This window comes from Phoenix dactylifera, chromosome 8, assembly GCF_009389715.1.
Source record: "Phoenix dactylifera cultivar Barhee BC4 chromosome 8, palm_55x_up_171113_PBpolish2nd_filt_p, whole genome shotgun sequence".
In the NCBI taxonomy this organism is placed as follows: Eukaryota; Viridiplantae; Streptophyta; class Magnoliopsida; order Arecales; family Arecaceae; genus Phoenix; species Phoenix dactylifera.
In genome coordinates, this window is record NC_052399.1 from 24,362,365 (window position 1) to 24,434,252 (window position 71,888).

The window sequence follows — 71,888 nt, forward strand, 5'->3', positions numbered from 1 at the left end:
TCCTGAGCAATAGGGGGGGTGTATATAGAACCACCCCTCAATAGCTCATAGATCTCGGCCCTCTTCACCAATTAATTTACTTCTTACCCCCTCCTTTTGAATCAAAACCCTAATTAAGCATTGGAATAAGGAAGGTATTAGGAGGTAGCGGGGTTATGATCCAGGAGGATCAACAGCATCAATGTGGACTACTTTTTCTTTTATAGCTAGGGCTAGATAGGGATCAAGAGAGGGATCTACCACATTAAGAAGATGAAATACATACCAAATTTTCAGAGGCCATTATTTGGCCATACAATGCCCGATTAAGATGATTTTTTTAGATCAGGTAACTTTTTGACATCTGCAATGCCTCCTAAAAAATTTGGTATAGTTAGTGATCAAGCTCAAATTACATCATTTGGACCCCAAAATAGGCCACTCAACCTGTTTTTTTTTTTTTTAAGAAAGATTTTGACCGGGCATATATCTCAATTTAGAAAGATTTACACAAAAACGATAGAAAATAAAGTCAATATAGAAATCGAGATCTCTCTCGTAAAAATTTAGCTTTTGAATATTTATTTCTACTAGTCTTGTCTATTTTGGTAAAGCTAGTCTTATTTGAACTAGGAGAGAATCTAACCTGAATTATACAAGAGCGGACCTTATAATTGTTATGTATCTCAATTTATCAATCATCAATAAAAGAAAAGTGAACATATTTGCCCTTTCTCGAGTCAACCCTTGTCACCGGTCTAATGGAACATAATAGTCAACAAAATTCCATGCCTACATGAAGGAAAAAATTTCCCCCTTATTTCGATTAATTACAGCTGAACACCGTATAAAGCAATTCTTAAAATAAGAAAGACTAAAATTTCTCAATAGTTGAGCTAACTCACGCCTACATGTCACTTACATGATTCGAGCCCTTTCTACATATTGAAATCTTATAAAACAATATAATATATACATATAATATAATATATTTGTATAAATTAAATTGAAACAAATTAATACAAGACCAGAAGCTATGGTGAACAAGCCTATAATGTTCACCAATCTTTCCTAGGTCTGGTGAATCTTGTTGAGTTCTATATATTTTCGACCTGATTCTCCTAAGCAAAAGTTTGAACTCGTTCAAATTTAAATTAGAACATAAAATTTAATGCATCGCTCACGAACAAACTCTTTAAAAACTCCATTAAATTTAAATGAAATGGAGTAATGGCTTCCAACAAAAATGAATTTGTTAGTAAAATGAGCCTTAACCTCATTGGCAGGTCTTCGCCACTAAGCAATTAGCTCAAGAGACTGGGTTTGGGTCTAAAAAAAGGTCAAATAAGCTACTATGTTGGGTTTGGTTCTTAAAATAAGCCTTAGAGTCTTATTGGTTTGGGATTACATACATATTGAGCCATGATGACTAACCTAAAACCAGCCTGATCTCATAATTTTATGCCTTTTTTGAAAAGATTGCACGTGAAATTTCCCTTTTTTGTGGATATCTTTTTTTGGCCGCCAAACATACCATTTAGTGTTCAATTTTTGGAGGAAAGAAGATCCGCTTTCTCCTATGAGTCATTATAAATATGGCAGAGAACTACAGAAAAACCATAACTCGCATTGCTGCAGCCACATATTTCTGGACGGATACCATGGTGAGTTCTCATATATCTTTTCCCTCCTTTCGCTTTATAAAGTCTTTATATCAATATCTCAATTTCCTACTCATCTTTTCCACAAATCCACTCATGTGATGTAGCTTTTCAATCTCTTGCTGCTGTACGTTACATGAGACCCTTCTTTTCTACGTGATGAAAAAATAGTTTCTGTTAGAATATAGTTTTATAAATCTTTAGTTACTTTGATATTGTGTTATAAATATTTTTTTTGATTTCTAGCACCGGTGAATATTCTGTTCCATCTTCTCCTTCATGCAGGAAATCACTTTGATCTTTGTGCTTTTGGGTTTGGCTTATGTGGTTGGTGAGGCCAAGCCAATCATTAATGTTATGGACTATGGGGCTGTTGGAGACGGCAGACACGATGATACCCAGGTTTGCAAGTTCCCCTACACCTTGCCGCTAGGGCTCTCTCTCTCAAGGTCTAGGTCTTGGTTATATATATATATATATATATATATATATATATATATATATATATATATATATATATATATATATATATATATATATATATATGAAATTTATATATGCAACAATTATAATTTATATACATGCACATGAAAAGATACGCATAAGTATGTGCTAATGTTTATGAAATTAAAGAAAAAAATCATGTTAGTTTACATAAATATGTGGGAGTGTGTGTATATATATACAAGTACATATATACCTGCATATATATGCTATAAATGCATCCATGCATGCAATTTCCTGGTATAGCGTCTACGAAATTAAAAAAAAAAAAAACAAAATTAAAATATTTGCAGAAAAAGAGAAAAGAAAAAAAATAATTTTATTCCTTTGTTCCATCATATTGGGCATATCTCAGGGATTATATACACTCGTCTACAGACTCCATATAAGAAAATAATATAGGCAGATATAATATCATTCTAATAAAGGAAAATAATAATTGCTGATATAAATTGTTATGTGATTCCTAAAATTACTCTAACAAGATTATGCTAACAAAGAAAAATAATACTGACCAATATAGGATTACGCTAACAAAGAAAAATAACACAGACCGATACAGGATCACACCAATAAAAAAAATAATATGGGTCGATACATGTTGTTATGTAATCCTTAAAATTATGCCAATATTTGCCATTTTATGTTGTGAGTGGTGTCTTGCAGGGGTTCTTAAGGGCTTGGGGTGTCGCTTGCTCGGACTTTAGGGTGCCCACAGTAGTTATCCCTCCACGAAGGACATTCCTGTTGAGCCAAATAGAATTTGAAGGCCCCTGCAAATCCAGCATCCATGTTCAGGTTCAGCTAATACCAAGTTTATATGCACTAATATAAAATGCAAGAGGAGTTCAACTTTCCAGTACAGCAACGGAACTTAGGTTTTTGACTGGACTCATGGGAAGTTTTGGTGCAGGTTAGTGGAAATATTGTGGCACCTAACAAATTGTGGACCTCTGAATTCACCACTTGGATCTCATTCAGAAACATCAACGATCTCACTATTGATGGTTCTGGCCTGATCGACGGCCAAGGTTCCATCTGGTGGAACTGCAAAAATAAGAAGGTAATTATTCCTAATGTATATTAACAAAGTTTTTCTCTTTTGTAAGTCTTTATATACCTAACTAGGTTTTTTCCCCTTCCTTTTTATTGCAGCGATGCGTTAATGTTCCTTATGTAAGTATGCTCTCCTAAGTTCATCTATGTGGAATTTAAATTACTAGTTGCCTTTGATTTAATGTAACTGAACCTGTTATAACCTGAAACTTGGGTCGTCTGGGTTTGGATACCATACATCATTGCTCAAATATTTGGCTTCTAAAAATACAGACAAACCATTACAGTATACTTATTACAAGTTTTGTATCAGGCATTTGGAATCTCAGGCTGCAACAATTTTCACATGAATGGCCTAACAATTATAAACAGCCCAGGAAAACACCTCACTGTATTTATGAGTTCATGGGTTCAGATTAAGGGTCTTAAAATTATAGCTCCAGCGGACAGCCCTAACACCGATGGCATATACATCCAAGAGTCTGAGCATGTTGAAGTTAGTGATACCGTCATCAGATCAGGTAATGCTTATAAGCGTCGGTAGTTTTATTTCTGACATTTTTTAGAGCGTCGCAAAAGTGTCGGCAATGTAAACGTCGAAAATCAACTTGCTTATTAGCAATGCTAATTGCCGAATATACTAAAAACCTATGTTCGGGTATATACATACGTCAAATAACTTTCCTCTGTGCGCACGTAGGAGATGATTGTATAGCCATTGGTACGGGTTCTTTGGATGTGAACATCACGAGGATTTCATGCGGCCTTGGCCATGGCATAAGGTGAGTTATATCTTTCTATTGATGAACTGAGATCGATTTTGATGGCCTTGACTTATATCATCCCTGGTTTTGCAGCATTGGAAGCTTGGGATGGCAAAATTCAAATGCAAAGGTCGAGGGTGTCCACATCTCGTACTCTAATTTCTCTCAAACGACCAATGGCATGAGGATTAAGACATGGCAGGTACAAATTTAATATGCAATTCTCAATCCCAATTAAGACGCATATTTTTGACTAATAACTGTTTGCTTACTTTTATGCTGTGAAGGGAGGGTCAGGTTTTGCAAAAGGAATCTCTTTCGAGCACATCAAACTTGCTTCAGTTCGAAACCCTATCATCATAGACCAATTCTACTGTCCCACAAAGAACTGCAGGAATTCGGTAATCACTTGCATTTCTTCTTATCATTATGAGGCAGAGAAGTTAAAGTCTTAGAAAATTCTCGTAATTCTCGTTTAGTATTTATATAAAAATCTTAGAAAGCTAAATATCTTTTCCCTTTTTTTTTCCTTGGTCCTGTTTCATGGCAAAGACATCGGCTGTGAAATTGAGTGATGTTCGATTTGCTGATGTACGTGGAACCTCGTCAAGTGAGGTGGCCATCAACCTTGCATGCAGTGAGAGCGTTCCCTGTTCTAACGTTGTTTTGGAAAGCATCAGCATTGTTTTGGACAAAGTTGCCCACAGGAATCAAATCACCTCTTATTGCCTCAGTGTCCATGGGAGTAAAATTGGTAAGGTCATACCGGATGTCCCATGTTTGAAATAAACCTATGTTTCCTTCTCAAGTCATCAGAATTAGTGCTATATTTTGTCAATGGTCCCAATTAATGGGGATAGCAAGATGAATTCTCCATCTTGTAATTGTTGCTTCATTCCATGGGACCAACAAAAAGCATCAATAAACTTGAATTTGCTTCCATCTCATCATATAATGTTTTAGTTTTATGTGCCAAAAATATTTAGGGGGAGATGCTTCATGTACCCTACTTTTTCATGAGCATTTCAGGGTAAGACAAAGGAAGCACTTGGTCAATGATGTAGGTTGAATTGGGCTGCAAATTGCTCCTCTTTGACATGATTCGAATTTTCTTTTATATCTGGATCGAGATTCTAGATTCACCTCTTTCACCTACCTAGCTCCCATTAGGTTTCGTTTAGCTCAAGTGGGATTTCACTTTCAAACTAATATCTACAAACTAATATTCATGTATTTTGGTGGTTTCTTACCTAATCATTAAGTAATTATTAAAATGGACAGTTTTAACTACATGATTCTATGTTTTACTATGATTTAGTCATCAAAACCTAGTAAATTTAAATCTACCTATATTTTAAAATGTGTAGATCATGGTCTATAAAGTGGATAATCTATTTGTTTTACCATCTATTTTATCATACTAGTACAACTGATGCAATTCATTTTTTGTACCAATTTGATTTATAGTTATTAACCAACAAAATATATGAATTTTATTTTTAATTAATTTTTAGTGTGGGTCATGTTCAATTATTTAGATCTTTAAATTGGATGGTCTAACATCAAGTACATAGACCAACTCATGCACGTATGTACTTATACACACACATATACACACATATACATACATACATACATACATACATACATACATACATACATACATACATATATATATATATATTATTAATTTTGTCATATTTTATTATTTCTATGTAATATATTATTAAGTTCATTAATAACAACCACCAACTATATTTTGAATGATGGCATGATGCAGCAGGGCCCATGTACAACTGTATGGGCCGGTGTTCTATGTACGGTATAAGCCCCACTCCGTCATAAGTCGTGACACAAAGTATGGACATCAGGCTTGAATCTCATGTTCACTCCTTGAACTTAATATTGAATGAATGACAACTATAGGGCTTGCCAAAATTTTGCACAAAAAATCTCTTCCAATCATTCACGGTGGATTAAGATTCATATATATAATTGTACAAAACTTAATTGACCAAGTAGATTATATAATATTTAGGACAATCTGCTTCAATCCAAGTAGACCTGTTTATGGAGCAAGCGGAACCAGACTTTGCCCAAAGGCCAACATAATTTTCTTAGAGTGAGGCCCGATTTGGCTCAAGTCTTCGAATCTACAGCCTGGCTCTTACTCAAACTTTGAGCTTCGTATCATACATACTTCATGACCATTTTAATTTTTTTAAAAAAATCATAAAACTAAACTATTTAATATTATTTAAAAATACTAAATATGAATAATTAAATATTGTCAATAACATACAATATATCTATTAAGCTATTAGGTTGATATATCAAATCTTTGATCCAAGCCCGTCTAAAAAGGTTCGCGCTCAAGTGGGGCCAAAATAGGTTTACCTCCAAGGCACCAAGCCTATAATGTTCACCAATGTGACTCTTGTTGAGTTTTATATATTTTCGATCCGGTTCTCCTAAGCAAAAGTTTGAATTCGTTCAGATTTAAATTAGAACATGAAATTTAATGCATTCCTCACAAACAAACTCTTGAAAAACTCCATTAAATTTAAATGTAATGAAGTAATGGCTACCAACAAAAATGAATTTGTTAGTAAAATGAGCCTTAACCTCATTGGTAGGTCTTCGCAACTAAGCAATTGGCTCAAGAGACTGGGCTTGGATCTGAAGAAAGGTCAAATAAGCTACTGTGTTGGGTTTGGTTCTTAAAATAAGCCTTAGAGTCTTATTGGATTGGGATTGCATACATGTTGAGCCATGATTAACCTAAAATATGGCCTGATCTTGTAATTTTATGCCTTTTTTGAAGAGAGTGCACGTAAAATTTCCCTTTTTTGTGGGTAGCTTTTTTGGCCGCCAAACATATCATTTAGGGTTCGATTTTTGGAGGAGAGAAGAGCCGCTTTCTCCTATGAGCCATTATAAATATGGTAGAGAACTACAAAAAGACCATAACTCGCATTGCTACCGCCACATATTCCTGGACGGATACCATAGTGAGTTCTCATATATCTTTTCCCTCCTTTTGCTTGATAAAACCTTTATAGCAATATCTCAATTTCCTACGAATCTTATAGAGATTTTCGCATAGGGATGGAAGAGGAGAGGGTATCAGTGAAGTGGGATGGTTGTTACCTCAACTCTAGCAAGGTTTTGGCTATGATTTCAATGACAGTAGGGGCGGAGGCACGACAATAATGCATGGAAAAGAAAAAGAGAAAGGGGGCAATATTCAGTAGTAGCTTTCGTCAGATGTGTGTGTGTGTGTGTGGGGGGGGGGGGGGGGTGAGGGCGGTCATGGTGCTCTTAAATAAAGGTAGAGTCTAGGATTTTTCTAGCCTTTAACAATCTCTGGGACTCTAATTTCCACTAGGATCCTTTGAATCCTCGACTTGGGGGGGGGGGGGGGGGGGGTTGCGAGGGCGGTCATGGTGCTCTTAAATAAAGGTAGAGTCTAGGATACTCCTTCTATCCTGCTTTCTAAAACAAGGAAGGAAATATCTAAGACTCTTTGAATCCAGTCCTAAACAAGAAAAAAAGGAAGGAGATAGATAAAGATAGAAATCACAATCTTGCCCTGTTGATAGGGAAGAAATCAACCATAATGGAATATTTCCTCTCGTCCTTAACCGGAGGCAGTTCATGCGCGCGATAAAGATTCCTCACTTGTTTGAGGATATCCTTCCGCAGTTGGTCAAGTTGATTTGCTCGATTTATCTCAGATGGCGTGAGTGGGTCTTCCTGTACTCCTTCTAAAGGATGATAGTTAATAGCCTTCAACAATCTTTAGGACTCTAAGGCCATGTTTGGGGGAGCTTTTGGAGGGCCAGAAAGCACTTTCTGGCCCTCCAAAAGTACTTTTAGATGAAAAACTGTGTTTGGTAAATTTTTCAAAAAGCTGTTTCAGCTTTTGCGGGAAGCTGAAAACAGCTTTTGGAAGGAAGCTCCAATTTGGAGCTTTTGGGAGGAAGCTGTTTCAGCTTTTTCGGAAAACTGTATTTTTGACAAAAATGCCCATATTAAAATAACATAATTACATAGTTTATCCCTATATAAACCTAAAAATCTGCTGGAGCCAAGAAAATTAATTTATAATATTAATTATAATATTTTATACCTTTATTATTCTATTATACTATAAATATTGTATTATATTACATTACATTATATGTTATTTTAAATAATTTAATATTATGTTATATTATGAAAAATTAATTTATACTAATAATTATAATATTTTATACTTTTATTATTGTATTATACTATAAATATAATATATATTACATTATATCATAATACATTAATATGTTATGTTAAATAATTTAATATTATGTTATATTACCAAATATTAATTTACTCTAATAATTATATTACTATTATGCTATATTAACATAATATTATTATATATTACAATAATATAATACTATATCATATATTTATGTATTAATTTATGTTATGTTTTATTATGTTGTGTTGTATAATACTATGCAATGTCCTTTATGGTAATTTTGTCATATAAAAGTACTTTCTCAGTTTGTTTATCAAACACAAAACAAAGTACCACAGCACTTTACGAATGTGGTTACCAAACAACAAACAGCTTTTTATAACAGCTCTACTTCAGACAGCTCTACTTCCAACAACTCTACTTCCAACAGCTCTACTGTCAACAGCTCCCCCAAACAGGGCCTAATTCCCACTAGGATTCTTTGAGTCCTGGACTTCTATGAAGAGTTTTTGGTGCATGGCATGTTTGGAGTACACGACTCGTTCATAATTAAGTTCGATTAGAGTCCATGCCTCACACTCTTACCACTCAAGAATTTGAGAAGAATCAAGAGAAAAATTTTATTAATGATTTAAAGATTGGAAAAGAGTACATAGCAATATTTATAAGTTTCAGGCCCTTGCATCAAAGAAAACTCGTAGAGCATCCTGGAACATGACCAAAATCAAAAACTATAATCCTACGTTATCTCAAGTAAGAATACTTGAGAAAAGAGAGCTCCTAAAATTTGATTGTGAGAAGGTTGCCGTTAGAAGGCTTTAGATGACAATTAATTTGACTGTCTAATATCTTTTCATGCTAAGAAGCCTACCATCAAATCTTTTGGTCTACTTCTTTGACTTAAGCTTGGATTATGAGAATTCAGATGGTGATAAATGCTCCATCCAATGATTTTAGATGGCTTGGATGTTTGAACCCATGTTGGAGTTCTTTTGGTAGCCCTCAAGAAGAAAACGCTTGAAGGTAATAGAGGCATCATTGAATTCTTTCGACAGTAAAATAGCCAACATCGTCTATTGGGGCTGATTGTGAGCTGACCATCATCAATTCATTTTGGTGGTCTAGAGGCTATTATCAAATCATTCTGGGCAACACCTACGTTTGGTATGACTTTGAGGGTCAGGAGTTGTTATTTCAAGGGCTTGGTGTGCCTTAGTTTTCATCAATGATCTAAGAGTAGTTGTGACTCAATTAGTTGTAGTTCAACGTCGGATACATAATGTTTAACTATCTTTAACTTAGGAGTTTTAAGAATCGAACGAGTTATAGTCTAAGAGCAACCTATATATAAGTTGACGCCATGCTTATTCATTTAGGGAGTCTTTGGATGCTCGAAGATCTTATCGACTCCAAGATCTTCTGTAGTCCAAACAAACCTTTAAGGAATGGCTTAATAGATGATTGATTGATAGGCTTTTCTTTATTAGTTTATTCGTTTACTGCCTTACTAATGCTTGGGACATGATTTTCTCTATCTCCTTACTACGTCTTTCACATATTTATGGATGGGAACTAAGAAGCTGAGTTGTCAACAAATGAAAGTATAATAGTTTGTATTACTAATTTTCCATTTGAGTTGTGGAATTGTATTAGAGACTATTTGAAAGAATACGATAGAAAGCCTTAACTCTCATTTACTTATAAAAAAATATTATTATTATTTTTATGATATTTATTATTTTGCAAAAAAAACTTTTGCGGCAATTCTTGGTAACAAAAAAAATTTTGAACCCATATAATGCTTGAATGACAATTTATAATCTATTAAACCTCGAATAATAATGTTTGCATAAAAAAGATATATTCGAAGGATAGTTGATATGGCAAACAAATTTTCATCAATATAACACCAATTTGCAAATTTACCTAATATTATATGTTGATAAAGTTTAATAACCAATATTTAGAACTTAGAAGAAAAATCTAATATTTAGAATTTTTAATTTATTTATTTTTCAAAATATCTTTCTCTCTCTTCGCACTCTAGTAACTAAGGCCGCAAATGGGTCGGATCAACCCGTGACCCGACCCGACCCGACCTGCGTAGATCCGAACCGATCCGAATTTTAGGACCCACGGATTCGGATCGGATCCAAAAATTGGATCCAAATCATTTTCTGGGTCGAGTCTGGGTTTACCGAACGGACCCGATTCAATCCGAATGGACCCGAAGAGAGAGAGAGAAAGAGAGAGGGAGAGAGAAAAAAAAAGAAAGGAAAACTCGGATTCTCTCTCGATCTATTACACTGTTGAAACCTCTGGTGTCTCGGTAGCTGGGTTTTTTTTCCTTCTGTTTTTTGGTTTTTGTTTCTTTTAACTTTTGAAGGGAGAAAGTGAGGAACGCTGAACTGCATATGGGTCATGTGCCAGTTTCTGCAATGGAATTGGATTTTGGAAGAAGGTCTGGGATTTTCTTTGCCCTCCTGAGAGGGGAGCTGGGAGACACCAAGTTCCGTCCAATGAGTCATATAAATAAAAAATAGTGTGATATGAAATATGGCTTGTAGACAGACTTACTTAGTTCGTCACGGGTCATATGTTCTGACGGGAGGTCAATTGCAAGTCTTTCAAGCCATGGGTCACCCAGGCCCAGCACCTCATAGTTATGGTATGGCCAAATTAGATTTGCCCAAAATTCTTTTCCAAAAGCATAAAAAATGGATTCGATTCAGATCGAACCCGACCCGACTCGGATCCGGACCCGATCCGGATCCGACTCGGATCCGATCTTCAACTGGGTCGGATCTGGATCCAAAATTAGGATCCGAACAAAAAATCGGATCGGATCGGGGTCACTTAGGATCCGACCCATTTGCACCCCTACTAGTAACATAGGAAGTCTGCGGCAAGGCTAGAGGTGGCAATCGGGTCGGGTCAGGCATAAACAGGTCGGGTCAAATACAGGTCGGGTCAGAAAACTATAAATCTGAACCCGACCTGTTTATTAAACGGGTCAGAAATTGCAAACCTGAACCTGACCTGTTTATTAAACAGGTAACCCGACCCGACCCGTTTAACCTGTTTAATAAACAGGTAACCTGTTTACCCAACCCGACCCGACCTGTTTAACCTGTTTGCCCAACCTGACCCGTTTAACCTGTTTAGACCTGTTTAATCTGTCCAACCCAACCTGTTTAACCTGCCCAACCCGACTTGTTTATACCTGTTTAGACCCGTTTAACCTGTTTAGACCTGTTTAACCTGTTTAACCCGTTTAACCCGTTTAACCTGTTTAGACCTGTTTAACCTGCCCAACAGTTAAACGGATTAAACGGTTTAAACGGGTCAGACATCTAAAACCCGTATCCGACCCAATTAATAAACAGGTTAAACGGGTCGACCTGTTTACGACCCGAACCTGTTTAGGCCAAACCCAAACCTGTTTATGGCGGGTCGAACACGGATCGGATTGGCGGGTCGGATCATATTTTGCCACCCCTAGGCAAGGCACCCCGCTACCACTTACCACCGTCCTAACGTTCAACGACAGAGCCGTTGGATGTCAACGGGGTAGCAGCGTCACTGGAAAATTTGTGTCGCGGGCGGTGAATTTACCCGGATCTCCGGCATTTCAAAACGACAATGAGTTAAAAAAATAAAAAGTTGGATTTGGTGTTATATTTTTCGGTCCCATGTCTCCATCTTCCTCCTCTTATTGAGTCCAAAGTTGAACACTTCTCGAACGCGAAGAAAACGGCAAGAGAGAGAGAGAGAGGGGCCGAGACAGGCCCAAAGAAATACGCCAAACGCCATAGGAGAACTTGTCCACGCCGACGCGAGAGAGAAAGAAAGACGCAAGCGGAGCCACCCACCCACCTCCGGCGTCAATCGTTCGATCCACGTCGTCGTCGCCCTACGTCTCCGGCGGATGCTCCGGCGCCGCCGGCGGTGGCGGCGATGAGAGAGGAGAAGAAGACGATGGAGGGCGCATCGGAGGAGCTTGAGCGACGGAGCCGCTACCTCAGCTCCCTCATTCAGCGCACCAGGCTCAAGCCCGATGGCGAGCCGGAGAAGCAACACCATCAGGAGCCGGCGAAGCCTGATAAGGAGAAGCATCACCACCACCACCATCAGCGGCAGGAGAAGAAAAAGAAGAAGGAGGGAGATGAGGTTGTCGATGGCGGGGAGGATGATCCACAGGAGCAGCAGCATAACGTGCGTGTGAGGGCAGCGGACATGCCGCCGGAGCTCCAGAAGCGGGCGTTCCGGTGCGCCCGCGAGACGCTCGCCACCATGCCCAAGCTCGACAGCAAGCGGCTCGCGCTTGCCCTCAAGAAGGTACGCTTTCTTCTCTTGTTCCTACTCTCCCTTTGTTTTAGATTTGTTGTTCCCCAGGAATTTGCTTGCTAGATTTCACCTCCGCTCTCCGAACCCTAATCCTCTGTGGGGACAGCGACTGTTAGATAAATATGTGTTTTTGTTGTAGTTATTAGTTATTTATTAGTGTTTAGTATCTCAATTAATGCTTTAAAATATGGGTCCGATAGAGTGTCTTGATATGGATTTTGGTGGGGACTGGTAGTTCGTTTATGGTAGTGATTAATTTGTGGTGGAGTCTGAACTTTAATTGCTAGCTATAACGGGACATGATGTAAGTTGCTTTGTGGTCACCTATCATGTTTGGATTTGTAGCTGAGGATGGAGATATGATGTTGTAGTTTTGACCCTTATCATAGCTGGTACGTATTTGGATTGCTGATACTTTATACAGTGATATAAGAAATGTACCAATCGCTATATTTCATACAGCCATAAAATTTCTGATCTGCAATTTTGACATGGCTGGTATCCTCTTAATATTCTTCACAAATAATATTTTGTTAATATTTTTTCTTTTTATTAAGGTTTACTGTAACCTGCTGTGAGAATACATAGTTGATTTCCTTTTCTAGACTAATTGACTTTGTCCTAAGCCCACAAAACAATATGGAGTTCATCAGCTTTGTGAATTTTATTACCTCAAAAAAAAAAGAGAGGCAAAAGTAGTAAGGAAGACAATAAATTCAAGACAGGAAATTTCTAGTTGTTTCCTTTTTGTTGAGTTGATTCCTGCCTCTGATCTTTCCCTTTTTTCCCGGAAGAGTCTTTTTGGCTGTATAGATATCTGGTTACCATGTCCTTGTGACATCTACTGACTTTGGTGGAAATTAGCTGAGAAGAGGAGGTGGGATGGAGAAGTATAAGAGATTGGGGAGACTCTTGATAGCTGATCCTTCAATCCCCATTTTTCTGGGCACAAGGAATCACATATTGGGTCGGTTCACCTTGGGATTGTGGGATTGACAACCTTCTCGGTTCTCACTCTCCTCTCTTCTTTAGACTATGCTCCTTTGCCAATACTGATTTAAGCGGGAGGTGCCATGTCAGATATGGTAGCAGGAAAACTTTAGCTTCCATGATGTCCAGGAGATAGAACACTACTAGATCTTGTACTAAAGGGTCACATTTGCAACACTTTGTTGATTTAGAAAATCTTGCTATTGTTTTGCTAGCAATAATACAATTGACACAGTTTCTTTGCACAATGTCATTTTGAAGATGATCCTTTTAGAGGCTTCTAAATTTCAAAATCTTTTCATTTTTGGGTTAAGTGTGCTTGTTTCTGGCTACTTGGTTGATATGGATTATGGAGTTTAATAGGATGCTCGCCTTTGGTTTGCTGGTCTTTACTTGGTGGAAAATTTTCCTTATATTTTTTCTTCTTTTCTGAGCTGCTGCTGTTTCATGCTTTTATTATCTTGATCCCTCATAAATGGATTTTTTTGTTTTGTTGTTAATTGGACTTGTTATTCAATTACTGCTTCTGAAACTATGCTTGTCATAATTTATTTTGAATCAAATGATGGATCTTTACTGGACCTCATGGCCAAGTGATTTTCTTCGACAGAGCCATATTAAACCGGTCTTCAATTACATCACGGATATTATCAGGCATTGTCCATGATACCATTTCTATCGTAGCAATGTCTTGTGGCTTTCATTGGTTATGCTTTTGAGATGTTTACATGATTGTAGAAGTAAGACGATTCTTGGTAACTCCTATTTAAAGTCTAGCATTGTCTTGTCGACTTTTGTTAGTACTGATTTGATATTAGTCTGCTCCCCGTGGAATGTGTCTGTATCTTCCAGTGAGCACATCTATATATTATTCAAGTTTCATTGTTGCATGAAGATATTTGGTCATTTTCAATACATTGTTCAGTAGTTTGTTACATGCTATATGTGACACTTTTAATCTTCTGTCTGCATTCATCTATAAATATATGCAGGCCAGACATTGTTGAGTTATTTTGGATTCAACAATTATCATTCTTGGCTATATGGTACTAATGGTAAATTCAACTTTTGGCCAAAATGTTTTTTGCATAGCTATACATCTATATTATTTTAAATGTAATTGTTAGCATGCAATCCTGATTTTATTTTGGTAGTTCTTCTTGGATATAAATGAAATTACTAGTTTAGGAAGTGTTGTGAATATGAGGTCCTGAGTTGATTTGAACTTTTTAGGGATTTGTCTAGTCCAGCACCATATTTTAGTCAAGTTGCGGCATTCTAGATGATGTAGCAAGCAAGGTTCAGGCATCATATTAATAGTAACATCACGCATTAAGGTTTCGACTGCCAGATTGGAAAGAGCAGAAAGAAGATAAGAATGTGCTAGGGGCATCTAGATTCACGAAGTTTGGGGATCCTTTAAGATTTAAAAAATGGATTGGTGAATGTAGGATATGCAGGCTATCTAGAGGGGGAAAAATACATTGGATCCGATAATGAATTCCTTCTCATTAAACATATGTAAGGATTCCTAAAGAACAAAAATTTTGACGTAGACAGTCCTAAAGGCTTCTCATTAAACATGTGTAAGGACTCCTAAAGAATCTAAATTGTGACTTAGATAACGCTAAAGACCTTATTCAACTTATACTATTAGTCCTTCGTAGGTAAATCAGGACCCTTGAAATGTAAAGAGCTAAGAATATTAACTTGGACTATCTGGAAGAGTGGTTGATAGGATAGTTCCATTTTTTAAAACTAATGAGTAAGAAATTTCATGTGCATTTTACATGATTAACAAGCATTCTTCCTGAAGTTGGTACTATTGTCCTTTTGGATGAATTTATTTCCTTTTTTTTGGTGCTACCTGCCACTACAATAGTTAGGATTTCTTGAGTGTTGTTGACACACTCCAGGATGCTCGGAAATCAGAGTACAGCATGACACTCATTCGCACCCAAAGAATGTCACATCTTCTTATGTCAGCTGCATGTCTAGACACTTACTGCAAGTTAAGGCACTTTAACTCAGTGTAAGGCAGTGGGAACTTCATGTGGAATGTCATGTAATTTTTTTTTATTAATCTATATGGCACAGTTCATGTTTTGTGACTAAGAAAATTAAAGGTAGTCACTGTATTTTGGTTCATTTGTATGTTTCTGTTTTGAATATTTGTTTCATGCAAGATAACTTTGGCATCTGTTATTCATGGAGGTTGAGATCTTAGATGCTGTAAGAGACCTAGACATTTTGACATCATGCCAAGTGACTATTAAACACTAATTTATTGCTTTAAAAGCATGTTAGTCCCATAAAAGGAAGTTGGATATCTAATCCTCTTTCTTTCTTTTACAATTTTTATGTATTCAGTGATTTATCTTCCCTTTCTTTGCACATTCCCAAATCACCAAGGGGAATGATCCCCAGTTGAATTCAATCCGTTGCTGTGTTTGCTGATTTTGGATTTCTAGAAATCCTCAATGATGAACTAGATCTCTAAAGGAGTTTTGGGACCATTTTTGTGATTCGATGTATCTTATCAAAAGATGGTTTTTGTACTTTAGTTAGTAAAGATCTTTGCATGGTTAGCTGAGTAAATCATAACCATAACCATCAATTCTTATCTCGGTTATTTCAGGCATGAATCCTTGTTACCACTTATTCCTACTTAGGGCTATCTATGATGTTATTGCAAATTTCTCCAAGTCCTTTTTCAAAACTCTTGCCCATGTCAACATAGATCTTCTCTCTGTCTTCCAAAATCCTTGACTAAAGATCATAGTACTTCACCTCACCAGTTTGTCCTAGACTTCATAATACATGCCCGTGCTATCTAATTGGTTCTTCATGGTCTAACTCCTATAGTTCCTTTGACATTCTTATTCCACACTCTATCCTTCATACTATTGCCTCACGTGTTTTGAAATTCTCACTTCATTGTTGTGGGATCCATTTCATAATATGTATGCCTTTTGCAAAAGTATGTCAACCACTATCTTTTCTCCCATCTTGACTTGTTACTAGGAAAATGGCTTAGCTAAGAACTCCTCCTTCTTCTCCTCCAAGCCTTTTCCCATCAAATTTTAAAGGCTTAGTTAAATGTTCCTTACAAAGACACAAATGACAAAAAAATCTTTTCAAACATCACAGTCTCCAATTATTCAAGCTAGGAACCTGAAAGAGAGCCCTGCCATGGTATGTCCTCCACCTCCAAGCCTTTTCCCATTAAATTTGGGAAATGGCTTCTTTACAAAGGCACGCAAGATAGAAATATTTTCAAACATCACAATCTCCAGTTATTCAAACAAGGAATCTGAAAGAAAGCCCTGCCATGACATGTCCATCAAGGCTTTCTCATTTCAATAAAATGGTTCAAATTTTGTCTGATTTTCGATCTGAGCTCAGAGAGATGATAAATGAGAAAGGTAACAAGAAAGAAAATAAATGAGAAAAGAACCCAAAACTAGGCCTGTGGAGTCCACCCCAATGAGAGGACTGAATGCTAGTCCACCATGATTAGCTAAAATGTCATTGAAGTGATTTACACATGTAAAGATCACGTCTTTTATATATTTGGAGGACAAGTTACCTACTAGCATATGCCAATTGACACTTCCAAATCTATGATTTCATCTAAATAACTCATATTGTTAGAACCTGCTGAATTGGGATTTTGATCTTAAACGGAGAGAATGCTGGAGGCAAACTATAATGCTGAATGACTCCTTAAAAGTATATATTCCTCCTTACCTTATTCTTTTCCTTTTTCTTGCCATAGCTTTTCTTTTGAACTAGGTGCATGTCGTCATAATTGCTGATGGTAGGGATTAAGTGGCCAGGACACCTTCTGGTGCTGATTGGATCCAAACCCAATTTTCTTCTCCTTCAATGTGTTGCTGCTGTTCTCATCTAAGAATTCTCACTCCCATTATTCATATGCCCATCTCATCCTTCTCTCATGAAGAGACAAAAGAATTCTTTCCAGCATCTTTGGTGAACCCAAGAATGAGTTTTTATGCAGCTGTTTTGTGGAGGAAGAAAGATAGGGCATGATGTTGGAGGCAATAATGAGACAATGAAAGCATATTCTGGCTAATGTGGCCCAGATCAGAGTCAGCCAGGAAATAATTAGATAATGATAGGCATATTCTGGCATATCGACTTCTCTATTAATATCTCTTATTTACTCATTCTGATCATGCCTTTAATTGAATTTACAATTCACATTATCCTCTTCTGGATCATGTTGTCAAACTGCCAAATAGATTGAAGTTCCGTTGAGGCATCAAGTAGTCATTTTCAGTCAAGCTAGTATGTTATGTTAATGATGAGAGGTTAGGTGACCTTAATACTTATTGATCAGTTACTAATGATATCTTGATAGTTCACAATGTTTGTTCTTATCTTTTTGACTTCTCAATAACAGAAGTTGCTTGAATGGTGCTGGGGCATATATTACTCTTGCTGCTGTTATGCAGACTAATGTGGTTATGAAATTTGTAGACACGGGATGATTGAGGATATGAAATTGCAATCTCAAAAATGTACTGGGAGAAGGTAGCATGGAGTACAAGGGTGTGATAGGACTTAAGGCGACAGGTACTAAATTTCTACTTTCTAAAATTTTTGTTTGAATGTAAAATTAAAATTTAATTATAAAAGTTGGATTGAAAAGTGAAATTGAAATGAGATGTGGAGGTTGATTTAAGAAAATGAGGAGAAAGGTTTTATTCTCAGCTTTTGGTTATGGGTTATGTAAAATTATTGGTAGCCTAGATATTTACAACAGGCTTGACACTTCAGTTTGGATATCAATGACTGAACTAGTCTAAAGAAAATGGAAGTAGTGCATACAGATGTTGCAGAGGATATGGACTATGGAGAAGGGGTTCTTGATGTTTAAAATGGGTTGAGTTACTGATGATTTGAAGGTTTTAACCAATGTAAGATAAATGTAACTTTTAAGAGATGAATAGAAGCTTAGATGAAGATTGCAGCAAAGAGGATCATAATTGGTGGTCCATGCCACCAAGATGCTTGCATATCAAACCTAGGGTTATGTAACTTTGCATGCAGAGCCACCTTCAAAAATAGACAAACTCATTTATTGTTCAGAAGATGTTACACATCAGAGCACAAGTATTTTACAAGCTCTTATGGGTTCATGTAGTTGCTGGAGGGACATAAAAGGGGAAAAATCCCTACTCCTTGGGAACAAGTAAAAGCTTATTAGAAAGGAGAAGAATCCTGTTATCTCAAGGGTTAGATTTCCTCCTATTATCTCCTAATTAAGCAAATCATTTGTAGGTTATCGACCTTTCCAGAATGGAGAAAATGTACCCTGGCTCAGAGAAATTTTTTTGGCATTGTCATACCTGTTGGAGATTTTGATTTGTGTGAGTAGGAAAATTATGGAGAGACCAAAATGGAAATTTAAGTTGTCAAGAAGAGGACAAAGAATGAAGCTCTAATGTTTTTTGTAGCTCAGAAATGTTTGGAGCATTTGATCTCCAATCCGGCAGGAACTGGATACTCTTTACTACAAGAAGGGTGCAAGATCCAAACTAGGTGTGGATCTTAAAGTCCTTACTTGCAGAGAGAAGATCAAAATTATATGATGTCAAGGAGAAAATAGCTAATGGCCAGAGCTTGGAGAAATTAACATGAGCACATACATCATCACAATTGTAGAAGAGAAAAATCACATTGGCAATTTGATAGTAGAAAATGCAATTCAAAGAGAAGATGAAATTTAAATTTTCCAGCATGCAGTCCAGTGAGGATACTTAAGACCTGGATTTAAGGATTTGATACTTCACAGGTTAGGAGAATCTGGTTCAGGAGTTTTAAAAGAGGTGCTTCTGCCTATCAAAGAATTAGAGATAATGGTCTACCAATGGTATGTCGAACCCATCCAAACAGGTGTATACCGTACCTTATCAATGCCGAACTAGTACGCAGTACAGGGGGTGTCTTGAGTATTGATACACCAAACTGACCCGCATTCCGAGCATACCCACTGTTCCAAGAAGGTACCTATATAGCATCCATAAGAATTTTGAAAGATGAGTTTCTACAAGTCTCAACTCTAGGCCTTCTTGTTTTCCTTTTTGTTATTTATTCTAGGCTGTCTGGTATTACCTCTTAACATCCTTGGCAATGATATTATAATATGCCCGTTGTCAAAGAGCTTGCCCAGTCTGTTTCATCTCAGAGCATAATGCTGCAATACATGATGTGTGATTTCATCATGCACAGTATAGGTGCTTGAATTACTCTCACTTTATATTCTTCCAAGAAAAAGTTCCCTATAGAAGCTCTCCATATAACAAAAAAAGATATTAAAAGGCTGCACAACATGTGACATTGTTGTGTTTCATAGCATCTTATTCTAATAATATTTGGTTCCCAATCTGGCGAGATGGTTGTAATAGACTCTTCTTGTGAGAAGACATCTATCTCCCAGCTCCAATATCTGTCATCTCTATTCTCTAATATTTTTGTCAACCTTGTGAGACATAAGAACGACTCAAATATGCCATAGATGTCAAGCTTTAGTTCATCATAATTTGCCTTCTACAAATAGGGCTTTGCATGCCCCTTCATCCATCAGACAATGCTCACTATCATCTCATGACTATGAACCAATACAAAAAAATCTTCGAGACTCTTGCTTTCCCTGCATAATCTTAGAAGATCTAACATTTGCCATTCCAACTATGTATTTTATGTTTTATGCCTCCTGAAGGCTTCCACCTCTGCAAAAATATCCTTCAAGAAAGGGCTTTCCACACCCTTTCACACACCATATAGTACTCTCTCACTACTACATCATGAAGAGGAACCAATATAGAAAATTAGAAACCCTGAACACTGATGTGGAAGTCCTTTCCATTCATAATTTTGAAAAGTCTTGACCATTTTCGCCATTCCCAACTTTGTACTTTACATTCTATGTGACCTGCGAGCTTTCATCCTCTACAACAATATCCTCCCAGCACTAGAAACAATTTATTTTCCTTAACCACCTATGCTTATCGATTGTAACAATCTTTTTCTAATCACCCTTGTATATATTAAACCCTTAGAATATGTAGGAATTTACCTCATTAAATTTTAAAGATGCTGCACTACTAAGTTACCCTAATCTTTCAAATGATTGATATCTCCAATTTTACTAAACTAATAATGCCTTTCTCTAGCATATTGCTAACCCTTTGCTTTTGCAAAAGATCCCTTTTATCTTTGATCAACTTAGCCACAATGGAAGCAGGTGGCCTCCTAGAAGATGAAATAAGCTATATTAGCCTTTTGGTATGGAGCTCCTTATTGTGTTAATCAGGTTCCATAGCTGTTTTTTTTTTCTGTAATACTAGTAGATTGAATAGAGTTGTTTTAGAATTTGTGTTTGAGTCTTGCACATCGATGATTATTTGTACATCTAACTTGATTTTAAATGTTAAATACATTTTGATGAGTCAAAAGTGTGCTTTAATGATTTTAAATATGTGATGTCGAACAAGTTTGCACGAGAATCTAAGCAAAAGTTGGATTGGCAAAAGTCATGCAGGATTCAGTAAGAGGTTGACTCGGAGACACATAGTTGGCCTAAATTGCTCAACAAACTTTTGAAAGTTAGCAAATTTGCCATCTAGTACTTGGTTTGTAGTGAGTCTATTATTTTTTAATTTTTTTATATACTTCTTTGTTTCAATAGTTGTGATAGTTGTGTTTAAAGTTGGGTAGAAATTCCAGTTCTCTTAGTTAGGAATCAAAATCTCTAGTCAAGCTTTAGAAGACCAAGACTTTTCTTTTCTAAAGTTGACTAGATGGCAGACAACTTAAAATATACCAAAGAGGCATAAGTACTGCAATAGATTCTTTTGCTTTTTCATTAATAAATATTGCTATTTATTTTTCTTTTTTATTTTTTTGTCTCTTGTGAAGAGGTTGTGGCATTCTCTTGTGAAGCCAAAGGAATAGCTAGCTTGTTAGTCCATGAGCTTCAGAAGATATTCTTCCTATACCCGTGAGCTTGTTTTTAAGAAGATGGTGCTCCCCTCCTTACTCGTGCCGTGTTAATATGTATAAAAAAAATTAATTAAGATAAACCATGAATTTTTTTGGCATAAATCTGCATATCATTTGGTGTATTTATATGTGTTATGGTGTTCATATGAAGGAATGCTGAACCAGCCTGTACCGATCGGCTCAGACCGTACCGAAGAGATCAGACCGGTTCGACATTAAAAAATGGTACTGGCCCGTACCGGCCGGTACCGGCTAGGAATCGGTGCGAACCAACCGGTTGGTTGCACCGGTTCCAGATTTTTTTGGAATTTGGGATGTGTGAACCAGACCGAACCAAGGGTACCGGTTCGATACCGGTTCGGTTTGGTCCGAACTAGTACTGAACCGGTCCGGTGGCCGACCGGTAGCAAGGTATGCTGAACGGACTGGAACTGGTCGGTTCAGCCCGTACCGATGCCGACAGGCACCGGTCCGGTACGACATATAAAATCGGTTCCGACCCAGACTGTACCGAATCGATGCCGACAGGCACCGGTCCGGTACGACATAAAATCATGGGTCAGAACCGATCGGGGAAGAAGAAAGAAGAGGAAGAAGAAGAGAAAGAGAAGAAGAAAGGAAGAAGAAGAGAAAGAGGAGACTTACCCGTACCGGGCCTCGTCGAGGTGATCCTTGGCAGGGCGATCCTCGTCAGGGCTTGCTCGCGGAAGAAGAGCGGAGGAGAGAGGATCCTCATTGGGGCTTGCTCGCGGGAGAAGAGCGGAGGAGAGAGGAGAAGAAACGAGAAGGCTCGGGAAGAAGGTAGGAAATTCCGCACGAAAAACGCTTCCCACAAGAAAAATGGCACAGAAAACGCATTTGCGGGCTGCAGTTTTAAGTAGAAAAACGAGGAAAACGCACGGAAACACGGTCCATGGGTGCAGGGCCACGCGTCTGCGCGCTCTCGCGCGCGCTATCCCCGAACCGGGTCGGTACGACGAGGTTCGGCTCGGTATGATACCAGTACCGGTGCCCACCGGTACGTCGGTACAGTCGGTATGGCGTACCTTGATCGGTACCGATTCGGCGATCCTTGATTCATATTAGTACTAGTGAATGCATACTACCAAACATTACATCCTAACATGAAGTGCCTCAACCAATATTAGCATGGTACATGGTACAACATGTTTGGTTGATAGAAGAAATATCTTTCTATCATAAAAATGCCAAAAAGGATTTGAATAATTAAGGCATGCATCACATTCTTAGAGCATAAAAGTAATAAAAATTTTAAATTTCATCATCCTTTATCAAAACATTTGATGACTAGGTTGGTGGATTCTTGCCATTTTTAAATGATTTTTCATTTTGTCTCTGATTCTATTGTTATGGTTTTATAACTGCAACTTTGCTTGTGCAATGGTACCTGGGGATCGAAGATGGAGTGAAAAATCCAAGGCATAAAGCCAAATATGTACAATCACTGCAAGCTTACATGCAACAATCATGACAATATACTAGCTTGCATCTACCAAGAAAATAAGTTCAATTCATGCAATTATGTGGAGACTAACGACGCAAGAAAATCATACAAAGTATGCATGCTTTTATGAATTATTGGATTACGTATAATAAAATAGGATGAGGGTGGGCCTTGGCACAATGGTAAGGTTGCTCTTGTGACCTAGATGGCATGGGTTTGAAACATGGAAATAGCCTCTTTGCATGCAAAGGTGAAACTGTGTAAATCAAACCCTCCCTAGACCCCGCAGGAGCTTCGTGGACTTGGACAACCTTTTTTTATATAATAAAATAGGAAGTTATTTCTAGCAGAACCCATCAATTCATAGTATATCCCCCAAGCCCCCCTATTAACCCCTCCCCCCCTCCCCCAAAAACAAAAAAAAAAAAAGGAGGATTCCACGTCATCTGATAGTGTGCATGTTGGATTGAGTGCGCCTGAGTTCACTCAAAATGGGACAGTACATTCTAAAGCTTGTAGAAACCATTTTGTTCCTAATTGATAACATATCATATTCTAATCTAAAAGAATTTGAAATGACATGATTCATTTTGATTATAATGTGAAACTACTATTTCTCTTGCAATGTGTAGGCCAAGAAATTATTCACTGAAATGTTGGAAATGTACAACAACCATTTCTAACCTAGCAAACAAGTGAGAGAAGCCATTTTTTTAGCTTCGGTAATTGACCATTCATGGTAGGTGTCAACAAGAACTCAAATGTCACCTGATTTGATAAGTTGATATAATGATTCATTACAAGCTTTTTGCCCTAAAATTAACATTCTTGCATGTGTGCACTTGTATATATACGTAAATATAGATAAGGTGAATATAATGGAATTTAATGGACATCTTTCTGTTCAATTGTTTTAAGCAAATTAACAAGTTCTAAAAAATCTATGCTAGATGCAATTTCAAGCTATAATACATGTATTTGATCATGACGGGTATAATAAAAGCCCAAGCAATACTAATTCCGTTAGGCCTACAAGGTTTCCTTGAACAATATGTTTTTTTTTTTCCTTTTTTCTCTATGACACTAAGAGCGACAAAATGGGGCAAAGAATGATGAGTTCTAGCTGCATGACATCTGACCGGGATTAGTGAAAGCTATTAATCATGCAGGGAAAGCATTTTAATGAAAAATTTATTCTTAATATGTATATGAATGTATCATATAAGTTTTTTTAAAGGATAAAGATTTTAATAAACTTAAATTATTTTATGATTGAAAAGTGGCAAGTAACAGACAATATGCTTCTAGTGATTAATGTCTTTTATACAATGATACAACAGATTTATATTGACATATTGTCCTTGGGGACCAAATCAGATGCATAGAATATGCAAGAAGTTTACTATATATATATATATATAAGTCTGAGGAAGTTTAGTTAATAAAGATATTACAAGTATTCCAAGTTTCCGACTCAGAACCACTATAACTATTGATATCTTGAATTTTTAGGGAAATGAAGTTTTACAATCTTTAATGATAAGTTGATAATACTAGTTGGTGCTTAGCATAAGCAGTTGGTATTCCTCCTCTATTAGAGGTAATATGCAATCTTGCATGAATATTGACATCTCAATTGGATTGGGATGCATGACCAAGTGCTTGACTTGGCATGGGGAAAAAGGGAGTTGGGTTGGGGGGATAAAGTAATTGAAATAAAAAATATATAGTTAAAAATTATATAAAAGAAAACTCAAAGATGTCATTTGTTAAGGTCTTCCGATATGCATATTTCTCATTCAAATTTCCTAATTAGCTAAATGATTTTGAGAACATGACATTTTGCAAAGTTATTTTAATACCTATATTTTTTGGACAATCTTGAGAAGATAAAACCTCACTTTTAACACTATTATATTAGGCCAAACTCACTGGTGGAGCACTCTAGCTCTCTACTAGTTTTCAATAGTTGTAATTAAAAAAAATGATAGATATCCAAGTATTTGACGCTCTCTGGTTTGGCTACATATTTGGCATGGATTCTAAGAGCTGGATGTGAGTGTCCAGGTAACATAGGTCATGTATTTTCAGATTTTTTAAATTATTTCTGACAAAGGGATGTAATAAAGCATAGTGGCTTCTGCCCAATGGGCCAAGGGGCCTTTTTTTCTTTTCCTTGGCTTCAGGGCTCGAAGTTGAAAAGAAATAATGAGGCATAGCTGAATGGGAATTTATGGAATCCCATTAGTTATTCTTCTGTCTGATCCAATTTCATTCCTCATGCTCCATAAGCCTGCAACTAGAAATTGTCTATTTCGATTCCATTAAAGATATCGAAGGAAATATCAAGGTTTGCTGTATCGTTACCAGGTATCATATTGGTGGCTTGCAGGTATGGTGCAGGTTGGTAAGGCACGCCTCTATGCCAACACATGGGATGATGTTGGAGGCGAGACAACAGCTATGCCATGTGTTGGTACAATATAGCCATACTGTATCATTTGTTGAATCGAGCCTCCATACCATACTGGTAACTCACCAACACAGTATGGTATGCTTGGTACCAGGTAGTACGACTCGATACAACAAACTTTTAGGGAATATGCATTCTCCATAGGCTTGTTTGGATGCCCCCATAACTTATTGACTAAATTTTCTTTATTTAGCTAAGGTCAAGAAGATGTTAGTGGTGACGATAGAGGAGTCCTTGCTGGGAAACCATGGACCATACCATTCTCAAAAAAGTGGGGATATTCGAGTTCCCCTTTCACAAGGAATCTGGTATCCCTATATTTCTGAGGTTGTGCCATCTAGAGGCTTTCCTAATTACAACAATCTCAAACTTCCCTTCTCGACACCCCAACTTTGGTGCTTAAGGGATTCATTTGATGGACAACATATTCAGCCACCCAAGCAGATCCCAAAAGTTTGGTATCAGTATGAAAAGATATCAAAATTTCTGAGGAGGGTCCATTATCCTTCATTAATGGAACTTTAGCAGCCACTTGTTCAGCTTGGTGGGCTGGGAGAGCTAGGCTCATCAATGTCTGGTAAAACTACTTGGAGCTCATGTAGCCCATGCCATATTAATCTTTTTTTTTCCATACTTGGTATCCAGAGTGCTTAATTTCCTATGCAATCTTTGGCTTTGGAGGTATTTATCATGTGCTTCTTGGACTTGAAACTCTTGAAAAATCTTTTCCATTCTCGAGCATATTTTATGTTTGTATGTGAATGTTAGGACCTCTAATCATTTTCAGTAAGTGAAAGTGACAATAGCCACGATCAACAAACTCATCAATGTGAGATATCAATGTTCGAACACTTGCTGTAGTATGTTTGTTGTAAAACCAAATATTTTGTGGTCTCCAATTTCTGAACAGGATATCAGATGACATTTGAGTAGGTTAACAAGGATTCTGTTTAATTGGTTATATAGTTTAGAGTTTGGCCCGTAATAATATTTTATGTAATATTTCATTGTAGATTAGCCCATAACTTGTTAGCATGGTCATTTTTGATAAAAAAAATACTGCCTTTTTGCACCTCATGGTCCTTTAGCATCCTTATTGTTTTTGTCAAAACTAATGAAATGCTTCCCCTAACTATTTCTTCCTTTTGGATTGCTGAATGTAAGTTTCTTTTCATTTGCAGGAATTTGATTCATCATATGGGCCAGCTTGGCACTGCATTGTGGGTACAAGTTTTGGTTCGTATGTCACGCATTCTTTGGGAGGTTTCTTGTATTTCTCCATCGATAAAGTCTACATTCTTCTCTTCCGGACGGCTGTTGAGCCATTAAGCCATTGATGGGGACATCACAACTCAAATGAGTGGTTCTACGGAAATATAGATGCTTGGAATGCTGTTCAAGTTTTGTTAGCAGACCTTCGCATTGCTGCTGAACATGTAGTAATGATGTGAAAAACATGTACAATTGTAATGCAACAAGGACATGAAACAATTGGCTGTTTTTTCTGTGTCTTGGCCAACATACTAAGCACTGCTGCGATGGTTTACCTGTGATATCAGACATGCTGAATGTGTTTTTCCACTGATTGGATAAATATGCAGATTTAGATGTGTTCGAGCATGATGGAGCTTGGTTAGTCCTGCATCTTAACTTTGTATTTGGCCAAGGTTATCTGCTGGGTGTGTAGTATGCAACTATTTCCTCACTTATTTTTGTCCATTTTCTTTTGTGTGGTAAGCTTCTTCATGCAGTTTTAGAGACCAGGACTCTTAAACAACTGCAAATACCATTACGCACATTTATCACAAATTTTGGGTGTCTGGAGGACTTCTATCACCTTACAAATGCTTTTATACATGTGTTAAGAAGAAAGTGTGTTTCTCCATCATTTCATGCTCATCATACATATGGTTTAATGTTGCACTAATTCAATCAAGACATCAATGGTTTGAGATCTCATTTTGCAATTGAGAGGCTGAGCTCAGTGCTTGAGTGGGCTTGGCTTAATTCTAGATGGACTTCGTGTATATATTTAATGTGCTAAATTTTTTTAGCAAGCCAATGTATTTCAACAATATTTTGTTATACCTAAGCTATGCTTAAAAATATTTGTTGTAGTACTGCCGTTAGCATGCTAGATTTTTAGGCTTATTGAACCATGTGATCTTTTGAGAGAGACTTGTTGAACCCCATAGTTCACTGCCAAAAAAAATATTAGAACCAAGTAGGTCTTAATTATGTGTTGGACATGGACCGCATTGTTCTTGAAAGGAACTTAGTCATAGTGATCAAGTGAATCCAAGATCCGAGTAGTACGGTTAGTGAGATGCGGTTGATTCACGTCATTTGCAGACTTTATTCACGTGACTTTTGGATAAGTGCGCTTTCTATTGGGTTATTCATGGCAAATAGCACGGCGGATTGAGATTTTATTTGGGATGGCCAGATTTTCGGTTCCATCTTTTTTGTTTTTGTTTTTTTTTTGTGACTTTAAAAAGCTTCACTCAAACCGTTGCACCAAAAAAACAAAAGAAAAAAAAAAGAAAAAAAAAAGAAAAAAAACAATGGCTAACTTTCAACCTGGCCATGCAACGCACGTGCCATGAGGTCGGTTCCTCTGATGCCCTTCACTCGTTTTATGGCGTCCATCTGCGTTATCATCTAAACCCTCCACTCTCCACTCTTTCCACCATCCAATGGAGCATTCTCTTCCAACTAACGCCAACCCCGACGCTCCCTTCCCATCTTCCACTCCCTCCTCGTCCACCGGAAGCCCCTCCGGCGATGCCGCCGGCGCCGATCAGACGGGCCCCCACGGCGCTCTTTTCTTGGTGCTGGGATACCTCCGGTTGCCGGAGCTGTTGGCGTTCCAGAGGGTGTGCAGGCTGTTCAGGGATGTGATCGACGGCGACTCGCTCCTGTGGCAGCACATCGCCGTCGAGCCGCCCTTGAGCGGGAAGCTCACCGATGATGCCCTCTTGAAGGTTACAGCGAAGGCGGAAGGAAAGTTGAAATCTTTGGCTCTGTTGGATTGCTGGAAGATCACCGATGCCGGGCTCCTGCAGGTCGCCGATAGGAATCCTGGCGTCACCAAGGTATAAAATTGGTGAAATTTTGGTTGATTCATGGTGGTATAATTGTTGATTTGGAATTTGTTTGAGTCTAATTTTGGTATGAATTTGCTTTTCAAGTGGTTTGTTCAATGCGTATCGAGCTATGATGGTGCTCGTAACAACGGTTAGAAAGAGGAAATGAAGACTGATTCGAGGTTACTTATGACGGTCACAGATTTGTAATATAGGAACCTTGTTTTTTTATTCATTGGGTTCTATTGAATGTGGGGAGAGAAGTCTTGTTGAAAAACTCGGTCCTTCTGGGAGTAAGGTTGTCGGTTGGGGCCTTTCTAATTGCGGAAAGTTTATGAACTCTATTGAATTGCACTTCTTTTGTTTACTTGAAGAAACAAAAACAGTGAGTGCACAAGGAAACGTGGTATTCCAGATTGTGCAATGTGTAGACCCCTTGCAGATCATGGGTAGGAGAAGTGATGATTTTGGTTAACAGAAAATCTTCTGCAATAAAATTGTTGTTATTGAAAACAGTATTTTATAGAGATCATTTACATTCTTCTAGTAATTTTATAGACTTAGTTATGACGAGATAGGTATGATAGGCATAATGGGTATTCAGTATTCTGATCTTTTGGGTTGTAGAGTCAGTTTTATTTATTTATATACTTTTTATTTATTCTTTGAGAAGAGTCGAATTAGTTTTATTAGATTTAGTAATACTTGTATTTAGGAAAAAAAGGCTGACATGTCTATGCTGTCATAGACTTTTCTTGATCTGTTCTTGTTGCCAAAAGATTTTTGTTAGGTTAATTTAATATACTAGGAGGATTACTATATTATTCACCCTTGGACATTTTGGAGCGTGTAGAGAGTTATAATTTATTGCAGGCCGATGCTATAGGTTGAATTTGAACCCTTATATTTTATGCATATAATTAATTGTTAGCCACAATTATTTCAGAGGAGACTCTATGCTAGTATTAGATGACATCTTTAGATGATTTGACTGGGTCATAGTGGTAAAATGGAGTTTTAATTGGATGCCGCAGAAAGAATGGTTTTGTAAATTTATATGAACAAAAATACTTTATTCGATGCTATATGATGAAGGAAAACACAGGAGAATCTCTATATGCACCTCAAAAATTTAATGCACGAACAAAGAATGAAATTTTTAAAATCTGAAACTAAACCATTCAAGTAAATGCCCCTAAATTCTAATAAAATTAAATTCCTGCTAGGTAAATATGAAGAGTGCACAATAAATGATCTAATCAAATGCATCAAAATAAACATAACACGTGCAATGCATGGTGCTAACTGCTAAGATTATATGTAATTATTTTAGCATTAAAACTAGAATATGCAGCTAGGAGGTCTATGTGGGATCAAGTTCCAGAAGATTATTCCAGCAATAAAGTTTTTTTAATCTTAAAAGGTTTCTTCCTGTGATATGAAGTGTTTGGACACCAATTAGCGTAGTCAAAAAGCTACATAATGAGTGATGTAGGAAGTCCTTGGAGATCCTTTCCTGTGGTAACTGTAGATTGAAATCAATTGGGCCATGATTGCGACAAGGGCTATGTATAAGCTTTAGTGGACAAATGGTAGCTAATTGTGAGCTGTGAACAAGCACTCAGTCTAGAAAATAAACAAGGTAAAAAGGAGGGCAAGATTGACCATCTAGTAGTAAATTACAGGCAAATAATATGATCTGACCAGTATTGGTGTTGGAATATACCTGATTGTTTTGTTCTTCAGGCCTAATAGCAGACCATCTATTAAGAAGTTGTTGGTTCCTGTCTGTTTCCAGTAGATGGTGCAGCAAGAAGGCTTTGTGAAGATTTCATATGGTGAGGTTAGAGTTTAAGGAAGAAAAGTAGAAGCTGTAGCAATATAGCAGAAAAGAAAAGGGGAAACAAATGAGAGAAGGTGCAAAAGAGGAGAGAAAGAGGAAATATAAGATCCAGACTCACTCCGGATAGGCCTTGGATCTATCCATGAAGGAGTAAAAAACCTTAGACATGAGAAACCAAATTTTTACAATTGTTTAACATAAAAAAAGTACGAAAGGGGGTAACTATAATAAATAATATTCTAGCATTTTTATCAAAGGTTGATATACCGGACTGTATTGGTCTGAATTTGCTTGTGTCCATAGTACCTAAAGAGGAAGAAATTGGAGTCTTGATTTCTATGCTACTTTCACTAGTCATTTTAGCAAATGTTGAAATTGGGCCGGAAGGTATCTCATCTACTTGAACGGACTCTAGAACTATTTACTATGAACCTAGCTACCATGGGCCGGAGAAGAGCTGGCTTAACCTACTTGAGTAGGGAGGGGAAACAACATGATTCACGAGAATAGGGGTAGAATCAGAGTCAGGGACCATCAAAAATCAAGAGAAGCCACCAAGGCAGTAGTGGGGGCATCATTGGTGTTTGGTGTACAACTAGGGTGTCAAGATCATCATGTTCATCAATTTCCTAGGGTTGTTGGGGTTATGTCCATCATAGGAGGATTTCTGGTAGCCAAAGCTCCTAATCATTTTCCCTATACTCCCAAGGATGCTGTGAGAATTGAGGGCTGTTCATGAATTAAGTTTGCATGGTAGGTGCAGACAAAGTACTTGTAATTATCAACCGTCACTTTGATAGATCTGGGGATGACTTTTATCACTCATATGGTGATAGCATAGTTGGAGAGGTTAAGACCATCTAGGGATTGTCTACTTATAGAGAGAAGTGAACCAAGTGCATTAACTATTTAATGGATTGCCTCCATGTTCTATAAACAAGAGGGAGGCTGAAGAGCCTATATTGCACCTTGAAATATAGATCATGGTGGACAACTTCAAATTTAACATATCAAGGATGAACATAATGGGAGAAGACTCTAGTATTGTTGGTTTCCCTATTCATAAAGTCAAAAAGGTTTTGCTTAGAAGGAAAGGTAGCCAAGAATGATTATAGCCGATATTCCTCCCTTGCCAAACAGGGTTGAACGTGGAGGGAGGCAAAAGATTTCGCTTTGCAACCATGATGTAATCAAGCTCACCACACCACAGAGGGAGACCTTGATCACCCTTTCTGAGCAAGACCATGGTAAGCATTTTAGGTAGCTCTCTTTATAGGGATGAAGGTGGTCACATGATCCACCCAGTTGGGAAGCTTTTTTCTCCTTGCTAGGGTTAGATTGTTTATAGGCTATGGGGGTTTGTATCCTAAAAAGAATAGAATGACACTACTAGCTTGATGAGCTGCAAAAATTTTGTGGGATTCAACTTAGTTATGGTGTGTGATGATGAAGAAGAAGCACATGCTACAAGATTGCCCATAAGGAGTTCCTGGTAAAGGCAAAACTTCACATATATGGAGGACTATCTAACCCCATTCTCCAAAATGTAAAAGGAGAAGTCAAATGGCAATTGGGAATTGGAAAGTTCATTAGCATTATGGAAGATGATTGGTTGACGACAATTCGTATTAATAGCATCGATTTATTTCAAAAGTGGAAGGAGTCCTCCAGCTTCAAATAGTGGAGAAGCTTATGAAGCCAAATAGAACTTGGAATGAAGAGTGCATCAAGGTATTTTTCCACCTTGACTTGCTACTGAAATTTTTAATATTATTTTTAAATTAATATGCACACTTCAATCAATCAATATGGTACTCATGATGATATCAGCATATCACTGCTCTATAGGAAATGAAAGTAAGAATCAAGAGAGTATTTGGAATGCGTTGTGATCCATTAAGGTACATTTTCATGATCATAATTTTTTGTGTAGATGTTCATAGTCCCTACTTGTCACTTTATCAATAAAAGGTTCAAGTATTGCTATGTATCTTGCACTCATTGCATTTATTGCTGTGAAAAAATAGAATATATTTTATGCAATAATTGTGAAACTTCTTCAATTTGGATAAATTATTGCCTTATGTACATGTGGAACTGAATCCTCCTTCACACAATTTACTAAGTTGGTTTCATGGGGAAACTTGAGGCATAGGACTGCCAGAAATTTTTCGAAAAGGCAGCAATTGCAAATGACAACATGATGGTTATGGATGATGGATGACTTGGTGCAGCATTGTATATGCCCACAAGTTTACAAGGAGTTGATGAGAACCATTCAGCAAAAAAAGGGGAATTCTTTGATGCATAAGGAGGAAATGAGACTTCAAGACCGGATGAGACAACCAAAGATATATGTACTCTTGATGAAATTGGATTCCACAATATTGACTGTGATGTGTTTTGGAATGGGGAACACACTAGGTCCGAGATTGGATCCATAATGAAAAAGGATTATTCATTAAAGCATTTGCTGAATCTGCTCAAGAAATAAATCCTGTGGAAGCCGAGGCTATGAGCTATCTATTCATATATCAGTTACTAAAGATAATTAGAGCTCAATTGAGATTTTAAAAGGTAAAAAGCAGCCAGCATAAAAACTTGTTGATTGTGGAGAGTATCCTAGACTTCATAAAAAATGGTCTCTCTTGTAGTTTCATCTCCAGACCAATAAATTCAAACTAAGTAACTGGCTGACTAGATAAGCATGGAAGGGAAATTGTCAAAGTTTTACATGTGCATGTAGAAAGATATAAAGTAGATAGATTTTAATATTTCTTATTAGTTGATCAATGAATTGCCTTTGACCTTATTCTACCAAAAAAAAAGAAAATAGATTTATTGCCAACTCCTCTGTAGGAGACATAAACCGAGCTATTTTAGCACCCTGTCTTCTTGTGCCCTTTGTTTCCACAATAAAAGCACATGGCCAATTTGGGGATTCTTGGATGATTGGCCTCCCATACTTATGGTAGCATCACCACAAAACCCTCCATTATCCCTTCTAAAAGTAGCTCCAATGAGCGACTATCCCTTTTAACTACATAAGCCCATTTATCACCTATAACGTTCTCGAAGATTAGAGGAACACAAAAGGATGAGGGGAGAATTTGATCTAGATTTTGGAATGACAACATGGTGGAGGGAATTGGATTTGGAGAAGACTAGAATATGCTCAAATCTTTAATATCTTTAGAATTGAGCAATTCAAAATGAGCAATCAAATTCTAATAATTATCTTTAGAGATGGCCTTGCACCACTACCATGAGGCAAGGAAAGGGTGGAAAGATTTGTGAAGAGGAGAGAGGGGCAACCAAGTGGGTGTGAGGATAGTGAGAGGGAGGATGTCGAGGGGATCAACCACGGGGGAACCTTCCATTAGGAAAGTGGCATTGGGGGGTGGAGCGATAGCTATGGGTGAGGGGAAAGAGAAGGGGACCCATCAGTGCTGCACCTTGCATTAAAACAACGGTTTTATAATTTTAATCTTATTATCTTAATGAAGTTATCAAATGAATTCATTGTCATCATCGCCATCCTCAGTATTATTGCTTCAGCCTTTTTCCATAATATACCCTATTGATGCCAAAATTTCTAGGCAAGGCATAATTGAGCAATTATGAAGCCTACCATGAAATCAATATTTTCAGTTGGCACATAAGGAGATCTTACTTTGTTGGTTGCAGTTTAAGATTGTGCAATGAAGGGACAACCATCAAAATTTTTGTATATTTGTACAGAGCTTAGGTCGAGGGGTAGATGATACTTTCAAAGACTTCTATGTTGACAAAACCTTTTTCTTTTTTTAGCAAGTAGAAAATGGATGTTAAAGGGGTTTTTTCTTGTTAGTTGGAAGAGGGTGTTTAATCCAAATAGTAAGGTCACATAGGAGAATCAAAAAGTCAAGGTACATAAAGAGACTTTGCCCAGACAATAGTGAAGTTGCTAGAAAGGTTATGAAAACACTCATTCTAGAAGCAGATCATGGTTGGTGAAGGCTACCAAATTTTCTAGGTTTCCTCTCCTAGGAGGAATTATGGAGCTCTTGATTATATGTCTACTAGATTTTGGATGGATATTGAAGGGACCTTTTTGATTTTCATTCACATCGACTTTTCAAATTTCATAGCATGAGGATGCTACAGTGGATGAGTGAAGTCCAAAAAGAAGGTGATTGATAGGAAATACATGGTGGGTTTCATCATTGTTGAGGGAAGCTGATGAAACTAGGAAGCAAGCTCTGTCATAGTTTCAACTTTCAGAGCTCCCTTAACAAGGCTAAGGGAAAGTAAATTCAGATAGAAGGATGTGGAGATCAGACTATCCAATGATTTCTCCCTAGTTTATCTTTTTATCAGCTTCTTATTTATGGTTTATTGTTGCATTTTTGCTAGATTTATGTGGGGTATCCTGGTTTCTTTGAAGGGTTAGCTGGGTGGGTAAATTCTCTTTTGAGCATCTAGAGAGAAATTGGACTACTGATTCTAGTCACAGAGGCTTGGAATGTTACTTTTATGTTTTGTAATGTTTTGGTAAAAAGAAATTGTATCTATGTACTATAATGGAGAAAAGTTAGCAGTTTGAAGATTTTCCAAATCGTAGATGTGGAAAAGACAAGGGTGTTAATGAGCTTGGCTGAGGCCTGATATGGCTAAAAACTTAGGCCTAGGCCTAGTTGGCTTGAAGTTGGCCAAGGTAGATTAGACCCAAAAATTGTGCATGCCTGAGTTTCTGAGTTTCTTGTCCAACTAGGCCTAGTTCTATTTTATCTGAATTTTAAGCATGGGTTGAACTTGTACTTTCTCAATCATTAATATCTCTCGTGTTGGTTTGGCCCAAAAACCTTGTCCCTAAACTGTAACTCAGTTTTGTTCTTAGCAAAGTCTTTGAGTTGGTTTGTTTTATCCCACTGACTCCTCTTGTCTCCAAGAAAGATAAAGAGAAACATCTAGGCCATGAGACTCTTGCATCCTTAATAATCAGTATGCCAAAATGACTCGTAATTATTCAGATGATAAAGAGGGGATCCTTGGTTACTCCTTTTTTCTCCTTTTTTTTTTGTTTTGTTTAATGTTTGTCTTTGTTTATTTGTGTTGATTTATTGTTGGGTGTACTTTCAGGCTAGAATTTTGCGAAGGTTTTATTGATTTGCTCAATGTAATGAAACTTATAAATTTTGGATATCCCCTTGCAACCCAGCTCATTAAGCTCATATCTTCTCTTTCTCCCTGAAAATAGAAAAAAGGAATATATATATATTGTCTTCTTTCTTTAACTAAGTTAATCAATTTTTGTCAACTATTTTACCCATGCTCCATGCTGTCTACACAAAGGTTGCATCGAAGGCACTCTTTAACAATTAGATTAAAAAGTGTCATTGTTAGACCTAGATATCACAAACTTTACTAAATCCAGACATCAGATCAAACCTAAACAAACAAATGGAAGCAAGTCCTTCCACATTATTATTGGGTTAAATAAAGGGATCACACTTAATGCAATTGTGTTGCTGCATTGGCCATTAAAAAAAAATTGGCTATTCACCTGCTGGAGTTTCAACCATTGGCTGCCAAAGTTTTCTCCGTTAAGCTTTCAATCACATGAGCTTTGCTCTTGGTTTGGATAATACACTTTTCTTAATAAAATACTTAATATGTTACTAGTTCACCGCTTGTAGTTGTTGGTAACTTTTAAATTGTTGTATTCACTATACACATGGAAATTGTTACTGCATTTGCACGCCGATTGAGAGTCAATGATGTATAATGCAACTTGTTGCCCAGAGATGGTCACCCAAGAGGGGGGTGAATTGGGTGTTTTAAAATTTTTTGTCCAATTAAAAATAAAACACACAAATGTATGAGCTAAGGTAAAAATAGAGGTATGAAAACAGACAATCGCAAACACAAGGTTTTATAGTGGTTCGGAGCTTCCACTGCTCCTACATCCACTCCCCAAAGCACCTTTGGGAATTTTCCACTATAATTCAAGATTACAGTCCGGTAGTTTTGCGAGTGCACTACCCAACTCGTTGTTTTACACCGGGCTAACAACGAACCCTACAACCCCCAATTTCACCTAGGCTTGGGACGCCTTTCCCTTGTTCCAAGTCCCTTGACTGGAACAAGCACAATAACCAAAGGTTTTACAAAAGATTTGAAAGCTCTAAATAAGCAGATAAAACAGTGAGAAATAACAAAACCCGGAAGAACCCTTTTAGCCGTTGGAAGCGTGGAAAATGGTGGTTCTTCCGATGTGGATCGCGTTGTCTTGAATGTGAGCTTTGAATGCCGATCGGGAGAGAGTAGTTGAGCTCGAAATCAGTTGGGAAGCTTGAAAGCACTTGATTTCTTCACTTGAATGCACTAACTCCCTTGAACCTCTTTCTCTTACTTCTCTCTTGAATAATCTTGTGTTGGGTTGGTGAGAAGTTGTTGGAAGGCACTTAAGAGCTCCCTTTTATAGCCCAAAAAGCAAATATAGCCGTTAGACACAAAAAAAGAAACGTTTGAAATTCAAACAAACCTGCAAAAAGGTGTCAGTCGCGTCCCAGGCGCTCCGGAGACGTCTCCGCTTCAACGCGAGACGTCTCGGCTGTAAGATTTTTCTTTTGACGTTGTTTGGGGTCAACTCGGCGCTTTACGGGGACGACTCTGATGATGAACTGTTTGAATGCTTGTTTTTCTGTTTTTCTGAGAGGGTCGCCTCGGCACTTTACGGGGACGTCTCGGGATGTTTGCACTTTTTGCATGGGGACGACTCCGCTGCCTCGGGGACGACTCCGCTGTTTTATCTTCGAAAAACAAGTCCTCTGGAATTCTCTGAGAGAGTCGACTCCGCTTTTTCAGGGGACGTCTCCGCTGTTTTATCATCGAAAAAGACATCCTCTGGAATACCCTGAGAGAGTCGACTCTGCTACCTCGGGGACGACTCCAGAAGTCTGCTTTTTACTCGCGGGGACGACTCCGCGTCCTGTGGAGACGACTCGCGCGCATCCCTTGAAATCGGCCTTTCTGCCGCCTCTGAGAGAGTCGACTCCGCCTCTGAGAGAGTCGACTCCGACCATGGCGAGACGCCTCGCCTGGTGCCGGGGACGTCTCCAGACGTGCCAGTTCTTCCTGTTTGTGCCAGAGACGTCTCTGAGACAACCCGGAGACGTCTCGGCTGTCCCTGATCTATTTTCTTCAACTCAAAAATTCTTCAATAAATCCTTAAAAATTATGAAAACTTGCCTAGACATTTCTTAACAATATTGTTAATTAATCACCTGAAATTCTCAAATAAATTGTTAAGATAAATGGAATTATACTCTAGTGTTTTGTATTCATCAAAATCCATTAGGGGGTCAACAATCTCCCCCTTTTTGATGATGACAAAACACTGAGTATATGCAAAATTCGAAATTTAAACATATACACAGTATTTGATCAGATGTACAAGTATAATGTTTTGATTTGAGCTAGATACAGTGTGCATAATTCAAAATAGTCAACTTTCAGTTCCATCCTTATGCATAAGATTGATCTTAATAGCTCTTAAGCAATTTTAGCATATCAACTGAATTTGAATCAAGTTAAAATTTAAATTAATGAAATATTGATGCTAAAGACAATTGAAGGCTAAGTTCTTTTTGACTCCCCCTTTCTTTTCCAGAAGGGCAATTATCTTAAAGCCAATATTCTTCAATTTTATCTTTTTCTAATTCAATTTTTTTTAAGTATGAGTGTAAATTTTGCATTCCATATTTAGGTTCTACTCCATATACTCCATATATATATATCTACTCAATACACTCCATAAATTTTGCATTCCAATATATCCAATATCCATATTGGTTCTACTCAACCTTTTTGTCATCAACAATGAAGGGGACAAATTATCCTTAGGTACTTAAAACTCAATTCCTAGTAGAATTCAGCATATTACCATGAACCACTCAAGGATATTCAAGTTATTTTTATTAAAGAATTCAGCCTTCATTTCACTCCCCCTTTGTTTTGGAATTCATTTCAGACTCCTCTTTTTGTTTAAAATAGTTATCACAAGATGTGCTCCCCCTGTTTTATATGCATTGATAAATTGTGTCAAATTTGAACACTTAAGGTATGTTATGAGATTTTTATAGCACAACACAGAATCACATACACAAAGTTTGATTCCACAGGATTTGAAACAAACACAAGATTTCAAAAGAGATTGTATGTCATTCATATGTCATTGCAATCATTTGAAGGCATTACAAGGTTAAAAAAAAAAAGAGGAAATCATTACAAGTATTGATTCCTAATACAAAAGAAGTGTCAAAATGAGCCTAGGGTTTTACAAAAACAGATGAACCCTAGATGTCTACAAAATGTCCCTCATCGGCGACGTTGCTCATAAGCCCTAGCAGCTGCATCTATAAATGCATTAATTGAATCTAGCAGTGTTTTGAACTGATCTCCCTGAGACTGATGGAAGGCTGCCACTAGTGCTTCAAATTCAATGCTTGTCCTTTCAATTCTTCCTCTAAGTTGGGCAACCACAGTGCCCACATTGCCTCCAGGGCTTGTCAATTCTTGAAGGCTTTTTGATATGCTCTTCAAGTCATCCTGTAGCTCAATTGATCTGAAGGATTGGGTGGCACTCACATGAACTAGTTCTGTCGCTGTAGCTTCTATCTGAGCTCTAATTTCCTTCAACTCTTGTAGAAGCCCTTCATGTGAGGTTCTGATGGGGGCCAACTCAGCAGAAATCATCGATCTCATCTCCTCCCTCATCTGCTGGCATATTACAGATGCTAAAGTGCGCATCTGTTCTTCTGATAGGGAGAAGGGCCCACTGACTGGAGGAGGAGGAGGCACAGATGTGGAAGGTCCAGCTGAGCTGGAGGGTACATCAGGGAAGGCCATGTGGCTATGTGGAGGAGAGTGGTGGTCAGGCTCCTGATGTGGGATCTCGGGCTCTAAGGTTTGAGATTTTCTTTTTGGTACCTTGACCCAAGACCCATCTACCTTGTGAAACTCCATTCTACGCATTGTGCTTTCATTATAGTAGTCGGTGTTTCTCAAGGATTTTGCAGGCTCATTTTCTGGAAATTTGAACCTTGAAATGTTTGAATACTAAGGTAAAGATCATCCCATAGGGTATGCTAAACCTAGAATACCTATGACATATAGAAATGTAGTTCAGCATAAGTCTAGGGAGATTTAGGGGAATCCCTAGTAGGATGTGGTGCATGATGACTAAATCTCGCTCCGAAACAAAATCGAAGCGACCGGTTTTTGGAAACAAGACCCGGTTGACAATACTCAAAAGTAGTCTCATCTCGGCATTTAGGTCTTGTGAGTTAATCACATCAAGAGGGCCGCAGTCCTCTCGTCCTAAAACTAGGTTTAGGGCTATTTTCCTTTGGGGATGTGAGGTCGGAGCCTCACCGTCTTTAGGGATTTGTAATACACTAGATAGGGTATCCTCATTGATCTCTATCAATGTCCCTCGGACATAGGCAGTGTACCCCGAGTCCCCTAAGGCCATATTACTAAACATCTCTCTAACTAGACCGGGGTAGGTTGATGTGTTGAGAGTACAAAGATATTCCCAACCTTGGGCACGGAGTCTCTCTCCAATAGAGAACCCCTCACTCTCTAAAAAGTGGAAATCTATAAACCTACCCGTGGTTACTGTGCGATTCGCACAGGAAATGGTCGAGGTTGGCGGAGCAACCGGAGGAGACGGTGCGGAAGGTTCTTCCCTCCGTTCCTCGGCGTCGGTCGCTACCCTAGGACGCCTCCCACTTGTTCTCCTAGCTCTTTTGGGTGCCATGGATTAGAAACCCTAGGGAAAATGGGGAGTTTTGGTTCGGTTTGAGGTGGAGAGAAAAATGGAGGCTAGGGTTTTGTGTTTTGTTGGGGACGAAAGGGATAGCTCGGGTCGGCTCGAGCTGTTTCGACCTATTTTAAAAAAACCTTCGTTCGGTCCCCGAGACGTCTCCGCGACTAACGCGAGACGTCTCGCTGGGGGGACGTCTCTGCGATTTGCCAGAGACGTCTCCGGCACTGAAAAATTTCAGACTGAATTCTATCTTTTCCCAATTTATTTCATTTAACCAACTAATCAACATGATTTCTTTTGGTGAATATAGGGTGAGTTTGTTTGTGATCCTTCCCTTTAATAATATACCCTATAAAAGTTTGATAATAATTTTTGAATTATTAATATTGAAATGAGGAATGTTTGACCAAATTTCGAATACCTATGAAATAGGCTCTGAAAATATCTCCATAAAGAGTCCAAGGGAGGGTAACCATCCTCCGGAAAGTCAAACAGTTCGTCATTTAACTTAGATAGATTCATGCTTTTACTTAATGAATACTAGGTTTGCTATTTGTGACTTTGAGGTGGATTACAAGTTTGAGTAGCAAAGCATTGCAATACAAGTTCAATTTATTTGCTGGGATCATACAAGCTCAAAGCATTCCTTAAGAGGTTGAACCTATCTTTACAAAGGGGCTTTGTAAAGATATCGGCCAATTGAATTTCAGTACATACATACTCAATCATCACATCATTTTTCAGCACATGATCCCTTATAAAGTGATGCCTAATCTCTATATGTTTTGATTTTGAGTGTTGGACAGGATTTTTTGTTAAATTAATTGCACTTGTATTATCACATCTAATTGGTATATTGTCCATTTTGATACCGAAGTCTTCAAGTTGTTGCTTAATCCAAAGAACTTGGGCACAACAGCTTCCAGCTGCAATGTACTCAGCCTCAGCTGTGGATAAGGCAACTGAATTTTGTTTCTTGCTAAACCAAGAAACCAAATTAGCACCCAAGAATTGATATGTGCCACTTGTGCTTTTTCTGTCGAGTTTGCATCCGGCAAAATCAGCATCGGAATAAGCAATTAAATTTATGTCAGATTGTTTAGAATACCATAAGCCTACATTAGATGTCCCTACTAGATATCTAAAAATTCTTTTAACAGCTTGCAAGTGTGATTCCTTAGGACATGCTTGGTATCTAGCACACATACAAACACTGAATAATATGTCTGGTCTACTAGCAGTAAGGTAAAGTAAAGAGCCTATCATACCTCTGTACAATTTGCAGTCTATACTTTTACCTTTTTCATCTTTGTCAAGCTTGCAACTTGAGCCCATGGGTGTGCTGATTTCCTTTGCATCCTTCATCTTGAATTTTTCCAACATTTCCTTGATATATTTGGACTGACTGATGAAGATGCCTTCCTCTGATTGTTTTATTTGTAGCCCAAGGAAGAAGTTGAGCTCACCCATCATGCTCATTTCAAATTCTCCCTGCATAAGCTTGGCAAACTCTTGACAAAGACTATCATTAGTAGCACCAAAAATTATATCATCCACATAAATTTGTACAAGCAATAAGTCATTTTCTTTTCTTTTAATGAAGAGGGTTTTGTCTACATTTCCTCTCTTAAATTTATTTTCAATTAGAAAATTACTTAATCTTTCATACCATGCCCTAGGGGCTTGCTTTAGTCCATACAATGCTTTATGTAATTTATAAACATAATCTGGATGTAAGTGGTTTTCAAAACCTGGAGGTTGTCCTACATAAACTTCCTCCATTATATAACCATTTAAAAAAGCACTTTTTACATCCATTTGATAGAGTTTAAAATCCATGAAGCAAGCATATGCCAAAAGTAGCCTAATAGCCTCTAACCTAGCGACAGGAGCAAAAGTTTCATCAAAATCTATTCCTTCCTCCTGATTATAGCCTTTGGCAACTAGTCTAGCTTTGTTTCTTATAACTATTCCATCTTCATCTAGTTTATTTCTATACACCCACTTGGTGCCTATGATTGAAACATTAGGGGGTCTTTTCATTAGAGTCCAAACTTGATTTCTTTCAAATTGATTTAATTCCTCTTGCATAGCATTTATCCAATTTTCATCCTTTTCGGCTTCCTCTAGTGACTTAGGCTCTATTTGTGAAACGAAAGCAAGATAATTACTAGTATTTCTTAGAGAGGATCTTGTCCTTACCCCTTGTGAGGGATCACCAAGGATTAAATCCCTTGGATGACCATGTGCATACCACCATTCCCTCGGAAGATCTTGATTTCTTGCTTGAGGTTGATCTTCTTCATTTTGCTGAATTGTATCTTCCTTGACTTCATCTTCACGTTGTTTGTCTTGTATGGAGAACTCCTTCATTCTGTCTTCAAGTATACCTGCATCACTATCTTCTTCTTTTCTAGAAGAATCTCCATTAGCTTCATCAAAAACAACATGAATGGATTCTTCAACAACGAGAGTTCTCTTGTTGAAGACCCTGTATGCTCTACTAGATGAGGAATAACCTAAGAAGATCCCCTCATCTGATTTAGCACTAAATTTACTTAGATTGTCCTTTCCATTGTTTAAAATAAAACACCGACAACCGAAAACATGAAAGTAACATATATTTGGCTTCTTATTATTCAGCAACTCATAAGGTATTTTCTTTAAAATAGATCTGACTAATGCACGGTTTAAAATGTGACATGCAGTATTTATTGCTTCAGCCCAAAAATATTTTGGTAGATCCGATTCGCACAACATGGTACGAGCCATATCTGCTAGTGTGCGATTCTTCCTTTCTACCACCCCATTTTGTTGGGGTGTCCTAGGGGCCGAGAAATTGTGATTGATACCATTTTCGTCACAAAATTTTTCAAAGTGTTGATTTTCAAACTCGGTACCATGATCACTCCTAATTGCTTTTAGTTTGAGATTGAGTTTATTCGAAACCCTATTATGAAACTTGATAAAAGCGGGAAAGGACTCATCTTTATGTGCAAGAAATGAAACCCATGTAAAACGTGAAAAATCATCAACAATTACAAGACCAAATTTCTTACCCCCTAGACTAGCAGTTCTAGTGGGTCCAAACAAATCCATGTGAATTAGTTCTAAGGGTTTTGATGTTGAGACTATGTTCTTAGACTTGAAAGAACTTCTTGTTTGTTTCCCTAATTGACATGCAGCACAAATTTTGTTCTTTTCAAAGTCTATTTTTGGTAGTCCTTTGACTAGATCTTTTGTAATTAATTTAGAGATTAAATTCATGCTAGCATGCCCTAACCTACGATGCCATAACCAACTAGTCTCATTGACTTTGGGATCCATGGCTACAAGACATTGGCCATCCTTCATGGTGAGATCATCAAGATCTACCATGTAAACATTTTCATGCCTATGTCCTGTGAGTATGATCTCATTGTCAATTGGACTACTAATTATGCATAGTGATGATTCAAATGACACTTTAAATCCCTTGTCACAAAATTGACTTATACTTAATAAATTATGTTTTAGTCCATTAACTAACAATACATTGTCAATAAAAGAGGAGGGTGATATGGAGATTTTACCAACACCAACGATTTGACCTTTAGCATTATCTCCAAATGTGACTACTCCTCCTTTTGATTTCAAGGTGACGAAGAGACTCTTGTCACCGGTCATATGCCTTGAGCAACCACTATCAAGATACCACATTCTCTTTCTATTTCCGGCTGCAAGGCATACCTGCAAAATAATCAAGTGATGCTCTTAGGTACCCAAGTCTTCTTGGGTCCTTCTTGGTTAGTATAGTTGGTTCCCTTAGGCACCCACACTTTAGTTATGTTTTTACCTCTTACAAATGTACTCTTGTTAGTTTGAATCTTTCTTTGAATGCAAGAGTAGGCTTTATGTCCACTTTTTCCACAATGAAAGCATGTAGGTTTTTCAGATTTGACATCTTTTGCTTTCACAAAAAAATTCTTTAGATACTTTTGTTGTTTGCTAGTTTTATATCCTAGACCGGCTTTATTAAAAACAGCTCTTTGATTGGATAGAATAAGATTTAACTTTTCAGAGCTATGTGTAAATTTTTCAACAATTGGTTTGTACTTATGTACCTCATTCTTGAGATCCACATTTTCTTTAACTAATTCTTCCTTATTCTTTTTAAGGAGTTCAACATTTTGCGCAAGTAAGGTATTACTATTGAGTAGGAATTTAACTTTTAGATTTAATTCCTTAATTTGTGTTTTTGCCGTTTCATTTTCAATGCTAAGTTTTGAATTTTTATTTTCTAGGTCAATGGTATTAACATTTTTGAAGCTCTCCTTCTCAATCAATAGGTTTTCAATATCATCCTTTAGTTTTTGATTGGAGGCTTTTAATTCTTTATTCTTTGCTCCTAACATACTACAATCACTCATGAGTTCTTGAAAAGCTTCATATAATTCTTCTAAAGTAAAATTTGTAGTTGAGCTATGACTTACCTCATCGTCTTCGAATGCCATGAAGCACAAATTGGCGGTCTCTTCCTTCTCTTCCTTTTCCCAATCATTTCTCCCTCCAAACTTCTTTCTTGGAAAGGGTTTCTTTCTTCTCATGAATTTCTTAAATTTCCTTACTATTAAACCCAAGTCCTCATCTTCGCTTTCTTCTTCACTCTCACTACTTTCTTCTTCACACACACTCGAAGTAGCCTTGAGTGCGATTGTCTTCTTCTTTGGCAACTCTTCTTCATGTTGCTTCATTGTGAGCTCATGCGTCATCAATGAGCCCAATAGTTGTTCAAGTCCCAATGTGTTGAGGTCTTTAGCTTCCACGATCGCCGTGACCTTCGCTTCCCATGCTTTTGGCAAGGACCTGAGAATTTTACTCACAAGTTCTGGGTTAGTGTAGGATTTGCCCAAATTCTTTAGACCATTTATTATATCGGTGAAGTGTGTGAACATGCATGAGATGGTTTCGTTGGGTTCCATCTTAAATAACTCATACTTGTGAACTAGAATGTTCACTTTAGATTCTTTGACTTGATTTGTACCCTCGTGGGTAACTTCAAGCCTATCCCATATTTCCTTAGCGGAACTACATGTGGAGACTCTATTAAATTCATTCACATCTAGAGCACAAAATAATGAGTTCATGGCTCTAGCATTGAGTTGAACCATCCTGTTATCATTCTCATCCCAATCCTCCTCAGGTTTGGGAATTCGAATGTCATTAACCATGTGAGATGGTTCGTGTGGTCCCTTGATTATGACCCTCCACAAGGCATAATCTTGTGCTTGAATAAAGATCTTCATTCTAGTCTTCCAATAGGTATAATTTGTCCCATTGAAGAGTGGAGGTCTATTGGTTGCCTGCCCCTCAGCAGGAACATTGTTGAAGGGTGTTGCCATCTAGATCTTTGGCCAAGACGGTTAGGTCTTCAAGAAATACACAGAGCACCTGCTCTGATACCACTTGTTGCCCAGAGATGGTCACCCAAGAGGGGGGTGAATTGGGTGTTTTAAAACTTTTTGTCCAATTAAAAATAAAACACACAAATGTATGAGCTAAGGTAAAAATAGAGGTATGAAAACAGACAATTGCAAACACAAGGTTTTATAGTGGTTCGGAGCTTCCACTGCTCCTACATCCACTCCCCAAAGCACCTTTGGGAATTTCCACTATAATCCAAGATTACAGTCCGGTAGTTTTGCGAGTGCACTATCCAACTCGTTGTTTTACACCGGGCTAACAACGAACCCTACAACCCCCAATTTCACCTAGGCTTGGGACGCCTTTCCCTTTTTCCAAGTCCCTTGACTGGAACAAGCACAATAACCAAAGGTTTTACAAAAGATTTGAAAGCTCTAAATAAGCAGATAAAACAGTGAGAAATAACAAAATCCGGAAGAACCCTTTTAGCCGTTGGAAGCATGGGAAATGGTGGTTCTTCCGATATGGATCGCGTTGTCTTGAATGTGAGCTTTGAATGCCGATCGGGAGAGAGTAGTTGAGCTCGAAATCAGTTGGGAAGCTTGAAAGCACTTGATTTCTTCACTTGAATGCACTAACTCCCTTGAACCTCTTTCTCTTACTTCTCTCTTGAATAATCTTGTGTTGGGTTGGTGAGAAGTTGTTGGAAGGCACTTAAGAGCTCCCTTTTATAGCCCAAAAAGCAAATATAGCCGTTAGACACAAAAAAAGAAACGTTTGAAATTCAAACAAACCTGCAAAAAGGTGTCAGTCGCGTCCCAGGCGCTCCGGAGACGTCTCCGCTTCAACGCGAGACGTCTCGGCTGTAAGATTTTTCTTTTGACGTTGTTTGGGGTCGACTCGGCGCTTTACGGGGACGACTCTGATGATGAACCGTTTGAATGCTTGTTTTTCTGTTTTTCTGAGAGGGTCGCCTCGGCACTTTACGGGGACGTCTCGGGATGTTTGCACTTTTTGCATGGGGACGACTCCGCTGCCTCGGGGACGACTCCGCTGTTTTATCTTCGAAAAATAAGTCCTCTGGAATTCTCTGAGAGAGTCGACTCCGCTTTTTCAGGGGACGTCTTCGCTGTTTTATCATCGAAAAAGACATCCTCTGGAATACCCTGAGAGAGTCGACTCTACTACCTCGGGGACGACTCCAGAAGTCTGCTTTTTACTCGCGGGGACGACTCCGCGTCCTGTGGAGACGACTCGCGCGCATCCCTTGAAATCGGCCTTTCTGCCGCCTCTGAGAGAGTCGACTCCGCCTCTGAGAGAGTCGACTCCGACCATGGCGAGACGCCTCGCCTGGTGCCGGGGACGTCTCCAGACGTGCCAGTTCTTCCTGTTTGTGCCAGAGACGTCTCTGAGACAACCCGGAGACGTCTCGGCTGTCCCTGATCTATTTTATTCAACTCAAAAATTCTTCAATAAATCCTTAAAAATTATGGGAACTTGCCTAGACATTTCTTAACAATATTGTTAATTAATCACCTGAAATTCTCAAATAAATTGTTAAGATAAATAGAATTATACTCTAGTGTTTTGTATTCATCAAAATCCATTAGGAGGTCAACACAACTACCCAATCTATTAATCTATATGTGTGTAACCCATGAAAATGAACCAATATGTGAAATGCACCAATTGTTGTCAAGCATCATTTTAAGTGGCATGCTTTGAAGAATAATATATAAGACATTTCTATCTGGTCTTTTATATTTAAACAATGTTTAGGTACAATGAGATATATCAAACCTTAATATTTGAAAAATCCTCATTATTCGGAAGTTAAAATTTTGACTCGTAGGAAACATTCAAAATTTTGAAATAAAGTTAAGAAAATTAACTTTTTATTTTTGAAAAATTGAAATTGAAGTATTTCTATTGAACTCAGATAAGGGGTACTTCCTTATTTACCTATAATGTCTTAAGTTATAGAAATTTAAATAAAAATAAAAAGGAAGAAGAGGATGTTTACTTAAATGATATTAGATGCAAAAAAGCCTATGTCTATCCTTGTCCTAATCTGCATGCCGAGTTCCTGACTTGTTGGACTTCCGCACCCAATTGACTTGTTCCACCTACTGGCTACCAGCTTTAGGTGGGGCCCACCTACATAGGCAACTGATCTAGTAGGTCAACTAACCTTGTCAGCCCAACTTGTGACCGACCTGCCTTGACTATAAATAGAGCAAGGAGCACAAACAAGGGAAGAAAAAGAGAGAAGGGTGGCTAAGCTAGGGAAAGAAGGAAAAGAAGCATGAAAGCTTGTATATCATTTGTGCATTTGTTTTCTTCATCATGTAAGGAACCTTGTCCATGACTTTGAAATTAAGCTTTGATATGACAAGCATATTTGAGTCTCATAGTTGGTTCTAAGCTTATGCATAATTATGAACAAGATATGCCGAACCGGACCGAACTGCTCGGTTCACCCCGTATTGAACCGAACCGGTGTGGAATCGGCATAGTTCGATGCTGTTTTTCAGAAAATATTGTGAACTACTCCGAACTTTGAACCGCTTGGCCAAGTGATATATGTGGACCTCAAGGACTTTTTGTGGCTTCATCTGCATTTTAGGGAGGACTTATTTGGCCTCATCCAATTTACTGGAGGGGATTTTATATAGCCATCTCTTTAGCGAGGATTTATGGGGCCTGAGGTATAAGTGGAACTTTATAAGATGATGTGAAACTATGTGAAATGTAGGAGTTTCTGAAATATAATTTGTGCTTTGCCCATTTGATTTCGAATTAGTATTCAACCGATGATTTTATGTAAACTATTTGGATTATTTTCTAAAATTTGATTCAAACTTTTTATGGCATCCCATTCTTATTGAAATATTGCTTTTGAAATTTCATAACAAAATGATTTTAGTGAATTCTTATTTGAGCTTTCTAGTGATAATTTGATTATGTGTTTCATTTCAAAGTCATTTATTTTCATATAGATCCTTAATTTCGTTGATCATGGTAGGAATTTACTTATTGAGCTTTGTGGCTAGCTTCATTTATTACATAATTTTTGGAGTGATTAATGAGACTCTAGTAACTTATTTTAAGAAGTGGACTCGACATTTTGAAGTTTCATTGGATCCGATGATTATTGAACTGGCATCAGCATTGCTTCGGTTTGTCTTCAATTGCTTGTATCGTTGAAGGTATGGTATCGTGTACAAAAGGTATGGATATCTATTTAGGAGTTGTGGATTGTGATACATTTATGTTATGCTTTGTTTGATCATAAAATTTGGTGATGTTAAATATTTGGTAATTTGATTTGCTTTGATGATCCGATCTCGGAGTTTGGATGTTGGGGTGTGACATAATGATATGTACCATAACCTTATCTTGTGAGCTTTCTCCATTTCTTCAAGAAAAGTTAGCCTTATCCTATATAGTTTATATAATTAGAAATAAGTAGTATTAACCAAAAAACTTAAAGATAACTAATCAGTAGGCTGACTACAGTTGCATGGACATCTGTGGCAAGATAAAAATATGCGAACCTTAAGAACTAACAAGCCTTATCCCATCTCTTTGGGGTTATTTTCATGGATTTTTGTTTCACCATTTTTTTCTTTATCTTAGTTGAAATCCTCTCGTTACGATAATGCTCTCAGATCTCATGTTATGACAACCATCCGTGAATTATTTTCAGCATCTTAAAATCCTCATTCTTGTCACCGGAGCCACTGTTGATAGTTGACTGTATATATTAGTCCTTAAGTCATGACCTTGCAGAAGGTTCTAGGATGAAGGTCTGCCCACAAATTCAATCCAAAATATGCTTGTAATATCCGCAACTATCGAGGTACATCCCTCAGTATGTGAAGTATAATAAATGGTCATACATCATTTTTCAAGGGATTCAACACTCATTTTAGTTCTAATTCTTGACAGGGCAACATCATCTTTTGATTTTGTATGGAATACAGATGCTTGTGTACTTATATCGTTCTCAAAACATTGCAGCTTTATGTCCCTGGATGTGTATACTTAAGTGTTGATGGTGTCATGAAAGTAGTGAAGCGACTTTTTGAGCGCGGAGGCAATTTAAAGCATCTTCAACTACGTGGTATCTGCAACATAACAAAAGAACACCTTGATGTCCTTAACTCTTTGTTGTGCAAAAACAATCCACGCCAAATTTCACAACCATCCTTCTACAGCTACTGGCGCATTGTCTCATTTAATAGTGATGATGGCCGTCCAGTTGATGTTGATATGTGCCCCAAATGCAAGAATGTGAATCTGGTTTTTGACTGTACAAGGGAGAACTGCAGGTTAGTACATGCTGATCTTTACTACCCATATGAATCTCTGTCGTAAACTTTGTACCTTTTTTTTTTTTTGAAGTCATGTTTAGAATACTCAACTCAATTTATCATACTTTCAGGAGTATTCACCCATAATATAATAAAATATATTTTTTTAGAAATTCATTTTTTATTTCTGTTCATCATAATAAATGTATGCACACCCAGCAAGTCTTGTCCTGTGTATAAAAATATACTCCAGATCTCTGCCTATTTTGATCTCTGGAAATGAATATATGATGTTAAGCTGCTATGCGGTCCTTTTCCCGCCAAGCTTGTGAAACAAAGTCTTCTGCAACTTGATTTCTCATGTAACTTTGTTACTGATGAGTTTTGTTTTCTTGCCTTGCCAATCTTCTTTTTTCCTAATTTTCAAGAGCCATGAAGTTCCACTTTATCCTGTCCCAACTTCAGACTCTGTTCTGAACTAATTTTGTAAAATATACCTAATATCTTATACCTGTTGTATTGTATTTAAAAAAAAATCCTGACAAAGGGTGAACTGCAGGATGATGAAATCTAGGTGGAGGGAGTGCAGAGGGTGTTTCTTCTGCATTGCAAGGTGTGAGGAATGTGGAGGTTGTATTGACTTTGAGGAATCTGGCGAGAAGGCTATTTGTTTGCATCTTTTGTGTCTGCAGTGTTGGCTGCGTCGTCCAAAGTGTAATATGTGCAACCTTCCGTATTGCAAATGGCATGCAAACCTCTTTGGTAGTTCTTCCATGTCTGCTGGGTTCATATGTGATCAGTGCAGGGAATTGGAAAGCTCATCCTATCATTCAGCTAGTAGTAACTGGTATAGATTGCAAGCCCATGTTATTCGGCATGAAGCAGTATTTCATTTTTCTCATTTAGAAACAATTTTTATTATATTAATTTAGTAAGATATGTGTATGTGCAATTTAACTTTCTTTGCACATTAGCGGTATAATAAATGTTTCTTACCTATGACCTCTATTGTCTATAGACGTTTAAACTGATCTTGAAATGTTCTTAACTAATAATGAAGTTTGTTTTTCTGATAGGGAAACCTTTGCTTGACGATCACCCAGACCTTCGGCTGGGTTGTTTCCAAGCATGATCTGGTCAGGTAATTAGAAAATGAACAGGCAGTTTCCATTCATAAACTGAGCGGAAGAAATGCACCGGTGACCAGGTTACCCCAACCTGAAGGGCCGGGCGGTTGGCAGACTATGATGTGAACAGCTTAGGAAAGATGATCCAACTGTCATTGTTCTCGAGGAATGTTCGCAGCATGATTTCTTTGTGATGCTTTTCTTTATGTTAGAACAGTAAAGGATGTAACTTTCCAAAGCACAACTTGTAAGGAACATTGGGATCAGCTGTTGCTTGTAATATGTGAGAGCAATGACATGATTTTTTCCATCTTATTTTCACATTGATTATCAATCTAACTTCATTGATTTTGTTTCTCTTCCTTTATTTGTATTAGTTGTGCGTATGAATGTATTTAACATCCCTGGAGATGTCTTCATGGATTTTTCCCCTTTTTTTCAAATATTTTCTTGGTGAATGCAAGTATTTATAATCGAAGCTGGAAAATGCACTTTTTCAGGTTTAAATGCTTGATTGTCTCCGCCATTTATTCGTTTTTGTGTTCCTTTTCCTTTTCCCATCTCTCAGTAGAATCAGTCCATTTTTTGGATCACTAAGTTTGCCTCTGATTGTTGGTTATCGGACGAAATTTAGGCTGATAGGTAATGTCTGACTCAATTTTTTGGATCCATTTTTTGGATAAAATATAAAGGGCTTTACTATCCAGGGCAAGCACTTTATTAGATTTATTCCATTTGCACCAATTCAATCTAACTCAATTGAGTTAGACGTTCACTCATCACTTCTGAGAGGTTTATCGTCTAGTTAACTTAAAAGTTCTGAAGTCGGACTCCACAAATGCAATAATTGATAGTAAGGGATGGTTGTCAGGTTTCCTCCTCTCTCACGTCTCAACTTAGAATAAAATTAAAATAAAAAAAGATAGTTTAGGGATGGGGATAAGACCTTTGTTCTCTGTTTGGACTCAACAAATGCGATAATTGATAGTAAGGGATGGCAAATGCGATAATTGATGGTAAGGGATGGCAAATGCAATAATTGATAGTAAGGGATGGTTGTAAGGCTTCCCCCTCACAACCTAAAATAAAATTAAAATAAAAAAAAATAGTTTAGGAATGGCTTCACATAAAAGAGATGTGAGTAAAATCTTGAGTTTGGTACAATTTGCTCGTATGAGACCTTTGCTCTCCTGGAACATTCTATAATAAACTATAATCGAGATTAAATCAAACAAGCCAACTTTTAGCAAAAATCCTCAACAACTGCACCCACCACCCTGCTCTCCATTCTCTAAATCCAGGCTGTTGCCTTCCAATTCTCCTCTCTTTGCTTATACGAATGATATTTGCTGGAATCTCTCCACCAAGGAACGGAAAATAAACGCTCAGAGAAAAGCCAAACTTGTTGAAATGAGCATGACTTCACGGCACCAAGCAAGCTATAAAACCCCATCACCACAGGCAACCCACCACCCCAAAGGCCAGGCCTAGAAAAGAAACAAGGAAAAAAGAAAGAAAAGATGGCAGCTCTTATGGCGACCGTGATCATTGCTCTCACTCTCACCATCTCCATTGCCATGGTCACTGCAGCGAGCTCGACAGTCCAATTTGTGTTTGGGGACTCCTTAACCGACGTCGGCAACAACAATTTTCTCCGGTACTCACTCGCAAAGTCGAACTACCCTTGGTATGGAGTTGATTACTTAAATGGACAGCCCACTGGGAGGTTCACCAATGGAAGAACGATGGGAGACATTATATGTAAGTCATTTAGAACCTCAACGAGCACCTTAGCAGTCAAATGACTTAACTAACAAAGTTTCATGCTATGGAAATGTAGCTGCTAAGCTTGGGATTCCATCACCACCACCATATCTTTCCTTGTCAATGAATGATGATGCTATCCTCCGTGGTGTCAACTTTGCATCAGGAGGAGCTGGCATTCTCAATGAGACTGGACTATACTTTGTACCAACATCTTTTCCTCAAAATATTCTCATTTTCTCATGCATGTTATTGTTGCTTACTTTGTTCGACGCCCATAACTTTGATGCGGTACTGCAGATCCAGAAGCTCTCTTTTGATGATCAAATAACTTGTTTTGAGAAGACCAAGGCTGCGATCACACGTAAAATTGGCAAAGAGGCTTCTGAAAAGCTATGCAATGAGGCAGTCTACTACGTTGGCTTTGGTATGGCAATCTTAAACTTCTTACATCATAACCAACGTGAGTTACATTCTTAACCTGAAATCCAATGTATTCTTCAAGTTTTCTTCTTCCTTTGTAGGTAGCAACGACTATCTTAACAATTTCCTGCAGCCCTTCTTAGCCGACGGTCAGTTATACACAGACAACGAGTTCCTAGAGCTCTTGATTCTCACCATAAATGGGCAGCTAAGGGTAATACCCAATTTACCAACACATGACACTAAAACTGGGCAATTAAGCTATCAGGCTGACTTACAAATGGCATCTGATAATCCTTAACTGCAATGTGTTTGTGTTGTGTCTCTGAAGAGGCTTTACGGGCTCGGGGCAAGGAAGGTGGTGTTCCATGGACTGGGGCCAATGGGTTGCATCCCTTCTCAGAGGGTGAGGTCAGGGACTGGGGAATGCCTGGAGGAAGTGAATCAGTATGCGCTGGATTTCAATTCACGTGTGACGAAGCTTCTCGTTGCTCTCAATGCTAAGCTGCCCGGTGCCCAGATGACTTTGGCTGATTCCTATGACATTGTCTTGGATCTCATCAACAACCCAGGACGCTATGGTACGTGAAGTAGTCGAGCAGACTCATGATAACATGAGCTAGCCTTTTCCACCGAGTTCATGGAGTTCTGAATGCATTTTTAAGTTATGTATGAAATTTTTTCTTCCTGTTGCTTAGGATTCAAGGTTTCAACGACATCATGCTGCAATGTGGATACCACCGTTGGCGGCCTATGCCTGCCTAACTCGAGGCTTTGCAGCAACCGCTCTGAGTACGTGTTTTGGGATGCATACCACCCGACTGATGCTGCGAATGCAGCGATCGCTGAACGCATCTTCGCTGATCCTGACATCCGGCAAGCTCCTTCCCCGGCACCTGAACTCGCCCCTGCACCCTCCCCTCTTTGAAGAGCTACGACATCCTACTTTCCACCAGTTGTTAGAGACTTTAGATTTCATAGGGGTTTGTTTACACTTTATTCACATCTTCAAGGAGGTATTCGACTGTTACAATGACAAAAAACACACAACGCACGAGTGTTGGTGAATGCATATGCTCTATTCCTTCTAAAAGAACAGAGAAGATTAAATGCACATGTTCAGTGAAATTTCTATTACCTTGCGATGAATTGGATATATCCCTTGAATTCATTCATTAATTTCTATCCGTACTCTGCATTAGAGGAGGCTGGCCAAGGATTTCTGATAGCTGAAAGATTTTTTTGGTTTTTTTGTGCCACCTTTTGGGCTGAGCGGACCAGAGAAAATAGATTGAGCATAAAATAGTTAAAAGAAAAGAAAGACTCGGCCATGGAATATTGAATAGAATTCACTTGGTTGCATGTGTTGCCGGCCGGATCCTGAAACACTAATATATAACACCCCCGTGGATTTGCGAGATAACAAATAAATGGTGAAGGCTCGCTGGATTGGTTCCAGCTAGGCCCTCCGATGATGCTTAAGTTAGTAAAGATTCCTTCAATAAAAAAGAAAAACAAGAATGGAGGAACAGGATCGCCTCCAGGTTAAGATTATTAACCTCTTCCTTTGCTTAGAGCATTTGCACCTGATCACCAATTAGGTTTTGAACTGAATGAATCCTCATGCACTATATCACACTGGTTTTTAATTGCCACGACAGTATGAACGATGGTTGCTGTTAAATAATTGACTTTTTTATGAGAACATTTAAGTGAGAAGTGATAGGATTCATCATTATTTTGACTTTTTCTTCCTTTTTAGAACCTGTAGCCTGCTCGCTATGATCAGGATCTTGATCCAGGTGAGGAAATGGTGCCACCGGTGCATAGTTTCTGATGATTCTTTTGGCTACATGGTATAACCACCACAGCTTATGTATTGAAAATTTGTTTTACTGACATTGACGCAGAAGATACTCCGTTCCGCCTATGCATTTGTGGATGTGTTGGAAACAATTCCTATTGAAATAAATTATAGATAAAATTTCTCAAAATGTGTTTGAAAGCAAACTTCCAAGAAGGTAGGTTCTGATGGCCTTCAGAATACTCTCTAAGCATGTTTCTAATATAACACAAACCTGACCTGGTTTGTTTCATCATGAATCGACATCATTTCTCTGTAGCAGAATGGTGAGCAGAGGGAGGTAGATAACTTCTAGTTCACTGCACCGATGCAAGTTTGCATTCAATTTTTTGCGATAATGAGTGATTGTACAACGAAGTGGTCTGGGAATTAAGAACACTTAAGTTCTACTTGAGAGGGAGCTGAAGCAGCCTGTTATTAAATTTGCAGAGGCTAACATGAATAGCTGTAATTTGTCACCAATAAGTTATTTCAAGAGACCTCATCTTGAAAACAGAGGTATACACTTCAAATTTATCCAATGGAGTTGCTTTGTAGCAAAGCACACTGACAAATGATTGGTTAAGGTTAGAAAAGGGAACATAAAGAAAAGGTAAAAACATGGAATTAGCTATGGGCTTGATAGTTTGATCAGTGTGGGCTACCTGGTTGCCAATGTTGATTCCTCATTCCTACACATTGAGCATAAAAGCTTGCCACTCATGAACCCTAGAATTTCCTCAGGACATTTTGAGCAACATTCATATGGTGGCATCTTATCGTTGGTACACATGTCATTAGTGCAGATTTCAAAGAAAACACTCAAAACAGATGAAGGGAATTTTGTATGCTAAAGCTATGCACCTGGAAGGCACCGAACAATGGAAAATGTTTCCTATCTTGTTGAAGGGAATGAGATCTGATGTGGCCCAAATCTAATCCGCCCATCAAGGGTCGACACATGGCGAGCATTTAGAAAAGATTTGAATTGAAAAATTTTGAAATCTTGGCGGGATCTAAACAATGAAGGATATTACGATAGATTTGAATATAGATAAGGAAGGAAGTTACAGCAATCCCTTGATTTTCGCCTTCAAATCATAATGGATCCACGCTTCCTTCTCTATAAATAAGAGCAAAGGACTCCAAAATGGGAGGGGTGGAGGAATGGCGAGAGACTCCCAAGCACAGATGGTGAGAAGCTCTCAAGAAGAGGCTTTCAAGCTCTTATGGAGAGAGGTTTTAATGGAGAGGCTTTCAAGTTCTCATAGCTACCTCTGTATTTGCCTCCTCTGCTACGGCCGTCTCCACATGCTATCTTCTCTCCAGATGGGATGCATGTCCTTCGAGACTCGGGTGCACATCCTTGGAGGCCACCCTTGTATGCCAACTGAGATCCAAGCATCGCGTGTACAAGACCCGCATCCTCGAAGACCAGGATGCGAGTCCCTAGAGACTAGGACACGCGACTGCCGGTCAGAGTTACGTCGAGCTCCCAACCAAGCTCGCAATCTGCACATCCTTAGAGACTAGGACGCAAGTCCTTGAAGATCGAGATGCACGACCACCGACTAGAGCTATGTCGAGCTCCCAAGCCAAGCTTCCAATCCACACATTCTTATAGACCAGGATGCATGTCCCTAGAGACCAGGACATATGACCGCCAACTAGAGCTATGCCAAGCTCCCATTTCGTGCTCCCAATCCCCGCATCCTTGGAGACCAAGAAGGGAGTCCTTGGAGACTAGGATGCGTGATTGCCGACTAGAGCTATGCCGAGCTCTCAATCCATGCTCTCAGTCCGCGCATCCTTGGACACTGGAATGTGAGTCCCTAGAGATCCAGACATGTGACTATCGACCAAATCCATGACGAGCTCCCAAGTTGACCTCTCAGTCTGTGCTTCCAATCTGTACATCCTTGGAGACCAGAATGCGAGTTTTGAAGACCGTGATGCTCGACTGCCTAGGCCGAGCTCTTAGTCCGTGCATCCTTAGAGATTAGGATGCGAGTCTTGGAGACTAAGATGCACAACCACCGACCAGAGCTAGGCCAAACTCCCAGTCTGTGTATCCTCGGAGATCACGAAGCGAGTTCTTAGAGATCGAAATGTGCAACTGCTGACCAGAGCCATGTCGAGCTCCCAATCTGCACTTCTAGTCCATGCACCCTTGGAGACCAAGATACGAATCTCTGAAGACTGAGATGCACATCTACTGACTAGAGCCATACTGACCTCCTATACCAAGCATTCTAAGCCGAGCTTCCATATTGAGCACTTTAGGCTGAGTATTCTAAGACAAGCAGTCAAGGTTTAACGATTCAGAAAGATTACTCTACTTTAATGCTTTTTTTATATCTTCTGGTGCTATTTCACACTATTATTTCAAAGCACTGCCTAACTTAAGCATCGGAGGAGGTTCGACCGAAGCCACCCCTGCAGGCCTTTATCTTCTCTTTGTGTGCAGATCTATGATTCTCCATGGTAGTTGGCACTCCATCTTGCACTACTGTGAACCGAGCAAGTTGATCTGCGCCCTCCACACCTCCAAATCATCAGAACATGATCGAGCAGAATTTGGACAACAACAAGATCAAGCATCCATAGAATCTATTGGCAGTATAATGTAGAAGTAAACAATACATACTAGTTGAGTAACTATTTTGTTTCTGATATCTTAATATTTTAATAGTTGTGCTCTACAAATGGTGTTGTTTCAAGTATGTTTTTATATACAAAACATTTCACCATAGGAATCAACTTCCCTTCTTGTAGAAGCATAAAAAATTGTTGATGCACCAAAGTTTTGTACATTTGAAATACTTAAACCTTAGCCCAACAAGACTATATCCTTTTGCACTCATTTATCAAATCTATCAGCTAATTAGTTTTCTACGACTAATATTGATAATTTATAATATTTCTCTTGAAATATTTCAATCAATGAGGTGAGGAAATGTATACTTATCCAACTATACCAAGCTATAAACAATTAAACTCCCTTATAGATTTTATGCTACAATTGCTATCAGTAATGCACAACATTTATCCTGAAATATATTTTTGAACCAATAAATTAAGACATGTGTAGTTAATCTGTTTGGCAGCAAATTGCTTGGGGCATTTCTTATTGTGTGCCATTAAAAAGCCTTTTTTTACTGCATTATAATATAAATACTGCTATCTTCTAATAAGTGTTTTCTATTGGTGGTACTTTATTGTAAATGCCGCTATAAATTTGTATTCTACAACATCTAATTTGAAGTATTGGGAACTAGAACTGGTCTTATGGTATTTAACTAATATGCCACTAAATAATATCATAATTGTTGCTGGTGGTCCAAACCGAGAACGATTGGCACTGCGGTGTGAACGGGGTTCCGTCTGAGTTGTCTTGGTTGGTGTTGACTGCGCTCCACCTTCCGCCAAGAAACCTGCAAACAAGCCTTGCACCACCACCAGGGTGGTGATGGCCCTCCGACGGTCAAGTCAGAGGAGATTGGAGGAGGAGGAGAGGTGATAATCGCAAGTAAGAGAGTGCTCTGGGAGATATTGCTCACCTCCCCCCTTTCTCCCCCCAGCCGCATATATACCTGGCTGGGGGGTCTCTCAGGGGGGTTCGTTATCGTGGGGCACGATGGTGTGGCCACTGACATGGCCGTTACAGGGCGTCGTGGAGCAGCACCGGGTACGGCCACGTCAGGGCATAGTGGGGCTCCGCTTTGTACGGCTGATGCAGGAGATCGTGGAGCAGCATCGGATACGGCCGTTGCAGGGAGTAGTGGAGCAGGAGGCCGCGGCGTGCCTCTGGGGAATAGCCTGTCGTTATCAAGAGATCTCCGACTCGGGGTCGGAGCGCTGGATCAAGGGGCAGCCGACTCGGGGTCGGGCTGCGGAGCCGAGGATATCCGACTCGGGGTCGGATTGCTGGATCAAAGGGCAGCCGACTCGGGGTCGGGCTGCGGAGCCGAGGATATCCGACTCGGGGTCGGATTGCTGGATCAAAGGGCAGCCGACTCGGGGTCGGGCTGCGGAGCCGAGGATATCCGACTCGGGGTCGGATTGCTGGATCAAAGGGCAGCCGTAGTCTTCCTGGGCGCGCGTGCCGGTCACGTGGGGCATGGCGGCTTATTTCCCCCGTAACAGTAGCCCCCCACTTCCGAGCCTGGAACCAGAAGGGGAACAGGTGAAGGGAGTGATGTTTCGGGATTGCCGCCGTTCCTCGGAGAGGCGCGCGCGCTTCGAGCTCCCCGCCCTTTTTATGGCGTATGGCGGTTATTGCTGACCCGGCAGTCTGAGGATTTCGGCGGACATCCTTCCTTAATGGTGTCGATTCGCCTTTGGGGCGCGAGCGACCCTTCGGCAGCCAGGCGTCCTCTGGCGTCATTGAGGCGTCACTTGCCTTTCCGCCTATTTAATCGGGGGCCTTTCCCCGTCCGTCTTCTTCTTTACAGATATTTTCAAGTTTCCCCTTTGCGCTGCTGTTGCTGCCGTCGGACTGTTCGCTCGTTTCTCCTTTGGCGCTCTCGGAGCCGTTCTTACCTCTTTTCCGGTGAGTTTTCCCCATTCTTCTGCTTAGGGCTCTCCATACTTTCCCCTCTTATACTAGTGTACTCCAGTCGCTCCGGTCTTTCCCCCCTTCCTGTCCCCGTCCTGACCGTAGGTTTATTGGCCATTAGGAATGGGCGAAGTGAGGGCAGACCAAATTAAGTCGGAGCTGGTCGCCACAGACTTAGACAGACTCGTGGCTCGGTACCACCTTCCCGAGGCCTGCAACGCCACGCTCCCGGGGCCTGAGGAGAGGATGTCCCATCCTCCTCCAGGGAAGATCGCCATCAATGAGGGCATTCTCCAGGCCGGGTTCCGCTTTCCCCCTTCGGACTTGGTCATGCAGGTGCTACGGGGTTTAAGAGTGGCACCGACGCAACTGGTGCCGAACTCGTGGCGGGCCCTGACGGTCTTCCAGGTTCTCTGCCGTATGCACGAGATCCCCGCCACCCTGAATGTTTTTTGGGAGTTCTACAGCCTGAGCGGCCACCCCCAGGACAAAGGGTGGTGGTGCTTCGCAGCGCGGCGAGGATGCGGCCTTGTCAAGGAGGCTCCTACCTCCATTCACAAATGGAAGGAGCGCTTCTTTTTTGTTGATGCAGATCCCTCTTGGGAAATCAGGGCGACCTGGGAGACCCCGATGAAGTCTCCGATCGGCCTATCGAGACTGTCAAGGGAGGAGTCCGATGGCTTGGCCGCCTTGAAGGGGTTGGTTGCCGAGGGCCAGCTCCCCCCGGTGGCCCGCCTTATTTCCGAGGATACTTTGGTGAATGTCGGTCTGAGCTCGGTCCCCACCGACCGTGAGTCCGCCACCGATTCTTTCTTGACTTTTTCCCTTCTTTCGTCCCGTTCTTTCCTTTGGTTTCTCCGTCTCCGACTATCCCGTCCTTTTTGCAGAGATCGACGACGTCATGCGGTCGGTGAAGACAAAGGCTGTTGGTAGGGCGTCCCTGCTGGAAGCAGCCCAGAGGAGGAAACGAGCTCTTCCGAGCGGGGCCCCACCGGCGAAGAAGTCCCGTAAGGAGGTGCCTCCGACGCCGACCGACGAGTCCGGGCCCACCGATCAGGGAGACGTCGTGGGCACGGACCGGCAGCTGACGCTGTATCAGCCCTCCGGTGGTAAGATTGCAGCTACTCCGGAGGTATCATCCGAGCCTGCCCGAGACGGACGGGTCGGACGTGATCGGTCCCCGACCCGGCCTTCGACTCGGTCGGCTCCTGATGACTCGAGGAGGGACGCGCCGAGGCCCCGACCGAGCGGGACCCTATCAATTCCTGGGGTGACCCCCGCCCCGAGCGCGATCGGCCGGACTCTTCCCCAGGCGATGGATAGGGGTAAGGCTGCAGAACCACCGTCCGGCTCTGGAGAGAAATCGGGGTCTGCCTTCACTACCGATGGCGCCCGAAATCTCATCGAAACAGTGCTGCTGGAGAAGGACCGTCGGCGGGTCCGGGAGTTGGAGGTCTCTGACGTTGGGGCTGCCAGCTGTGTCTGTCTCATGTCGGTGAGTGTTCTTCTGGCCGCTTTTCACCATTTATTGGCTCTGTTGTTCTCCGCCTGACTCCCTTATTTTTCCTATTTCTTAGCTCGCCCAGTACATGATCCGTCTGGAGGAGTGCTACAAGGAACAGGCGGGGCTTCTGGCGAAGGCCGAGGACCGGCTGAAAGCAGTGGAAAAGGGAGGCCAGGCTGTGGCAGGCAGGACAACCGGGGACTTCGAGGCGAGGCTCCGGGAGGCCGAAGAGCGGGCACTCGGCTTTGCTGCCCTCGAGAGGCAACTGTTGGAGGCTCAGGAGCTTGCCTCGGGTCTCGAGGGCGAGGTCAAGAAGGCGGATGAGCGGGCCGAGAAGCAGTCCCGGAAGGCTGCCGACTACCGGGAGAGGTGGGAGAAGGCCCAGCGGTCAGCCGACAACGCCCGCAACCGAATCCGGTCTCTTGAAGCTAAGCTGGGCGAATTGGAGTCGGCCTTGGAGAAGTCCCGTGCGAGCGATCAGGAGCTTCATTCGCGCCTGACGGAGGCTGAGGCTGCTCGCATTGCTGCCGAAGCGAAGCACAAGGAGGCTCGGGCTGAGCTGCTGAGGGTCTCCACCGAGGCGGAAGGCCGGATTGTGGCGAAGGTCTTGGAGGCGAAAGCCCAGATTATGGAGCGGGCAGAGGCGGCGCTGGCCGAGAGGAGTGCGGAAATCGGGCGTCAGGCGGTAGAGGCTTATCGCCAGTCCGCCGAGTTCGCTCATGATATGTCGGAGGCAGTACAGACCTATCGTCAGTCCGACGAGTTTGTCCGTGACGCGTCGGACGCGGGGGCCGAAGCCTTTATCTTAGGCTTCGAGGAGGGCCTGGCAAGGGTGTCGGCTAAGTACCCCGAAGTTGACCTGAGCGAGATTTCCCTTCTCGACTCCTCTCCGGCGCCATTGCCTGCTGGTTCTCCTGCTGCTTCCCTACCTCCTGCGGACGAGCCCGACGTTCCCGACCCGGGAGTTCCTCCAAGCTGACCTCTTGTACCTTTCGTTGTCTTCTCTTTTTTTTTTGTATACCGGGGTTTTGCCAAATTGTATGGGCCTCGGCCTTGAAACAATGAAAATTAATGCAAGTTGAATGTTTCTTCATCTCGCCTTCGTCCTTCTTTTTCTTTTAACTCTCGGTAGCGTCTTGCTGACTCCTGGCTCCCGAAATTCTTCCGGCGCTAGGCCAGGCATCCGAGGGTTAGGCCTCAGGAAACTCTTCCGGCGCTAAGCCAGGCATCCGAGGGTTGGGCCTCGGAAAATTCTTCCGGCGCTAAGCCAGGCATCCGAGGGTTAGGCCTCGGAAAATTCTTCCGGCGCTAAGCCAGGCATCCGAGGGTTAGGCCTCAGGAAACTCTTCCGGCGCTAAGCCAGGCATCCGAGGGTTAGCCCTCAGGAAATTCTTCCGGCGCTAAGCCAGGCATCCGAGGGTTAGGCCTCAGGAAATTCTTCCGGCGCCAAGCCAGGCATCCGAGGGTTAGGCCTCAGGAAATTCTTCCGGCGCTAAGCCAGGCATCCGAGGGTTAGGCCTCAGGAAATTCTTCCGGCGCCAAGCCAGGCGTCCGAGGGTTAGGCCTCAGGAAATTCCACTCGTTGGTCGACCAAGGCAGGCGCATGCCGAGGCAACTGGTCGGGGCTTCAGGCTAGTCTGCTCCCGGGATGGTCATCGGGTTAGCCTGGCATCCGAGGGCCGAGCCTCGGGACCTTCCACTCGTTGGTCGGCCAAGGCTGGCGCAAGCCGAGGCGACCGGTCGGGGCTTCCGGCTAGTCTGCTCCCGGGATGATCATCGGGCTAGCCAGGCATCCGAGGGCCGTCAAGCCTCAGGAAATTCCGCTCGTTGGTCGGCCAAGGCTGGCGCAAGCCGAGGCGACTGATAGTCAACTTTAAAGACCACGCAATAGCACGTATCTGGTAGGATAGTGATTACGGGTATCGATCCACAGGGATTGGGGTATAGTTATTTTTCTTAAAAATAAAAATATTTAAAATGATGAATTTGTGAAGACTATTAAACTAAACAATTCAATAAAAGAAAATGCAATTAAAGGGATATCAGTTTAGGAGAACCTAGGGCACAGAATTCACCACTAACATCGGAACAAGGGTTATTTATATTTTAATTTATTCTTGGATAAACATGCAAATTGGCTACAAGCCTAATAAGCATTTAAATAAAAATTCACAAAAGTAATTTGGGCATAATCCATCTTCGGTTGGCATGAAATGTCTACCCTAATCTAAGGTGGTAGCACATCGCATCTTCCCTAAGCATGGACTATCTTATATTTACCTAGTGATCATGAAGAACAGTTGTACGAACATCATACTTAAAATCACAGAAATTAAATATGATTCAAAAGAAGATTCCCATTAAAAACAATAGGTTCATACAACTCCAAGAACATAAAATAAAATATAAAACCCGTATTCCTTTGTTAGGGCTGCATCCAGCCCTAGAGAAGATCAGCCCAGTATGGAGTTGGAGACGGCAGCAGCAGCACAGCAGCAGGCTTCCATCTCTTCCTTTCGCCGGCTTCCTCTCCCTCTTGAACTTCTATTCATTCCTGAAATACCCAAAAGTTCTCTCTCTCCCCTTTTCTGTTTTCGTGGGACTCCGCCTGTGATGAGATGATAGGGAAAACCCCCCACCCCGGTGGGGGGGTTTGGCCTCTGAGGAGATTCGATGGGGCCGAAGGAAGATAGCTCCCTCCTTTTATAGCTTCACCAGCACCTCTTCCGAATGGGAAGATAAGGTTAAGGAACGGCTTCCTGTTCCGTGGATGCAGGGGAAACGAGTGATCCAAACGCGTGGCATGCTGGCTTTGATCCGAAGAGCTGGATGACGCGGAAGAAGGTGATGATGTTGAGCATATCCCGGGATGAAACTGAACTTCGGTTGAGCAGCTGAGAACGGAAGAACGGCTGGGACGTTGGGAGGATTTCCTGCGAATGGGCGAACGTGGGAGGATTTCAAAAGGTTGAGAGGATCGGATCTCGGCTGGGAGTGGTTCCGAAACAGGGGATTCCGTGGAGGGGATCTCGGACGCGTTGGAGGTGCTGAGAACGGACGCCGTGAAGCTCGGATGGATGAAGCCGAGGAAGCTGATCCAAAAGATGAAGTCCTGCTGGATTTGGTGCTTATCCCATGGGAGAAAGAAGGATCTCGGTTGGTTTGGATGCTGGGATGATTCGGTTGATGGTTATGTGAGAAGATCTCGGAACAGGGGAATGGTTGGAGCTCACGGATCACGGGGAAGATGGGATTGAGCTGGGGGATGAGCTTGGATTTGGTTGATTGTTAGCTTTGTTTCAGAACAGGGGAAGAGGATGCATCGTGATGGCTGGTTCTCATTCGGGAGTTGGGAAAGATGCGAACGAGATACAGAGGATTATGTTCACGGTTAAGAGGAGATGCTGGAAGAGTTTGGAAGTGCTGCCGTTAGCTGGAAATCCGGGAGATGGGCATGAGATGAGGATGAAGTCGGAACAGATTGAACGTGAAACTGAGGATGCGTTGAACGCCATCGCGAACGGAATGATCCGTGGATGATATGGCAGCTGGGATCAAACGTGAGATGGTGTTCTCGGTTGGGAAACAGGGGATGGTGTTCACGGTTGGGATAAAGATCGGATCCGCGGAGATGAAGGCTGGCTTGATCTGCAAACGGGAGGGAGAAACAGATTCATGAGCTGTGAGGATTGTTGTTTCCGTGAAGTCTGGGAGGTTGACGATGCTTCGGATGGGATCAAGATAAGATCATATATCAACGTGGATGAGAAGTTGGACGCGGCTGAATGGAGTTGATCCGGGAGTTGAGAGGAAGGATTGGGATTTATTTGGGAGAAAAGATGACGGTCGGCTGGGAGGAATTCGTGGATGAGAACTGAAGTTGGTTGGGAGATGGGATAAAGATGAACTCGATGTGGATGAAGGGGAGGAAGGCATGCATGAGATGAGCGGAAGCCTGGCTTTATCCATGGGCGATGAAGGCTAGATTCATGGGCATTCGGTTGGTTACGTGGAAGAGGATGGAGCACTGGCTTTGTTTGAAGCTGGGAAGCTTGCGGACATGGGATGGATTTCGTGGTAAAAGCTCATGGCTAACCGTGGGATGCTGGGACGCGTTCACGGATTGGGAATGAACTGGTTGTAGCTTGAAGCCTTGAACGCGGCGGATAGGCTGGGATTTCTTTGTTTGTTCGTGGGATATGCGTGGGATTTGTTGAACGGTAATGAAGGGGATATAAGCTGGGAAGAGGAAGATGATTCGGCAGGATATGGCTCATGAACGGGATGCACCGAGATTCGTGAAATGAATTTGTTCGGGATGAGCTCAATGTTGGAAAAGAAAATTGGGCTCGACTCTAATTGGTTGGAAAGATCCAATTCATGGGGTGCATGCGATTTGGGTTCAGGGGTCATCCCAGATGAATTTGATTCGACCTGCATCCATTAGACTCAACCAATAATAAAAGAATCTAACTTGAATAATTTATTTAAAATGAAAGGATGAAGGAAAATATATTTTTTTTAGTTAAATTTATAAAATATGTGAATTAACATAATGATAAGTGCTATGAATAAGATATTAATTTATGCATTATTTAGCACTTATCACACCCCCCAACCTACATTTTGCTAGTCCTCGAGCAAAATAAAAAAAATTAACTCACTTTCGCTGGAATCGCGATTGCATTTACCGTATGCAATAAGGCTTTAAACCCCTAGGTGGCCCTAGTGGACGAGTTTTTGTCTCGTGAGGGTTTCCGGCTCAGATACCCACAAACTGTGTCGAAAAAAATTTATTTTATTATTTTATAAAATCTAATTTCAAATGCATTAATGCCAAGAATTTCAAAAGTACACAAAGTTTTAATTACTAAGTCAGCCCAAATCCTAGGTCAAGATGCAACTTAAGTTGAAGTCATTAAGTTTCCGTTAGAGAGTTGTAAGGCTAATTTATACTTGGGTGCTCGGTGATGTCTGGACCATACACAGGCTAAGGCTTTAGATTCTCCAAAATACTGCTAAAACTAGTAGTTTCCAAGAATTGGTCAGATAAGACCTAATCACTGATTCAAAATCATCCTACCTTGCAGGATTTCGAGAGTTGTGGATGTTTACTTTAATACCTCATCGGCTTTATCTGTAATATTCCAGTTTACTCGAATTTTTACAACGATGGCTTTCACACTATCGTCTTTTTCAAGGTCAATATTATATTTATTTTTTTTTCTTTTTCTTTTTCTCTTTTTTTTTTTGAGATTTATAAATTACGCACTTTTACTCTTGTAATGATTTCTCCATGTAATGAGCATTCAGTCAACACTCCCACACCAGATGGCATAAGGTGTTAGGCATCAAGACTCCCCTACGGACCTATGCTCGGGTTCCTCATTACAAGCCCGCTGACCTTTGACGATAGGTAGCCCTTTTCGATGTACCTGACTAAATTCACTCTTTTTTTTTTTTAACAATAAATATGGGATAATAGTGAATTAGATAGGAATGATTCATCAGGACTCAAGGTTGCTCTAGACTCAGCAACATAATGTTGAACCTAATTCTTAGAAGTGCAGGCCATGTGTGTTGTGAAATTCCAAAGTAAAAATTATCTTACAACTCGCTAAAAGAATAAATAAAAAGAACTCAAATTGACTTACTCCTGACTAGTTATTGGGCTTTTTAGATTTTATATACTTTGTGTGATTATCATTTCAGCACTAAGGCATAGAAATTAGGTTTTTTTTTTTTTTTTTTTTGCCAATTCACTTAAAAATGTGAAAATGCGAAAAAATTTCTTCAAAAATTCGAATCCTATACCCCCCAACCTAGATCAGACATTGTCCTCAATGTTTTTTTTTTTTTTTGATGAAATTTTTTTTTTGAATATTATATTATTATTTTTATTGTTTTATATATTTTTTTATTTTGGACGAAAATATGATGCATATGGAGGATAAAAGCATTTTACCGTAGTTGCATCAGTAATATGAGGGATCCTGTTAAGAAAATAAAAAAAATGCGACAAAAAAATATGCAAAAATAACCAACGAGAATTGGGTTGCCTCCCAACAAGCGCTAAGTTTAACGTCTTCAGCCAGACGCATCAGGTGCAGTTAAGCATGCATTAAAAGAAAAATACATCAATTCCTCATGTTTGCCCTAAAATCACTAGACAGCTCCTAACTGGTTTGAAGAGGGCACCTAAGCCTCCAATCCGGTCTAATGAACTGAGTTGACCAGGTAAGCTCCCAGGTAAGTGGAGGGGTCACGATGCGTTTGCAAAGGTCCCACTTAAAACCCACTTGCCTCGAACAGATGAACTGTCTCCCTTGGGACAAAGCTTGCCTAGACATCAACTGAGCCACAGAGCGAAATTGGTGCAGCTTTCGGTGATCTTCGTCCTATTGAGCTCGAATGTCCCTAGGGGCCAACGTCTAATTGATTTTAATTAGAGTGATAGCTATGTGAGAATTGATTCACCTAATTTGGGCAAGAATCTGGTGATGAAATCCAGTTCTTATCTTGTTGGGGTGATTGCCCTTACTATGTGCGGATTAATTGTGTATGTGTATCAGGCATGCATTCACACTTTTGCTGAATTTAAAATCAAACAATCACCATTTTTTTTTTTTTTTTTTTTTTTTGCCAATTGGGAATCAAACTAAATAAGAAAGGTTTAGAGGTTACCAAAGAGACTTTTTCCAGCAATTTTTTAAAAGCAAACCTCTACAGCATTCCTTTTCCAGCAATTCCCTGTTTGATCGTTCCAGACTTTTTTCTTTGATTCCTGATCAAATAATATCAAAAGAAAAATCAAAAATGAGAGGTAAAAGAGATAAGGAAAGTAAAAATAGAAACTATATTTTTTTTATTTCTTTTTTATTTTTCGAATTTTTTTTTTTGAATTTTTTTTTTAATAAAAAGAAAAACAACTATGCTACCAGTCCCCGGCAACGGCGCCAAAAATTGATAGTCAACTTTAAAGACCATGCAATAGCACGTATCTGGTAGGATAGTGATTACGGGTATCGATCCACAGGGATTGGGGTATAGTTATTTTTCTTAAAAATAAAAATATTTAAAATGATGAATTTGTGAAGACTATTAAACTAAACAATTCAATAAAAGAAAATGCAATTAAAGGGATATCAGTTTAGGAGAACCTAGGGCACAGAATTCACCACTAACATCGGAACAAGGGTTATTTATATTTTAATTTATTCTTGGATAAACATGCAAATTGGCTACAAGCCTAATAAGCATTTAAATAAAAATTCACAAAAGTAATTTGGGCATAATCCATCTTCGGTTGGCATGAAATGTCTACCCTAATCTAAGGTGGTAGCACATCGCATCTTCCCTAAGCATGGACTATCTTATATTTACCTAGTGATCATGAAGAACAGTTGTACGAACATCATACTTAAAATCACAGAAATTAAATATGATTCAAAAGAAGATTCCCATTAAAAACAATAGGTTCATACAACTCCAAGAACATAAAATAAAATATAAAACCCGTATTCCTTTGTTAGGGCTGCATCCAGCCCTAGAGAAGATCAGCCCAGTATGGAGTTGGAGACGGCAGCAGCAGCACAGCAGCAGGCTTCCATCTCTTCCTTTCGCCGGCTTCCTCTCCCTCTTGAACTTCTATTCATTCCTGAAATACCCAAAAGTTCTCTCTCTCCCCTTTTCTGTTTTCGTGGGACTCCGCCTGTGATGAGATGATAGGGAAAACCCCCCACCCCGGTGGGGGGGTTTGGCCTCTGAGGAGATTCGATGGGGCCGAAGGAAGATAGCTCCCTCCTTTTATAGCTTCACCAGCACCTCTTCCGAATGGGAAGATAAGATTAAGGAACGGCTTCCTGTTCCGTGGATGCAGGGGAAACGAGTGATCCAAACGCGTGGCATGCTGGCTTTGATCCGAAGAGCTGGATGACGCGGAAGAAGGTGATGATGTTGAGCATATCCCGGGATGAAACTGAACTTCGGTTGAGCAGCTGAGAACGGAAGAACGGCTGGGACGTTGGGAGGATTTCCTGCGAATGGGCGAACGTGGGAGGATTTCAAAAGGTTGAGAGGATCGGATCTCGGCTGGGAGTGGTTCCGAAACAGGGGATTCCGTGGAGGGGATCTCGGACGCGTTGGAGGTGCTGAGAACGGACGCCGTGAAGCTCGGATGGATGAAGCCGAGGAAGCTGATCCAAAAGATGAAGTCCTGCTGGATTTGGTGCTTATCCCATGGGAGAAAGAAGGATCTCGGTTGGTTTGGATGCTGGGATGATTCGGTTGATGGTTATGTGAGAAGATCTCGGAACAGGGGAATGGTTGGAGCTCACGGATCACGGGGAAGATGGGATTGAGCTGGGGGATGAGCTTGGATTTGGTTGATTGTTAGCTTTGTTTCAGAACAGGGGAAGAGGATGCATCGTGATGGCTGGTTCTCATTCGGGAGTTGGGAAAGATGCGAACGAGATACAGAGGATTATGTTCACGGTTAAGAGGAGATGCTGGAAGAGTTTGGAAGTGCTGCCGTTAGCTGGAAATCCGGGAGATGGGCATGAGATGAGGATGAAGTCGGAACAGATTGAACGTGAAACTGAGGATGCGTTGAACGCCATCGCGAACGGAATGATCCGTGGATGATATGGCAGCTGGGATCAAACGTGAGATGGTGTTCTCGGTTGGGAAACAGGGGATGGTGTTCACGGTTGGGATAAAGATCGGATCCGCGGAGATGAAGGCTGGCTTGATCTGCAAACGGGAGGGAGAAACAGATTCATGAGCTGTGAGGATTGTTGTTTCCGTGAAGTCTGGGAGGTTGACGATGCTTCGGATGGGATCAAGATAAGATCATATATCAACGTGGATGAGAAGTTGGACGCGGCTGAATGGAGTTGATCCGGGAGTTGAGAGGAAGGATTGGGATTTATTTGGGAGAAAAGATGACGGTCGGCTGGGAGGAATTCGTGGATGAGAACTGAAGTTGGTTGGGAGATGGGATAAAGATGAACTCGATGTGGATGAAGGGGAGGAAGGCATGCATGAGATGAGCGGAAGCCTGGCTTTATCCATGGGCGATGAAGGCTAGATTCATGGGCATTCGGTTGGTTACGTGGAAGAGGATGGAGCACTGGCTTTGTTTGAAGCTGGGAAGCTTGCGGACATGGGATGGATTTCGTGGTAAAAGCTCATGGCTAACCGTGGGATGCTGGGACGCGTTCACGGATTGGGAATGAACTGGTTGTAGCTTGAAGCCTTGAACGCGGCGGATAGGCTGGGATTTCTTTGTTTGTTCGTGGGATATGCGTGGGATTTGTTGAACGGTAATGAAGGGGATATAAGCTGGGAAGAGGAAGATGATTCGGCAGGATATGGCTCATGAACGGGATGCACCGAGATTCGTGAAATGAATTTGTTCGGGATGAGCTCAATGTTGGAAAAGAAAATTGGGCTCGACTCTAATTGGTTGGAAAGATCCAATTCATGGGGTGCATGCGATTTGGGTTCAGGGGTCATCCCAGATGAATTTGATTCGACCTGCATCCATTAGACTCAACCAATAATAAAAGAATCTAACTTGAATAATTTATTTAAAATGAAAGGATGAAGGAAAATATATTTTTTTTAGTTAAATTTATAAAATATGTGAATTAACATAATGATAAGTGCTATGAATAAGATATTAATTTATGCATTATTTAGCACTTATCAGCGACCGGTCGGGGCTTCAGGCTAGTCTGCTCCCGGGATGATCGTCGGGTTAGCCTGGCATCCGAGGGTTGTCAAGCCTCAGGAAATTCCGCTCGTTGGTCGGCCAAGGCTGGCGCAAGCCGAGGCGACCGGTCGGGGCTTCAGGCTAGTCTGCTCCCGGGATGATCGTCGGGTTAGCCTGGCATCCGAGGGTTGTCAAGCCTCAGGAAATTCCGCTCGTTGGTCGGCCAAGGCTGGCGCAAGCCGAGGCGACCGGTCGGGGCTTCAGGCTAGTCTGCTCCCGGGATGATCGTCGGGTTAGCCTGGCATCCGAGGGCCGAGCCTCAGGAAATTCCGCTCGTTGGTCGGCCAAGGCTGGCGCAAGCCGAGGCGACCGGTCGGGGCTTCAGGCTAGTCTGCTCCCGGGATGATCGTCGGGATAGCCTGGCATCCGAGGGTTGTCAAGCCTCAGAAAATTCCGCTCGTTGGTCGGCCAAGGCTGGCGCAAGCCGAGGCGACCGGTCGGGGCTTCAGGCTAGTCTGCTCCCGGGATGATCGTCGGGTTAGCCTGGCATCCGAGGGCCGAGCCTCAGGAAATTCCGCTCGTTGGTCGGCCAAGGCTGGCGCAAGCCGAGGCGACCGGTCGGGGCTTCCGGCTAGTCTGCTCCCGGGATGATCATCGGGTTAGCCAGGCATCCGAGGGCCGAGCCTCGGGAAATTCCGCTCGCTGGTCGTGCGCTTGTCGCTCGCTGCCCGACGGGGTTTCTCCGTGGCCAGCCGCGATCATGTTTCTCCTTTTCTCTAAGCGTTGCCTGGGGGAACACGAGAAGGGCATTAAACGCTAATTAATGCGTTACCTGGGAAATCGGATCACCAGCTGCTGCTTGCGAGGAGTGTTAGTTGAGCGGCCGCGATACGCGGGTTCTTCGAGGAGGATACGGCCTGGGCGCGAGCGGAGATATGTGGACCTAGGGGTACATGACACCCGGATTGTCCTGCACAAA

General features: G+C 40.3%; 4 protein-coding genes across 4 annotated transcripts; all 4 read left to right on the top strand.

Moving 5' to 3' along the window:
- Window positions 1–1,574: 1,574 nt before the first annotated feature.
- On the top strand, window positions 1,575–4,914 carry LOC103721132 (probable polygalacturonase At1g80170). Its single transcript, XM_039129624.1, has 10 exons — window positions 1,575–1,643; window positions 1,926–2,042; window positions 2,811–2,942; window positions 3,058–3,207; window positions 3,300–3,320; window positions 3,514–3,721; window positions 3,901–3,982; window positions 4,058–4,166; window positions 4,252–4,365; window positions 4,517–4,914. Exons 1-10 carry the CDS (start codon window positions 1,575–1,577, stop codon window positions 4,751–4,753), a joined length of 1,239 nt encoding a protein of 412 aa, XP_038985552.1. The 3' UTR covers window positions 4,754–4,914.
- A 6,995-nt stretch (window positions 4,915–11,909) lies between these two features.
- Window positions 11,910–27,133, top strand: LOC103721127. Its single transcript, XM_008811192.4, has 2 exons — window positions 11,910–12,545; window positions 26,695–27,133. The coding sequence occupies exons 1-2, from the start codon at window positions 12,165–12,167 to the stop codon at window positions 26,848–26,850; spliced, it is 537 nt and encodes a 178-aa protein (XP_008809414.1). The 5' UTR covers window positions 11,910–12,164; the 3' UTR covers window positions 26,851–27,133.
- Window positions 27,134–28,170: 1,037 nt separating this feature from the next.
- On the top strand, window positions 28,171–51,469 carry LOC103721133 (F-box protein SKIP28). The gene is made up of 4 exons (XM_008811197.4): window positions 28,171–28,608; window positions 49,683–49,993; window positions 50,535–50,822; window positions 51,052–51,469. The coding sequence occupies exons 1-4, from the start codon at window positions 28,210–28,212 to the stop codon at window positions 51,065–51,067; spliced, it is 1,014 nt and encodes a 337-aa protein (XP_008809419.2). The 5' UTR covers window positions 28,171–28,209; the 3' UTR covers window positions 51,068–51,469.
- A 1,083-nt stretch (window positions 51,470–52,552) lies between these two features.
- On the top strand, window positions 52,553–54,474 carry LOC103721129 (GDSL esterase/lipase At5g37690). Its single transcript, XM_008811193.4, has 6 exons — window positions 52,553–52,863; window positions 52,943–53,070; window positions 53,167–53,293; window positions 53,391–53,503; window positions 53,621–53,870; window positions 53,988–54,474. Exons 1-6 carry the CDS (start codon window positions 52,623–52,625, stop codon window positions 54,215–54,217), a joined length of 1,089 nt encoding a protein of 362 aa, XP_008809415.2. The 5' UTR covers window positions 52,553–52,622; the 3' UTR covers window positions 54,218–54,474.
- The last annotated feature ends 17,414 nt before the right edge of the window (window positions 54,475–71,888 follow it).

Excerpts from the sequence above, each read along its gene's own strand:
- LOC103721133 (XM_008811197.4), top strand. The coding sequence starts at position 28,210 with ATGGAGCATTCTCTTCCAACTAACGCCAACCCCGACGCTCCCTTCCCA. Across the intron at positions 28,609-49,682 it reads GGAATCCTGGCGTCACCAAG|CTTTATGTCCCTGGATGTGT; the intron begins GTATAAAATTGG and ends AAAACATTGCAG. Across the intron at positions 49,994-50,534 it reads TGTACAAGGGAGAACTGCAG|GATGATGAAATCTAGGTGGA; the intron begins GTTAGTACATGC and ends GGTGAACTGCAG.
- LOC103721132 (XM_039129624.1), top strand. The coding sequence starts at position 1,575 with ATGGCAGAGAACTACAGAAAAACCATAACTCGCATTGCTGCAGCCACA. Across the intron at positions 2,943-3,057 it reads AATCCAGCATCCATGTTCAG|GTTAGTGGAAATATTGTGGC; the intron begins GTTCAGCTAATA and ends GTTTTGGTGCAG. Across the intron at positions 4,366-4,516 it reads CAAAGAACTGCAGGAATTCG|ACATCGGCTGTGAAATTGAG; the intron begins GTAATCACTTGC and ends TTCATGGCAAAG.
- LOC103721129 (XM_008811193.4), top strand. The coding sequence starts at position 52,623 with ATGGCAGCTCTTATGGCGACCGTGATCATTGCTCTCACTCTCACCATC. Across the intron at positions 53,071-53,166 it reads ATGAGACTGGACTATACTTT|ATCCAGAAGCTCTCTTTTGA; the intron begins GTACCAACATCT and ends GCGGTACTGCAG. Across the intron at positions 53,504-53,620 it reads CCATAAATGGGCAGCTAAGG|AGGCTTTACGGGCTCGGGGC; the intron begins GTAATACCCAAT and ends GTGTCTCTGAAG.
- LOC103721127 (XM_008811192.4), top strand. The coding sequence starts at position 12,165 with ATGAGAGAGGAGAAGAAGACGATGGAGGGCGCATCGGAGGAGCTTGAG. Across the intron at positions 12,546-26,694 it reads TCGCGCTTGCCCTCAAGAAG|GAATTTGATTCATCATATGG; the intron begins GTACGCTTTCTT and ends TTTCATTTGCAG.